Consider the following 72,089-nt stretch of genomic DNA (forward strand, 5'->3'; position numbering starts at 1 on the left):
AGTGGGGATCTGAACTTTGATCTCCCCATCCTAGTCTAAGCTGGGGATGAGGAACCAATGGTCCTCCAGATGCTGTTGGACTCCAACTCCCATCATCCCTGACCATTGGCCATGTTGACTGAGGCTGACAGGAGTTGGAGTCCAACAACCTCAGCAGAACCCTAGGTTTGCTACCCCTAGTCTAGACAGTGCACACTGGTTGTACATGCCTGTATAAACTATGTGTTTGTACAAAGGCTTCTAGAGGTGCATATATCTATCACAAATATCTTACTAAATAGAAAGTATACTATTAATCAAATTACAAACAGGAATTAACACATTTTTGTACACTGCTGTAACTGTCTCCATGGATAGTTTATTTGTTAACAGTTCTGTGATGCAGCCAGATGCCAAGAATCATTTAATCAGATCTGAAGTCTACTTCCCCTTTATAGATGTACATATAATTTGTATATCTAAACCTATTTTTTCTCTCTGTGACACCCAAGCTGACATAAAATTATCAGGTGGTCTCCCTTTGAGGGGCTTATGAAACCCAGACTTACTCAGCTTTAGCAAGGATTCCTGTATCATCTACTTTCAGAGCATGACCCAGAGAAGATGGGCTAAATGCCACAGACGCCTGTATTATTATTCTAACTGAGTTCCCATGGATGAGGATCTTAGATCTGCCAACATTCTGTCACTCGATTAAGTAGGAATGCTGTTAAGGCAATGGGAGTTTATCAGAGATGCAGGCTGTAACTTCGGTAAATCACTAGAAAATGGTGCCTGGTCCAACAGGATGCTATTGGGGGTCTTTGATGTTGGGAAACAGTGATATTTGTCAAGGGAGAGGTGCTTGGAATAGAAATCAACTGGACACATCACTGAAGCTGGGTATGGAAGGGACTTATCTATATATTTATTTACTTTACTCTCTATAATTTTGAAGAAGGGAGGAATAGTTCAAAGAAAAGTTAGATGATTTTCTGTCAGACATGGAACTAATAAGGGAGGCAATGTGGTGTAAGTGAGTAGAGTTGACAGACTAGGGCTTGAAAGTTTTGTTTTCAAATCTATGCTTACTTGAAGTTTGTTGGGTAGCAGAAAAGGGCAGCTACTCTCATATGCAGCTTGCAGATGCTCCAAGGAGAACTGGATAGCAATGATAAGAAACAGGGTTCTGGACTAGATGGAATGTTGGTTTGATCCTTTGGGACTCATCTGGTACTCTTGAGTCATTCAGCTGGTCCACTTTATAGAACCCTAGAATTATAGAGTTGGAAGGCACCACATGGGTAATCTAGTCCAACCCCCTGCAGTGCAGGAATCTTTTGCCCAATGTGGGGCTCGAACCCACAACCCTGAGATTAAGAGTCTCATGCTCTACCAACTGAGCTATCCCAGTACATTGTGGAACTGTTGTAAGAAAATCAAAATGTACACCCCTCTGGTTGCTGGATGGATAAAGAAATAAATCAGTCAATAAATCAAGAACACTTCTCTGCTTTGTTTTGAGACTAGGTAGTTCGGCTCTCCTCCAAATCTTCTTTTTGCTGGATAAGAGCAAATCCACACTTACCTTCGCTCTGCATTTCTAGGCACAAGTCCAGGTCCTCCAGGTATGTGTCCAAGTGTCTTCTCTTCTCTTCTCCCTGGTACTTTCCCCACAAAAATCCACTCTTTACCACTGAATCAGAGCAACCGGCAAATCCATGGAAAACCCAAATTGCCGTTTGCTCCAATTTAGTGGGAAAGGACAGCTTTTCCGGGGGAATGTGGCAGAGAGTGGGGTGGGGAGGCAGTCAGACACAGACCAGGAAAGCATGGACCTGTGCCTAGATAGCATGGGACAGAAGGTAAATGTGGATGAGTCCTAAGTTTGTAGCAATGGTGGCAGTGAAGAAGACTTATTTCTTCCACTATTGCCTCTGTGATGCACCACCCAGAAGCTTTCTCTAGAGTGGGAAATGTCTGTTGGGTGCAGATATGAAGAAGCAACATCTCAAAACCCTTGAGGCACAGCTCTGATGGATCAGTTGTGATCCTGAAGAAGTTCCTTCAGAGTTTTTATTGCAGCCTCTCCCTTCTGCCTGGTGGATTTGATGAACCATCCCTTTTACTCCCTTTGACGGCCACCTCCTGTGGAGATGCTGCTAGATCTCCTGCTTGGCCTCTACAACATGTGCAGCCACAACTCACCATTGCAGAGGGACAAGCTCCTGCAGGGTCTTTGACCGTTTGGTAACGAACCTTCGTGGTCTGTATTTTCTAATCCTATTTTGCACTGGTGTACAGGTTCTATTTTTAATGTTGCTATTTTTAATTATTCTTAATAAATCTACCTCTTTAACACTGGTGTGATTTCTTGGTAAAAGTCTTGGATACTTGGGCGTCTTGTTCAAACTGCTACTGAGTAATATTTTATAGGCTTGGAACTTGCAGAGACAGAGAGCCTCAAATTCTTGTCTTGTTCCTCAAATTTCAAGTGGTGTCTGGTATGAACTGGGACTCTCCTGGCTCAGGCTGGCTGGCCTTACAGAAGTGAAGGCATCATTCTGCCTTGCAAACTTCTTTTTACCCCCTTCTCATTAGGCACAATCTGGTCCAACAAGAATGGTCTTTCGGAGGTTTGGGGGCAGCTTCTTGGCAAGATAACCCCTTTAAAAAAGTCAAATTTAGCTCCTTTGGTCACAGAAAAGTGTCATCTATCCCTAATTTGCCTTGGGGGGAGGGCAAATCAAGTGGTGGCTTCACCACTCTACACATTTTTGGATGATACTGATCCATCTTATTCTCCATTCAGGCATAGGGGTGGAAACAGTTGCCCTGGTGGATTTCTTATGCTGGGGTGCACTGTAAAGGATTTAAAGATCACAGCCTTGCAGCCAGTTTACTGTGTCTGTGTGAATTGTCTCCTTTGTGTTGACATTTTTGGTCTGGTACTGCAATTGTGGGAATCTTACCAGTACGGACAAGCATAGAGCCAAATTGCAAATGCTTCTCTGTGAGATGTAGAGAAAATGCATTTGTGAAAGCAGATAAGCTCACCCCCCCTCCCGCTGTGCAATAAACCTTTGGGAGAGCTCATATCATATTTTGCTGAGAAACTATTTCAGTACAGCAAATGATCTAATGTAGCTTGAAGTATTTATAAATGAGCATAAATTAGATTATATTGTACCATCAAAAATACTTTTGCTTTCCTCACACATTAGGCCCAGGATGTATTTATTTATATCTAGATATATATTAGCACTGTTAATGGCATAACCTCAGGCAGGTTGGTGCAAAATTTAATTAGTGCTAAACTGCCTGACACAGCTGAAGCATAAAATTGGCTATTTTCAGGACTTTCCCATTTTAAAGCCTATTTATTGTCTGTTTATAGCTTCTGTTTCTTCTGATTGGCAGAATCATAATCAGGTGATCCAATTCAAAAGAGTCCTGACCTGCCGTGTCTGGCCTTGAATTCTATTGAAAGCTTGTTTGAGCTCAGAATCAGAGTTGCGAAGACGCCATTCGAGAGTTGACGGCACAATTCACTCCTGTGACTTCTGCAACAAATGAAAATGCCACTCAGTATACTTTTATGGTAACCTTCCAAGAAAATATCTAGCAACAGCATTCCGGTCAACGGATGATCTGCAGGTATGAATTAGGGATTGGAAAGAATGCCATTTTGCTTTCTCTGGGTTTCTCATTTTTCCACATTTCCACATCAGTTTGCAACTAAAAAATGAACTCCCAATGAGTGGCCAGTCAAATGTCCATGGGAAGTCTTCAGGTAGGACCTGAACACTCTTGCCATTTGGGATTCCCAAGAACCGGTATTCAGAGGCAGTTACAGCTTTCTACAGTTTTATTAACTATTTTTATTTATTATTACAGGTATATTCCACATTTCTTCAAAGGAGCTCCAGGTGGTGTATATGGCTCTTTCCCTCCTCTGAGGGATAATCACTGGCCAAAGGTCACCCACTGACCTTCATGTCTGTGGAAGGAATTTGAACTTGGATCTCCCAGGTCCTAGACCAGCACTCATTGATAGCATTATCCATTAATTTGTCTAATCCTCTGTTAATGTCATCCAAGTTGGTGGCCAACTTCAGCATTTACCTAAGCTGAAAATTACAAGTTCATATTGCATTTTCACTTTAGGAGAATTATGGGGTGAACTCTAGACCAAGATCTCACCCATCCATCCAGCAACTGGTTACCAGCAGCAGCCAGCCTCTGAAGCTTGTCCCATTGCTTGTCTCCAGGAGATGGTACATCAGGCCAGAACTTTGTTGAAGAAGTCCAAAGTCTCTTGAAGCAAAATGAGCAGTAGGACCCAAATGCTTCAAGACTGGCTTACCACATTTTGAAGTGCAGTAATACACATTATCATGTAAAGAAGGCTTATGTGATATCATTAAGTCCAAAGGAGAAGGGGTATAAGAAAATCAGTTACACAAATACACCACTGGGCATAGTTTCCTTTTCACAAACAATATATGAGGTGCTAAGCCTGTTCCTGAAGATGGTTATATGCTTAGCTATTAAATAAATAAATAAATGTGGTGTCCCCCAGGTGTTGCTGGACAGCAGGTGTCAACAGTCCCAGCCAACATAGCCAAAAGTCAGAAATGATGGGGATTGTAGTTCAACAACCCCTGGAGGGCAATGCATTGGCTACCATTTCCATAAGGTAAGAATGGGAAATATAAGTCCACCCTGGAGGCACAGTAGACTTAAATTACAAATGTTAAGAGCCTTGAAGCAGATTACTTTGTCTCAAATATATTTTCTTGGTTTGTTGTTTCTTGCAATCTCCGATTTATCTTTTATTATCACACAGCTACCAATGGCTGTAAGGGTGAATCATTGCATCTATAAACCCTGCAGAAGTTCAGAACGCTGCCTTCTTTTCCATTCATCAGATAGGGAGAGAAGGAGATGCAGCTATAATTTTAAGCTACCAGAACATTGGGGCAAAATAAAGGTTCATTTCCTCCCCAAAAAGTTTTATTTTTGATGTTGGTACAGAAGCAACTAGGATTAGAGTCTCCAGCAATCATCTGACAGGAGTTTCGAAGCTGATGAATATCACCACTGAAATCCTGGTTTACTTTATTAATGATAGCAGTCATTTGTGCAATGCAGTGTGGGATAATATACTTTGGATGTGGTAATTTTATTTCGTCTTGTCCCTCTCTTTTTACTGCAGAGTATCATTGTCCTCACACACAGTGCCAATAAATAGTAAGTCTTCTTGATACTGGAAAGCCACTGGAAGTGGTGAAGGTTCATAAATAGAAATAAACCCGGTAAGCAAATTTACAGCCATCCTGGTCTGCAGTGCCTATGATCTACCACCAATTCTATAGCCCAACTGGGTGAACAGTTCAAACTTACTTCAGCCATGTTGATGGGCAAGTGTCCCCCATTGCATCAGAAAGATAGAGAAGCCCTGCATTGGACCTAGAACACCTCACCACTGCACTGCACTTTCCAGCAGCTGCTGCCAGGTTGTAGCCTAATGGTAGGGCTGGCCCTGTTGGCTGGTGCTGTAGTAAACAACTGCTGCTTTGTTGAATGTGCATTGAACCACGATGTCCAGGCTGTAAAGTTCACTGGCGGACAATTGGATCCTGTCAGATTTGATTTCTGTCTTGCTACTGTTCCTTTATACTAAGCCTATACACCCTACTTCTTCCCACTTCCCAAACCTTACATACATCACACCGTTCTCTTACTGTGCAGCACCCACTCTACTCTACCTAAGTTTCAAAACCTATTAGTGTAGGGGCTGCTGTTTCATTCACACATGTGTTAAGGGGAATATGAGTTGAATGGTTTGGTTAATGTGCTTCTTATGAACATTCACCAGGCCTTAGGGAGAATGTACAAATACAGTAATCCATTCACAAATTGGGAATTCTACACATATATTGGTAAACATATATAACCTCCAACAGGCCTTTGGAAATATGCAAATATTGACTGGATTTTATACATTCTCCAAAATTTGCACAGTTCCAGAGGCCTCCCAGGAAATGTGCACAACTCTCTATTCATGAATGGATTATGTCCACATTCTCCATGAGATTTGGTGAACATTCAAATTGGCTGGTTGTTATGCACATTGACTACATGGCATCCATTCTGCTTAATGCATGCATGCATTCATTCATTAAAGAAAGAGAATTTCAAAAACCCACTGGGCTGATAGGGACAACAGAGAGTGTTAGTTAGAGGGCTGGGAAGCCGCTTGTAGAACACATTGAGCTTCATCAAAAGACCTCCAGGCCAGATGAAATGCAACCTTTTACTTTTAACTAGAAAGGCAAAGAATCTCATTAACACATCCTTCACCTTTCAGAGTGAGGAGGCCCCATAACTTCCCCCAGCTAGTGGACAGATGACACAATCATTCCTGCTGCCCCCCCCCAAAGAAGAAGTCCCAAAGCTGGGCACTCTTGTGTCCCCCTTCTACAATGCCACTTCTTAGGAACCTTAGTGGTTGTGTGCTATCCTTCTGCAGAACAGGGACTGTTTTATCGTCACTATATCTGCCCTTTTCATGATTTTCAGTCCTGGCTGATAATTTTTGAGAATCTGAAGATGTAGCTCCCTTGATGTTATCCGTCTGCCTAAAATGTTATTTGAATTGCAGTTGTAGGTACATTCTAAATTGTTAGCAAAACAGCATACAGATGAAATGGACTGTTCCATTCTCTGGTCATTAGCTCCTTTTCAACTTTCTAGCAGATCAGTTTACCCATAATATCATATAGCACCTCTTCAAGATATAGGCACATGTCATTTCTATAAATATCCCCATTTGTGCATCCAATTTTTCCTGCACTTCAAATGCATTAAGCTTGGCTCTTTATTCAGAGCTTGCAAGTTGGAAATCTGTTCCATTTACAGTGAAAGTTCTAAAGCCTCCAACTATTAGAGCAATGTCCCCCAAATTTCTGGTTAAGAGTATTTTTCCCCTCCCTTCTGGATGGAGATGAAGTTCACTTATGAAACCAACAGTGTTTCCTTTTCATGTGTAATGCTAGGTTTTTTATCCCCCATCCCTTTGTTTCCCAGTGAATTACTGATCCAGACACAGCTCTTACTTGGAAGGATGGAAATATGCAACAGTGACTCACACAGAGACGGGTGATGAGACTCCTCTGAGGACAGAAAACTCTACAGCTTTCTACATCAGAAAGTGACTAATTGCACCCAGTGAAGAACATTGCCACCCCAGTGGAAGTTGACTGGCAGAAAATGCGGACAACAAGATGAATCACACAGAAGCATAATGACAATATCCACTTTGGGTATGAACACAGGAAGCTGTCTTGTGTTGAGTCAGATTATCACTCCATCTAGCTCAGTATGGTCAACAGTGGGTAGCAATGGATTGCAAGGGTTTCAGACAAGGATGTTTTATCCACGCTAGCTAGAAATGTTGGGGCCTGCCCATGAGTTTGGAGTTCGCATCATCATACAATCCTTTCTTAACTTAAATTCCTTCACCCCTAGCTAATTATGCTGATATAAGACCAGCCACTGTTTCTTGCCTGTTCTGCTGTAGCTCACTCCTGATGTGGTTTATGTTACTTCTCATAATCCCTTCATTTGGCATAAATTATTTTGGGGGCATTGCTTGCCCAATCACTTATGTTTCCTTGCCCCCCTCCCAAACTCAACTCTCCCTAGACCAACTTTATTTCCTTTCTGTCTTTGCACTCTCCTGCCACTGTCTCATGTTATCTTGCTCCCTTTCCTTGCTTAATCACCCAAGGACCCTTAGAAGTTGCTCCTCTGCCTTCATCAAGCTGCTGGTCAGGCATCTCCACTTTTTCTGCAGTTTGGCTCTGCCCCAGCAACCCAAGTCCTAAACAGGGATGAAAGGACCTGTTAATTTCAGTTCTCAATGTTTTTCGTTTTTGTCAGTCTTAAATCCAGCTCTTCACATCTCATAGCATTTTGAATTTTAAAAAATCTGCATGAGAATTTTAGTGTGAATGTCTTTTAATAAACACATTTTTTAATACGGTTTGAACTGACACACATTTTTGCAAGGAATTTTCCCTAAATGCATTTTATATGTTACTTTCACTGATACAGTGGTACCTCGGGTTACAGACGCTTCAGGTTACAGACTCTGCTAACCCACAAATAGTACCTTGGGTTAAGAACTTTGCTTCAGGATGAGAACAGAAATCATGCAGCAGCGGCACGGCAGCAGTGGAGGCCCCATTAGCTAAAGTTTTGCTTCAGGTTAAGAACAGTTTCAAGTTAAGAACAGACCTCCAGAACGAATTAAGTTCGTAACCAGAGGTACCACTGTATATTCATTTTAATGCACACATTCTCTCAATGCATGGATTTTTTTGTACATATAAGTTGGCTGGACAACTACATAGACTCATAAAATAATAGAGATGGAAGGGACCCTGAGGCTCATCTAGTCCAACTCCCTGCCATGCAGGAATCTCAGCTGAAGTATCCATTATAGATAGCCATCCAACATCTGCTTAGAAACCTCCAAGGAAGGAAAGATCACCACCTTCAAAGGGAGTCTGTTCCACTGCTGAACAGCTCTTATGGAGTTCTTCCTGATGTGCCTTGTGGATAAGTGCATAAGCCAGTCCTAATCAGATTATCATTCGTTGTGGCAAAAGTTTTGAAGAGAATATCTGAAGATGGCAGATCACTTCTGAAAGTACTCAATGCTCTTCAACAATTTTTTAAATGTTCAATTTCACAGAAGTTTCTTCTGCAGCTCTGTCATCTATATGATGAACTTACAAGGACTTTGAATTTAAAACAAAAACAAAAACCACATACACACACACTACCATCACAACAAAACAGATAATTTTGTATTTAATCACCAGTCTATTCATATTGCCCAAATTCTTATCCAATTATAATTTGGAACTAATCAGAACCCTCTATAATTAGATCGCTCCATTGTCAAATAAGAGGAAAACCCTTAGACAAAGCTCTGGTTTCCAAGGCAATTCAAGGTTTCAAGACCATTCAAGTGCACCCACTTAAAGAAGTTCAATTTACTTTTAATTTCCGTTTATGGGAAACTGAAATGGATATGGAGCACATCAGAAGGGAATGGAACTTCTTTAAAAGAATGAAAGGAAACTGGAGGGAAGGGGAGAACCCTAAGTATACTGACAATTGGATGAGCATTGGCTTAACAGACTTAAAAAGGGACAATGAAGTTGTAGCTCTCGTCAAGATCTGAAGTTCAGAAGAAAAAATGTAGGATTATCAGAGGCAGATTTAGGGGAGTTTGAATGGTATGGCCACGCTAGGTGTGGAGCCTCGGCACACTGCAGGGGATGCTGGCATGTGTGACAGAGACCTGGTTGGATGAAGCAGATGGGACTGTCCTTGCCGCTGCTTGTCCACCAGGTTTCTCTTACGCACAGCAACCCAGGCCTTGTGGGCAGGGAGGGGGTGGGTTGCAGTGATTTTTAGGAAGTCACTAGTTTGCATCACTGGGAACACCCAGTTCTCTGAGTGCATGTTCTGGAAGTTGGGCAATAGGGGCAGTACAGGATTCCTTTTGGTGAACTGACCTCCCCACTGCACCAAGGATTCCCTGCCCGAGCTGCTTCAGGTCATGGTGGATGTGCTCCTGGAGACACCTAGCTTGGTTAACATCCACGCTGACACGACCTTACAAGGGGCCGCTCGGGACTTCGTGGAAAGCATGGCCTCCATGGGGTTGTCCCTGAATAAGTTTGGCCCAACTCATACCCGCAGACATACCTTAGACCTGGTGTTCACCTCTATGGATGTTGGTGAACTGACACTAAGTAAAAGCAAAACAAAAGAAGTGCCATGGTCAGATCGCTTCCTTGTGCAACTGGACTTCTCCACGATCCTTCCCCTCTGCAGGGAGGTGGGACCGATTCGGATGGTCCACCCCCGCCACATAATGGATCCAATTGGCTTCCACAGTGGTAGGGGATGTTTTATCCCATGTTGATGGCCTTTCAGCTGATTCCCTGGTGGCCTGCTGGACTGAGGAGTTAACCAGGGCTATTGACTGTCTGGCTCTGAAGCACCCTCTCCGATTGCATGGAGCCCGGACAGCCCCGTGGTTTTCCCCAGAGCTGAGGGTGATGAAACAATCGTTGAGACGGCTAGAGCACCAGTGGTGGAAATCTCATTCTGAATCAGACTGGACACAAGCTAGAGCTCAATGTTGAACCTACCAAGTGGCAATGGCAATGGCGAAGAGGACCTTCTTCACCGCCTCTATTGCATCTGCAGAAAATAGTAGCAGGAGACTCTTTCAGGTGGTCCGCAATCTATCAGAACCACCTTCGTCACCAGGGCCTGGTATTTGCAAAGTTTTTTGCAGATAAAGTCGCTCAGATTCAGAAGGAGGTAGACTCCACCGTGGGAGCAGGGTAGGGTGGGAGAGTGCTAGAGCCCTGTCTAGTCATGTTACATGGGATCAATTCCAATCTGTTACCTCCGAGGATGTGGACAGGCTGCTTAGACAAGTGAAACTGACCACCTGTCTCTTGCCCATCCTGGCTAATAAAACCAAGCTGGGAAGGGCTAGGTGATGGGCTCTGCGGGGTAGTGAATGCTTCCCTCTGCGAGGGATCCTTCCCAGACCCTCTGAAAGAGGCAGTCATTAAACCGCTTCTTAAAAAAAACATATTTAGACGGACAATATGACCAACTACTGCCCAGTCTCAAATCTACCATTCTTGGGCAAGGTGATTGAGAGGGGGTGGTGGTTGCTGAACAACTCCAATCACGCCTGGAGGATGTGGACCATTTGGATCCCTTCCAGTCAGGATTCAGGCCTCATCATGGGACTGAAACTGCCTTGGTCGCACTGGTCGATGATCTCCGGCGGGCTAGGGACAAAGGTGAGAGCTGTTTCCTAGTTCTGCTGGATTTCTCAGTGGCCTTTAACACCATTGACCATAACATCCTTCTGGACCATCTAGAGGGCCTGGGAGCTGGGGGCACTGTTATACAGTGGTTCCGCTCCTTTCTCCTGGGCTGTGTACAGAAAGTGGTGGGGGAGATGAGTGTTCAGAACCCTGGGCTCTCACTTGTGGGGTGCCTTAGGGTTCTGTCCTCTCCCCCATGCTTTTCAACATCTACATGCAGCCACTGGGAGAGATAATCAGTTGGTTTGGGCTGGGTTCATCGGTATGCAGATGACACCCAGCTCTACCTCTCTTTTAAATCAGAACCAGTGAAGGCGGTGAAGGTCCTATGTGAGTGTCTGGAGGTGGTTGGAGGATGGATGGCGGCTAACAGATTGAGGTTGAATCCTGACAAGACAGAAGTACTGTTTTGGGGGGACAGGAGGCGGGCAGGTGTGGAGGACTCCCTGGTCCAGAATGGGGTCACTGTGCCCCTGAAGGACCAGGTGCGCAGCCTGGAAATCATTTTGGACTCACAGCTGTCCATGGAGGCACAAGTTAATTCTGTGTCCAGGGCGGCTGTCTACCAGCTCCACCTGGTATGCAGGCTGACACCCTACCTGCCAATGGGCTGTATCACCAGAGTGGTGCATGCTCTAATTATCTCCCGCTTGGACTACAGCAATGTGCTCTACATGGGGCTACCTTTGAACGTGACCCAGAAACTGCAATTAATTCAGAATGCGACAGCTAAACTGGTGACTGGGACCACATAACACTGGTCCTGAGAGATCTGCATTGGCTCCCAGTATGTTTCTGAGCACAATTCAAAGTGTTGGTGCTGACGTTTAAAGCCCTAAACGGCCTCGGCCCAGTTTACCTGAAGGAGGGTCTCCACCCCCATTATTCAGCCCGGATACTGAGATCCAGCGCCAAGGGCCTTCTGGTGGTTCCCTCATTGCGAGAAGTGAGGTTACAGGGAACCAGACAGAGGGCCTTCTTGGTAGTGGCGCCCACCCTGTGGAATGCCCTCCCATCAGATGTGAAGGAAATAAGCAGCTATCCTATTTTTAAAAGACATCTGAAGGCAGCCCTGTTTAGGGAAATTTTTAATATTTAATGCTGTATTGTTTTTAACACTTGATTGGGAGCTGCCCAGAGTGGCTGGGGAAAGTCAGCCAGATGGGCGGGGTATAAATAATAAATTGTTGTTGTTGTTGTTTAGAATGGAGTGCAACAGGCAGAGGGGCGATGAATTTTGATGTCACACAGGGAGCTGTGGAAATTCAAGATCCCAAGATCCGCCACTGGGGTTAGCTTTATATTCTGTAGTGCTCAGCTCCAGTATGTCCTGGCTTCCATAGTTCTTCCATTTCATCTGATTCAATGGGAAAGATTACCACCATAAATCTTGGTCCTTGTTTTAGAAAACAAAAACCAAGTGCCCTAATTTAGGACACATTTACTGTCATGAGACAAAGGTTCTTGTGAGCAGAATCACAGTTCCTGCAAATTGCCGATTTGGACTCTGCCAAAGAATATTGGGACTGTCTGCGTCAGATACACCTGTGTGACAGTGCTGGTTCAATAACTGGACTAACTAGAAGACTGTACCGGACTGTGCTACCTGAAGGTGGATGTTTAACCACATACCTCCAGACATTGCACATGTTATTCCTCCAGCTGCAAAGGAGAGGTAAAAGATTTCCAGACCTGGATCAAGTCTACATCCTGCTATCCAGTCTCCCACCAGGTTTGTGTGATTGTAAATGGTCCTCAAATCAAATTGATATGCATACAGTGGTATCTCGGGTTAAGAACTTAATTCGTTCCAGAGGTCCGTTCTTAATCTGAAACTGTTCTTAACCTGAAGCACCACTTTAGCTAATGGAGCCTCCTGCTGCCGCCGCACCACCGGAGCACGGTTTCTGTTCTCATCCTGAAGCAAAGTTCTTAACCTGAAGCACTATTTCTGGGTTAGCGGAGTCTGAAGAGTATGTAACCTGAGTTACCATTGTATTATTATTCATTTAGCAGGGCAAGCCGGTGCCTAGAGACACATAAGCCCCATTAAATTAAATGGTACTTACTCTCAGGTATATGTGAGTAAGATTACTGCCTTTGAGGGGAAACAAAAAAAACTCAGAGATGTAATACCGGGCCAGTTTATATATATAAAAAATAGGAACCTCCCTTATTACCCAGTCTAGGATATCAAGCAGCGTTGTCTTTCAGCGTTGCCTGGAGATGCTGGAGTTTTTGCTTGGGACCTCAGTTTCTCTGCTATTGAGCTATTTCCCTCCTCATTCACATTCTACAAAAGCTTTTATCAGGTTGAAAGATGGATAATGCACATGCTGTAGACCATTCAGTCTTCCTATTCAGCAGGAGATAATATAGCTATGGTTTCTCCTGCTCTCCTGCTCCACACATCCAGTCTCTTTCCCAGCTTTCTGTAAGTACTGGGTCCTCTGTGAAGCAAAATCATCTCTTCCCTGAGACTGTTTGTAACCTGAGTGGGCCAAGGAATCGGGGAGAAGTGAATCTTGTGGACATCTTACAGAACAGTGGAAGCAATGCAAGGCACTGTAGTGTGAAGAACCCATTTGCTAGCTATCTTGTTTTCCTCATGCATGAGATAATAGGGCAAGGCAGGATTCCATTAAGGAGGCAAGGATGTGTTGAATCTCTTTTATGCAGCTAGGGCAGAATTATCGAAGTGACAAACATCTCTATAGGCAAAGAAGGGAGCATAGGTAATCCTTTCTTTGTAAAGGAATGAGGAAAAGATATAAGTGAGCAGGAGGCCAAATGGCAGTTAGCAAGCACTTGAGGAGGAGAGAGAGGGGGCACATCATCTGAATCATCCATCTGGCAAAACAAACAAGAAGAGGTAAAGTGAATTGAACTGGTTTCTTCCTATATTATGGAAACCTTTGGGATGAGGGTAATCCAGTCTTACACCAGGGATTTGTAGAAGAAAATACCGAAGCAACCAATACATATTTTTACTTCATTTATGATTACTACTACTTATTGGTTTGATATTTATCAAACCTTTTAGCTGCTTTTGTTAATGAAAATTAAACTCAAAGCAACTTAACAATACTATACAAAAAATGTATAAAGCTAATACAAAATAAATAAGAGCTATAAACATTGATTTACATAAAAATCCAACCTAGTAAGAGAGGCCTCAGTATCTAAAATTCTTCTAGTTAAAGGTCAAAAGCCTGGCTGAAACTAAATGTTTTTTGCCGAACACCTAAATTTAAGCAGTGATCATGCCAAGCTTGACTCCCCGGGTGGCGGGGAGGGGGTGCATTGCAAAGGCTGGGAGCCACCACTGAAAATGTCCGTTATTCTGGAATATTAGAATTGCTGCAACAGAATCCCTTATCTGGACTTTGTGTACAATAGAAAACAATTTGCTTTCCACCACAAGAATGAGTTTCAAAGCTGTACTGCAAACGGTTTTTAAAATAGGTGTAAATAAACAATACAAGATGCAAAGTAGCACATTGCTCTTTGCGTGTCCAGGACCCCCAAGACACCCCTGAATAAAAACACGTTCACACATCATTTTTGTTTTGGTTTTTGGCATAATTTTGGCCACAACTTTACTGAATTACAGTAAGTGAGTGGTTGCTTAGGCATTGGTTAGCGACTATCTGTTCCCACTTGGAGGTAGGAACAGAACTGACAACCACACCCGTGCGGAAGTCAGTAAGGGTAAGCAATTTTGGGGAGAGAAAAAGCTGGATGCCAGGCTCACACCTCTGGCCCTAGCCCTTTGTCAGGGATATGGACAAAAGCATGGCGAGCCCTTGGATTTCTTTAACGGAAAACCCTTGCAGCAGCAGCATTAAAGGGGCAGGCACAGCCAACCTCATCCCCTCCACCAACCAAAAAATTAACCAATGCCTAACCGCAACTTACAAGTTGTGACAATTTGCTACGCAGTAGGCAAACCCCAAATGGCACCAGCCAATCAGCCAAATGGTAAAATTCCTACCAGGCCCCTGCCCCAAAAGCAGACGACCCCATGACAGGCATAGCAAGGTCAGCGCAAACAAACCCTAAATAAAGGGAGGGTGGGTGGGTAATCCGATGTGCGCAGAGAAAAGAAGCTCAGCACTGCACACAGGGACCTATATAGCACCCCCATCAATCAAATAAAATTGCAACAATCAATTTTCCCCAGCAACATTGGAGGTGCCCAATGAAATCTGTGGCCATCCAAATGAACCCTCCCAGCAACAGGGAATGTTATGGTTGTTCCCACCGCAACACGTGCTCTCCATGAAGGAAAACCCACTTTAATAGGCAAGTAATACAGTTCTATCTTCTTTTTAGTCCTTAATGCAGTTCAAAAAACTTTCCCTGGTCCCAGAGATAGAGATTCTAAGCAACATGCTCATTCATCATCTCAGAGCTTAGCTTCTCCTCTTCCGATATTCTGGGAGCTCCTTTTATTATAATAATAATAATAATAATAGTAATAATAGTAATAGTAATAGTAATAATAATAATAATAATAATAATAATAATAATAATAATTTATACCCCGCCCACTCAGGCAGCTTACAGCATATAAAAATTGTAAAAAACACACTAGACATTAAAAAATTACCAATATAGGGCTGCCTTCAGATATCTTCTAAAAGTCAGATAGTCGTTTATTTCCTTGTTTAGATGTTTAGATGATTCTCAGCTCACTCCAATGGCAGTGACATGATGTTCTCAGGTTTTATTTCCTGCTGACAGAGAGAGCACTCGGATTTCCGGCAATGAGATATCAATTAGTCTACACCCACAAATAGCTGGAATCATCATTGGCATGGGAGTAGTACAACTTCCTTCCTTTGGCATAGCAGCAACTGCACTGGCAGCCAGGCCCTCATTTTGCAGCCTCCGTGATGTGTCACTTGGGAGCATCATGAAAGGAAAATGGTAGTTGACACATACAAAACAAAATTGATGGAGAATAGTCAAATAAAGTTCTGCCAACTATTTTTTTCTCAGGAGATTTTCCTCAGATAAAAATGTTTCGTGAGAAATTTTGGGTCACCTCAAAAACAAAACAAAAAGCACTGTCATGAGTTACTCCCTTCCTTGAGGTGATAGACAGTTTTGTCTACCTGGGCTTCACCATAACATCTCCATCAACACTGAGCTGGACAAGGATATTGGCAAGCTACAGCAATGGCTCACCTCTCCAAAAGGGTATGGGAGAATGTGATGCTAACAACCAACCCCAAGATGAAGGTATACCAGGCTCATGTGTTCAGTGCATTACTTTGAGGTAGTGAGACGTGGAAAACTTACAACCACCAGGAGCAACACCTCCACACCTTCCACATGTGTTGTGCCAGGAGGATTTTGGGTATCACATGGCAGGACGGAGTTTCAAACAAAGATGTGTTCTTCCAAGCCCACATTCCCAGCATGCTAGCACTTCTTTCTCAGCGACTTCGGCTCTGGTTTGGTTATGTCCACAGAATAGAAGACAGAAGGCTCCCCAAAGACATACTCTACATGGTGCTGGCTTCAGGCACCAAGCCCATTGACAGTCTTACTCTGCCTTACAAAGATGTCTGCAAATGTGACATGAAGGTTGGCAACATTAACCCCACCATATGAGAATCCCTTGCAGATGACCATAGTGCCTGGAGACAGGCTGCGTATCCATAGCAGTGACGGGAGGAGTAAAGACTATTGGGAGGAGTGCAGAAAGAAGAAATACCATGGTGCGTCTGCATCAGCACAACCAGGCACCTTCATCTGCCCCAGCTGCCACAAAACATGTCTCTCCCTATTGGTCTCTACAGCCACGGCAAGTGCTGTAGCTCTTCAATAATTTGACCCCAAAAGGTACATTCTTCCATTCTCTCCCAAGACACACCTATGCCAACCAACTTCTTACCATCCCTTTCCATCTGTTTTACATAGGAAATTGTGTTATACCAACCCAGACCAACAGTCCATCTAGTTCAATATTGTCTACATTAACTTTCAGCAGCTCTTAAGGGTTTCACACTGGAGTCTCTCTCAGCCCTACCTGGAGCTTCTGGCAAATGAGCCTAGGACCTTCTGCAGGCAAGGTGGATGTTCCAGCCACTTTTCTTTTCTTCCTTCTTTCTTCATGCCAGGTGTCTTTGGTAGTATCCCAAAATGATGGATTCTTCCACCATGCAGTCAGGCATGAAATGAGTACTACATATTGTGTTGAAAATTTATCCCACAGGTTATTCCCCCCCCAACCATTTCTATCTATTAATGAGAAAAGAAATGGTACTCAAAAATTATCAAATAGCAGAGAAAACTTTCTGTGAATTTTTTTTACGGGTTGGTTGCAGAATCTTTGTTGCACTTGCTTCAGTTTTGGGATGACGAAGGGGCATTTCCCCCCTTCCATTCTACAAAATCACCTCACCAGACTTCAATGAAAGCCCATATGAAGACATGATAAGGAAACTCCTCCTGTGAGGCTTTTTCATATCAGGAAATGCAGGTAGCCAGGGAGACGGCTGAATGCTGGAGAGATGTTTATTGGAAAGAAAACCAGACACTCCACCCTCAGCCGCCTTGGTAAGTGCAGTGGCGTAGCGTGGGGGTGCAGGGGGGCCAGCCGCACCGGGCGCAACATCTGGGGGGGTGCGCTGGCACTCGCAGCTCTCTGCCCCTACTAAAATCCACGGGTTAGGGGGTGCAAATTACTTGCCTTGCCCCGGGTGCTGACAACCCACGCTACGCCACTGGGTTAAGTGCATATCTGACATGCTCCATAATTCTACAGAAATTCTAAAGTGTCTTGAGAATGAGGCAGGAAAATGAAAGCTTCTTTTACAAAGAAAGAAAGATCTTGCAAAACCAGAGGGCAGATTTCAGGGCAGCACTGATACATATGCAGCATATAGCCACCCTTAATTAAAATGTGGAAGAATCACACAGACTGGCTTGTTGGTTAGTGGTGACCCACATTTTGGGGGCCCTGAAGCTTGAACTGTTATGGGCCCCCCTCTGCAACCAGCAAGGCCTTGGTAACCCCTGTGACAGATCACCACATTAAAAAACCCAAAAACTACCACATCTCCGATTTTGATTAAAATTGCTGTCCTGAATTATCTCACCTGTCAAAGTCATTGGGGTGATTCAGAATGCCCTATGCCTTATAGTTTTTGAGTACCATGTTGGGCAAAAGATTCCTGCATTGCAGACGGTTGGAGTAGATGACCCTCGTGGTCCCTTCCAACTCTATGAATCTATGATTCTACGGTGGGGATGAAAATGAGGTACAGTGGTGCCTCGCAAGACGAAATTAATCCGTTCTGCGAGTCTCTTCGTCTTGCGGTTTTTTCGTCTTGCAAAGCACGGCTATTAGCGGCTTAGCGGCTTAGCGGCTATTAACGGCTTAGCGGCTTAGTGGCTATTAACGGCTTAGCAGCTTTAAGAAAAAGGAAACAAATTCGCAAGAACTCGCTTGCGAAGCAAGCCCATAGGGAAATTCGTCTTGCGGAACGACTCAAAAAACGGAAAACTCTTTCGTCTAGCGAGTTTTTCGTCTTGCGAGGCATTTGTCTTGCGGGGCACCACTGTCATTGTTCTATACATTCATGATGCATCATCAAACGATGAAATAAAACCTAGAAAGAAAACAGTCAGTATAGCCTTTCATCTTATACACCTTTGAGAATACATACTACACAAAGCACAATTTGCAAAATACTCTTTATTACTGCATAGCAGGGTTTGGACTAAATGGTCTACAAGGTTCTTTCCAAATCTACAGTTTTATGATTCTCTTTTCTGGTTTTTCTAGCAACATATTCATGTCCAGTTTTATGACTGGAGAGCTTCCTTGCAATGTCATTTTCTAGAGACAATATGCAGAAAGAATTTAAGCACTCTTCAGCTCTGCCTTTCCACCACCTGTGCTACTGACTCTCAAAACTTCAGAATTGTCAAAATATATACCACCCAAAATTAATCAATTGGAGTCATGCAACTCAGAATGGGTCTACTGGACCCATTTATTATTATTATATTTTTAAAAGCAATGTGGACCAATGTAGCTCTTAGGCCCCCTCTGGGATCTGGGGCCCTGAAGTTTCAGCTTCATCAGTTTCAGAATAGAGACAGCCCTGCATTCTCTTGAGATATGTACATCTGGTTCACCCATTGATGGCACATTGAGGTGATGGTGCACTTCAACGGAATGATTTGCAGTTTCTACATTAATTGTACCAGGAGAAGGAAATATATAAAGCAACTGCTAGTTGAGGGCTAAAGTTGAAAAAAACCCACCCAAAACAGGTGTAGGTGGGTGAATGCCTCAGCAAGAGCTTACTAGAACAAGAAAGGGAAAAGAAAGAAAGTAAGTGCCAACTGTGTTTCATAATAAGCAGCAGTGAACTGTCAGTGTATGAATCAAAATACACAGCCTACGAAAGATCCGCCACATCCATCCTTCCTGCAAACATCTCAAAGCTTGCTTTTGTTATTCACACACACACACACAAAAGAGAGAGAGAGAGAAAGAGAGAGCGTGCTTTGTTACTTGATTACTTCAACAGCCTGCCACTTGGCAGTCACTGTGAACAAATCTTCATTCTGTTTTTAGATGTATTGACTAATTGCTCAGGGGCAGGTACACCTACTCAGTGACCCGGATTAACTTCTGTTCTTTCTAGTTCTCCCTGTCCCTCGTTTGTGTGTGTGTGTGTGTGTGTGTGTGTGTGTGGATCCTCCCCCCCCATCCTTGTTTGTTTAAGTGTGTGTCAGTGATGGCAGTGACTTAGCATCCTTCGCTGGTGCCCGGGGCATGCACACATATGCACGTGCACCAGGCAGGGCGGAGCGCAGAGGATAAACAAAACCCACCAAGCCAGCCCAACTTTCGCTGCCACCACCAGGCGGGCATGGGGCATGGAGGGTTCATGGAGCTGCACTGTGCTGTACCACCTGCTCACCCATTCGCCAGTGCAGTGGGGAGCCCAACTGGCCGGCACGATCCTTGGTGGGTGGATCTCCCGATGCTAACCAGGTGGCTGCTAAGCAAAGGGGGGAAGGGGGGTGGCAGCAAGGCCAGGCAAGGATCCAGGGCAAGGATCCCTGTGGGGGTGTGGCTGGCTCGAGTCCTCTCAAAACCATGTGCCTGGGGCTATGGTCCCTGCTGGCTCACCCCACACTATTCCCCTGAGTGATGGCAGCTTGACAGAAGGAGGAGAAGTAAGAAGAGGAAACAACCCTGTGTGTGGGATATAAACATGGTTATGGGAGCAGGATGAAGCTTATTGCCCTGTCCCCCAACTCCCCATCCAGGCACTGATCTGAGCCTGTGAGCAGAATCTGAGTGTAAGCGTCAGATGAATGCATGAACAGGGTTCCTCCACTGTCCAAGCATTCATAGATTCAGATTCACAGTGCAAAGAGGATTATGATTAAAGATACAGGACTTGGATGTATAGATAGAAAGATAGGCAATAATGAAATAATCAAGCAGCACTTCAGATAGGTGTTTTCTGGATCCTGGTAGGTAAATGCATGCACATTTGCGCGCACACACACACACACACTACTGTGATTAAGAAAACAAGAGTATTCTTTTTATTATTCATGTAGCAAAACATCTCAGCTTCTGCCTTCAACAGCTGCTCTGATAAAAATAAAACGATGCAGTTTCCAAGGTGGCAGCTCAGAAGTACTTCTTCTGCAGAGGCTAAGCAATGCTTACTATCCTGTAGGTTGAGGCCATTATGTGTTCAGGAATCCAGAAGTTCACCCTCTTTGCTAACATTGTTAGATTTGTTGGTGTCTCTATAGAAATTAAGTGTCACAGCAGTGCTTCTCAGAACTAAAATGTTTTGTCAACTTGTTTCTCCACCTTTCCACACCCCCTCAAAACTGTTGTTGTTTGTAAATCAAATGTGTGGTTTGCTGAATATGACAGCCGGTATTTTTGCACCTGCAGGTAATGTTTTGTGGGACATAGTATATTCTACCCATCCTGATACTTGAAGCTTAAAATATCCCTCCATCCCTATCCAATAAGACACCTATTTTTATATGCATGTTCACATGTGCCTCGGCTGCATCAGGGACTCTGAGAAATGAATGCACAAAAAATAATGTCTAAAACTTTCCCTATCAGCAAACTGGATTAGGGCAGTCCAGTTGTTTCTCTCTCCCCCCCTCCACATGATTAAGCAAAATGAAATGAGGTTAAGATTATTAGTGGGGAGTCTGGATGGAAAGAAAAATAGATCAATAGTCAGACACAAAGACAGATTGATCAGAAATTGAGGCCTGGATGAGGGGGGGAAAGTAGGTCAAGCTTCGCTCACATCCTTAATTACATTTGTTCAGGCTTTTCGCCCTGTCCCTGCAGAGACCTGGATATCTGATAGCCTACTTCCCCACAGGGTCAGATATGACTGATCTTGTTAAATTTTAAAGCAGCAAAAGAACTAACAGCCAATGGAATTCCCTGTCACTTCTTTCAATTTGCTTTTATTTATTCATTTTAAAAGGCATTTTTAATAAAGCAACAAAGCTGGAATAGGAGATATTTATTTTACTTTTTAAAAAAGATTTTGCTCAGTTAATTATAAGTGCTTTAAAAATTAAGAATAAAACAGATACCTAATACGCGGGTGGCGCTGTGGGTAAAACCTCAGTGCCTAGGACTTGCCGATCGTATGGTCGGCAGTTCGAATCCCCGCGGCGGGGTGAGCTCCCGTCGTTCGGTCCCAGCTCCTGCCCACCTAGCAGTTCGAAAGCACTCCTAAGTGCAAGTAGATAAATAGGTACCGCTTTATAGCGAGAAGGTAAACAGCGTTTCCGTGTGCTGCGCTGGTGCTGGCTCGCCAGAGCAGCTTCGTCACGCTGGCCACGTGACCCGGAAGTGTCTCCGGACAGCGCCGGCTTCTGGCCTCTAGAGCGAGATGAGCACGCAACCCTAGAGTCGGACACGACTGGCCCGTACGGGCAGGGGTACCTTTACCTTAATATTGTGTACTGGCAAAACAGTCATCATTATTAGAAGTCTGATAAATGTGGGGAGGAAGGGCTAATGTAAGAACTTTAGAAGAGCTTTGTGGGATCAGACCAAAGGCCCATGTAGTCCTGTATCCTGATCAGGAAGAACTTGTTTTTCCATTATTGTTTTAAGTTAATTGTTAAACTATAGACTTCATAAGATGTTCAGTCTTTAAAGATTCCAACATGGTAAAAAACAGAAACCCATCAAGTTCAGAGATGCCCTACCCACTTGGAGCCACACTGTGGATATAACAATTGCAAGAATAGGGATTAGATTAATCAATTTTAGAAACATAATTTTAAGCCTATTGTTTACTCCTGAACAACCAGTGACATCCAGGCTTCCTGTCAACCCCTGCAAGCAGCACAGCTTCGCCTGGTTGCCATGAAGAGAACTGTGGTGCTGTGCATCAAGAGGGCTGTGCTGGCTGAAACGCATGTGTCAGGGCTGCCTCAAGTCTCAGCTCACAAAAGACCAACGCCTTTCTTTTCTTATATACAGAAGTGTTTATTGCAGTTCATTGTTTGCTTCAGATCCGAGGCGCGCAGCCCTACGTCTGCTAGGCTTAGACCGCTGAAGTCCCTTCTGAATCTGTCCCTGCCCTGCACCAGTTTAAGAGGCTTGCGCTGCTCCACCTCTTTCTCTCTTTCCTTTTCCGCAGGGTCTTTCTGCCCGCTGGGGTTTCGCCCCTCCTGGATTCCTCCGACGCGGAATCAGACTGCTCTTGCCCCCTCCTGCGGGCTTTGGGACCTGGCCCCTCCTCCGGGCTCCCTGTACTTCCGCGCGCCTCTACATTTGAACTTGGCGCGCGCCCCCAACCTCTAACTTTCCTTTTGACAGCTACGCTACTCCCTTCACTACTCCCCTCCCCTTCCGGGAGGGTGGCTTGCTCCGACCTCCCTCCTTTCTCTACTGCCGGAGCCGCCTCCCCTGATACACTGGAACCTCCACCCCCTTCGCTGCACTCTGGCGGGGAGGCTGGTCCTGACGTCCAGCTGCCACTTTGGGATCCCCCGCTGGCCCCCTGCTCCTGACAAGTCCCCCCTGGGGCTCCCCTGGCCTTGACCACCGGCGCCCCCTTCTGGGAATCCTCTGATTCGCTGGAAAGACTCATGGAATCTCTAGAGTCATTGTCATCCTCTTCCTCGCTGTCCTGGGATTCATCCCCATCGCTCTCCATCTCCTGCCTACCCTGTGCCTCTGTCCCTGAACCCCTGACAGCATGTTTTATCTGTTATTTTATTATACTTACCGCCAGATGGGGCGCCATTGAAGGATGGAAACAATGCCTCCCGTGGATCTGGTGATCATGCTGGAGGGGTTTTCCTAGGTTTCGGTGAACCCTTTTTGGTTTCACCCAGCCCTGGGAAGTGGAGCACAGCTTTCCTATGTTGTATGATGTAGGTAGAAATATAGATACATAAAATAATGGAAAATTGTCGCTGCATCCTTTTGTTTGTTCACTTAAAGAAGGTAGATTTGGGGGGGGGGAGCACTGAGTATTCTTTTTTTCTGAAAAGGGGGCAGTAGGCCAAATAAGTTCGGAAACCTCTGATCTAGAGGACTGCAGGTTACCTATGCTAGTCCTTAAGCAAGTCCAACGAATATGCACATATTGCCTCATGGAAAGTCGATTTCACACCAGGAGCTTATTCCATTTTACCCAGTTATGCCCAGTAGTATTCCTCAGTCATTTTTGGGTGAAAGGGCAAATCTCTAACCATCCTTCCAGAACACGACAGACACTGAAATCTATGGTTGGACATACACACAAGTTGCTTGCATTCTTTGTGTAGAGAATTTGTATATCATTTCTTCCTTTCAGCTTGATATGTTTGGTTATCCCTTTTGATACCTTATGTAAGCAAGGGTGAGCTTTTAAGCACAGACTCTGAGAACCTCTTGAGCACACAACGAGAGTACATATCGGTGCCTCTGCATAATACCCCCTATTAATGCAACAGTAAGTTATGCATCCACAGCAAGGGGAGAATGTCCTTCTTTTGAAGAGTCAAACATGGCGACAGAGGAGAAAAACCAAAGGAAAACAAAGGACTTTTAGTGAAGGTGGAACTCATGGAAAAATGTAATGGAAGAAATATTCGGAATGACCCAGATACCACGACGAAGTAACAGGGTCATTTCTCATAATCTGAACTAAGATAGATGGTGGAAGTGGGGGTGGGGGAAATGAACAAGCAAACCAGGTATTTATAAGTGGGGGTGAGGGTAATGATGGAAGACTGGCCTACCTAGCCTCATTATATACTTTATATAATTGCATTATAACCCTTAGATGCACTGTGGCAATACTCAAAGCCTTTGTATGAACATTTTACTAGTGCTATCCCAACACTTTTTGCTTCTCTCAAAATTGCTTAGATTTAGGAGCATAGGAGGCTCCATTGGTTCCTCCAACTCAGTATTTTCAGGACTGACTGACAATGGCTCCCCAGGGTCAACCTGGGACCTTCTGCATGCAAGTTAGATGATCTACCACTGAGATACAAACAGAATCCCTTGCCCCCAAACAGAATATATATATATCTCTGAATTCACCTTGAAAATCCCATTTAGGCACTCTTTGGTAGTGAATGTAGACCTGGTGTGAGGCTAAGTGAGGGGAAACTGAGGACAGAGCAAGGTGGAAATATATTGCTAGTCAGGAAGTATAATAGGATGGAAAGGGGAAATGACAGTCAACAAATCTGGAAACGGCTGACTGCCATCTAAACCTTCTTCTAATTCAAAATTGCAAGGTTAATAATGATGATGAAGAAGTTGATGATGATGATAGGCCCCATTTTCACCTCCCATTTACCTTGTATTGTCCGAGTATTTAGAGAGCTTTAATAAACCATAAAGAGGATTCTTTTCCCCTTGCAACCTCTAAATGAAATGAGAAATATCACTGACAACGAAGGATAGCTTGGAAAAGTCATAAGTCGTAAAATGTTTACACACTTTTTTATTAGCGGCTGAATGTTTCACAGGCCCTCAAGACATAATGAAAGTTTTAAACGGTAGAGAAAAAAATTATCCTCGCTAGTAGTTTTATGGTAAAGTGCTGTTAACCAACTTTACGGTGACAAAAGAAAATTCATGGGGCAGAAGACAGCGTCTTTTGGGGTCATCTTTTTATAGTAATGGGGAAAATATGGTGAGTGGCGAAATGAGCTTATGAAATCATTTTCTAACTGAGAATGCAGGGCTTTTTACAGCTGGAACTTGCCAGAACTTAGTTCCAGCACCATTGCCATTCTAAGAGAACAAGGGAGGTGTTCATGGTGAGTTCTAGCACCTCTTTTTCTAGAAAAAAAATGTTCTGTGAGAATGGCCAGGCTTCAGAGGACACACATCCAGTGCTTTTTTCCTAGAAAAAGAGGTGCCAGAATTCACCATGAATGCTTTCCTTGTTCTCTTAGAATAGCAATGGCGCCTACCTGAGAATTGAGTTTCAGTGAGTTCCAGCTGAAGAAAAAGTCCTGCATATAACTAATTCCACTCACCTCTGTTTTCATGCAATTTTATTCATTATTTCTACCGAACTTTTCTGTCCATCGATACGAATGGGGCTTAGAACAACCTTCCCCAAACTCAGATGGGTCCCCATATGTTTCTGAGCTCATCATTCCTAATCATTGGCCATGCTGGCTGGGGAACCGAAAGTTGGCTTAGAGTCATGGTTTCCAAGTGGGGTGTACTGCCTCATGGAGCAGTGGGATTACCTAGGGGTGCTAAGAGACACACTGGTGGACCAACCTAGAGCCTAGAGCATGGGTGGGCAAACTAAGGCCCAGGGCCGGATCAGGCCCAATCGTCTTCTAAATCTGGCCCGCGGAAGGTCCGTGAATCCGTTTTTACATGAGTAGAATGTGTGCTTTTATTAAAAATGCATCTCTAGGTTATTTGTGAGGCCTGCCTGGTGTTTTTACATGAGTAGAATGTGTCCTTTTATTTAAAATGCATCTCTGGGTTATTTGTGGGACATAGGAATTCGTTCTCTTCCCCCCCTCCAAAAAAATAGTCTGGCCCTCCTCAAGGTCTGAGGGACAGTGGACCAGTCCCCTGCTGAAAAAGTTTGCTGACCCCTGGCCTAGAGTAAAACCCCTTATTCATTTCATATTTAAAGTTTGAATGCTATTTGCACTCTCAAAGCTTTTTCTTTTGGACACATGTGGTTGTATTTGCGATTCTGAGTTGTCACAAATCACAAACTAACCAATTATTGGTAATAGGTATTGATTTTCTTATAAATTAGTTACTGTACATCTGTGGCAGGTGAAGGTTTGTGCATGTTTGGTAAGTTATGCTATAAGTTTCCTTCACCCTTATGTTTTCCTTAGTAAGAATGCATAAAAAATACTTTTCATGCAATATTATTTGCTGTATATTCTTTTTCTTAACTACAAGAGTAGATTTCTGCATTTTCTGTTTTTTGAATGAATTGTTGCTATTTTGAATTTTATTGTTTTATTATCTTCCTAGGTGGGTTGTGCAAACCGCAATATATATATTTTTAATAGGGTAAGGCAGAGAAGGGTAGGAAAGGGGTCAGTATGTAGGGTAACCAGCCTCATATAATCAGCATGCTTGAGTCTAATTAATGCATGAAGGGGTTAATAGCATAGAGTAAGTTGTCCTTCCAGGCCTAGCCTATGTCACTTCCCTGCATGTTGGGAAGAAATGGGCAACCAAACATTTTATTCTACATGTAAATTTGGTGTGTGAGGAACTCTGAGTAGCTCCATGCTGCATGGCTTTAACCATCCTCTTTTTTCAGACAAGAATGGAGTTTTCCTGTTTCAATAGTTTAGGAACTGTTATCATTTTGTAACCAATAACTGTTTTACTGCCTATGCAACTTTTTCTGACTACTGCATGGAAAGGCACATGAATCTGACCTTTGAAGAGTTTTGTAAATAGACCACTGTATAACTTACTGAATGTGTGGTCTTATCTGTGGGCTGTGAAGTGGGATACTTTGGGGTTCACTGGAAAGGACACATATTAAAGGTTTTATAGCCTATATTTACACGCTTTTCTTTGCTGCATGTTTTGCCATCATAGATCTCTGCTGGAGTTCCCTCACCAAAGAGTACTTGCCCTAAACTTGGGTCTTGGCTTCCAGGATTTCCAGGATGATGATATATGGAACCAAGGATTTGGGAACCACTGATTTAGAGGATTAAACATAATGAATGCAATATGTGTGTCCCTATGGGTGGTGGATAAGTTTATTTAGTCCTCATGTTTAGGTGAAATAAAACATTTAAAGTATCTGGGGAAGGGGAATGTTTCCAATTAATCGTCTCAATAAATTGCTCCTACTGCTGAAGAGGCCAGAAAGCATCTTTGCTGTGAGTCCTACAAAAGCTGTCCAGAGCCTTGGTGGCCTTTTCCCATCTGGCCATTAGGACAGGGCCCTGACTGACTACAAAAGCTGCTGCTGCAGGAAGATGAGATCAGAGACCATCTGACCTATGAGTCCTGCAAGACCTGCTGCTGCTCAGGGCACCGAGAGACTATTGGAGTGGGGTATTGTTTGGAAGCTTTGCAGGGGGGGAATACTTAACTTTGAAGATGGATATTTTGCTTTTATTGGTTTGTTTTTGTATCTATCCTGTTACATCATTTTTATGCATGCTGTGAAGATTGTTTCATTTTACTGTATACTTAATTTAGCTGTTTTCATTTATTTTTTATGACTGCTTAAATTTTGCTGTATTTTTCTTCTTATGTAAACCAGCAACTAGCTTTTACTGGCTACAGCTAGTATGTCACCTACAGCCATTCTTGGGAAGCGACAGGCTGGGCATAGTGGTCAATATATTGGCAACCTCAAGACTTGCAAGGCACACTATGTGGGTCAATCCTGGTCAGTGGAGTTATGTCTTGAGACTAGATGGTTGATGGGGACAGATTACCCAAGCACATAAATCCACTGCTCGGAAGTCTGTGCTGGCTTCTTATGTTCTGCAAGGCCAGGTTTAAGATTACTGTGTTCATTTACAAGGCCCTTAAAAACTTGTATCCAGGATACCTAAAGGACCACCTAATCCCTTATAACTTGGCCTGATCATTGAGGTCTTTGCAGGAGTCTATGTTAGCATACCCTTAGAGTGCCCCGATTTTCCAGGGGCTGTCCCAGAATTACAGAAGCTATTCCAGCTTCTAGGGCTTTTTGTCAGCAGCAACTTGCTGGAGCTCAATTCCGGAACCTCTCAGGTGGGCGCCATTGCCATTCTAAGAGAACAAGGGAGGGGTCCATGGTTCCGGCACCTCTTTTTCTAGAAAAATAGCACTTCTGGCTTCTGATTCGATCACAGAATGTCGCTATTTCTCCTGCCAGTGCTGCCAACTCCTGAACTCGGGGAGGATGATGAGCTGGCACATGTCAGTGTAGTGTAGTGGTTAGGAGCAGGGGACCCGTAATCTGGTGAACTGGGTTCGCATCCCTGCTCCTCCACATGCAGCTGCTGGGAGACCTTGGGCTAGTCACACTTCTCTGAAGTCACTCAGCCCCACTCTCCTCACAGAGTGTTTGTTGTGGGGGAGGAAGGAAAAGGAGATTGTTAGCTGCTTTGGGTACCCTAAGGTAGTGATAAAGTGGGATATTAAATCCAAACTCTTCTTCTTCTCTTCTGTCCTGAGCCACAATGGCAGCAGTGGCTGAAAGGGAGCATCCCATTGTCTCTTCATGGCTACTGCTTGCCCTTTTTTAAAACTTATTTTCCTTTTTGTATATCTACCAAAGAATAAAATAAAATTGGGATTAAGGGGTTTTCTCAGGATGGGGAGGGTGTGTGTGGGGGGGATGTCTCCCATTGCTGTAGTAGTGGCAGCATTCACGCTTATGATAAGAAATACATGGTGGGGGGGGGGACAAAAACCGAGGAGCTGAGGAGGGTCAGTTGTGGGGGAGTTAGGAAAGTTGGAGGGTTTGTGTTAGTGGTCCCAGCAGTAGCCTTGCATTTAGTATTGTAGGCCCCTTTTTTTACACCTAGTTGATGTTAGATAGGCCCCCTCTGTACTGAACAACCAGTACCTACTGAATATTATTTTATTCCAGCAGGCATTCCAATTGCAGTTTGATTTTATAGTCTTAACTTATTTTTACTTTTTAAAAACTTTTTTTTGTATTGTATGTTTGTAGACTGCTTGGAGAATATTGCAGTTAGGCACTATGTCACTCATTGAAATAAAATAATATTAAATAATAAACCATGGAAAGGTGGCACACAAATAAACAATGGGAATGAGTTCCTTCCATTCAGAGCCATTTCACTGTCTCAAATGACTTCTGCTGCAACTGCCCTCTCACAAACACCAAATGCCATCCAAGGAAGACATGCCTCCACCAAGGACTGAACAAGTCCTAGCCGCTTGTCCCCACTCCCTTTTCTGAGGTCCTCTCTGGGTTCTGCTCCCTAGAAGGCAGCGGCCAAAAGGTGACACCAGGGAAAAACAGGCCCAGAAAATGCTGCCCCAATAATATATCACCATGTTATTTCTGTTCATGACAGTACACATTGCGATAATATTTTATAAGCCACTTTGACAGCCCTATAAGGCTAATAACACGCTCTATGTGGGGCTACCTTTGAAAGTGACCCAGACACTACAACTAATCCAGAATGTGGCAGCCAGACTGGTGACTTGGAGTGGCCGTCGGGACCATTTAACACAAGTCTTGAAAGACCTGCATTGGCTCCCAGTACGTTTCCGAGCACAATTCAAAGTGTTGGTGCTGACCTTTAAAGCCCTAAATGGCCTCGGCCCAGTATACCTGAAGGAGGGTCTCCACCCCTATCATTCAGCCTGTGAGAAGCCAAGTTACAGGGAACCAGGCAGAGGGCCTTCTTGGTAGTGGTGCCCGCCCTGTGAAACACCCTCCCATCAGACATCAAAGAGATAAACAACTATCTGATGTTTAGAAGACATCTGAAGGCAGCCCTGTTTAGGGAAGTTTTTAATGACTTATGTTTTAATGTATTTTTAATCTTTGTTGGAAGCTGCCCAGAGTGGCTGGGGAAACCCAGCTAGGTACAAATAAATTATTATTATTATTATTATTATTATTATTATTAGGGGTATAGTTCTACTAAATGAATAAACATCAGATTTGCAATTTCCAATTGTTTTTCTGAAGTTCATTTCACATCTGCCGATTCCCGCTGAGTCGTTCATTTTCTTTTCTCCTTTTTTCTCCTTTTGTTTCTCATTGTCTCTTTAGTCAGCAACCACTGCATTGCAGAGATATTCTCTCATCATGAACATCACTTGCATTGTGACAGTAGAGAAACATTCAGAATACAGGGAAAAATAGAACTGATATATCCATTGTGCCAGTTGCATTATGTCAATTGCAAAAGCTAACTGTGAGACAAGAGAAGCTCACAATGATTTAAAATAGAATGGTGAGGGGAGAACTGCGTCAGATAAGACAACACCATCAAACATCTCCAAATATAGACAGGGGCGGCAAATTTGTAAGCTCACCTGTCCTGATTAAGAACTTTTTAATATAACATCAGATTAATTATTCACTCCCTTCTTTCTAAAGGAAGCTCATGCAATACAAGCTTAAGTTAGGCAAAAGCTTCTCAACCCTGAAAGGTCTGTTTTTTGAGCTTGGGAAAAGATTCGTTTTAGACCACAATGGGATAGTCTACAAGAGTGTTTTTCACATACAGTGGTACCTTGGGTTACATACACTTCAGGTTACATACGCTTCAGGTTACAGACGCCGCTAACCCAGAAACAGTACCTCGGGTTAAGAACTTTGCTTCAGGATGAGAACAGAAATCGTGCTCCGGCGGCACAGCAGCAGCAGGAGGCCCCATTAGCTAAAGTGGTGCTTCATATTAAGAACAGTTTCAGGATAAGAACGGAGCTCTGGAATGAATTAAGTACTTAACCTGAGGTACCACTGTATTTTTACTTTTAAGGAACACTTTTCCACATGAATATAATAATAATGCTTAGCATTGGTATGTCACTTTCGCAGAGCCACAAAATCATAGCTTTTGCCATAGAAGGGACATTTTTCACAGCATTGGCTTAAAGATCGCCTAGACCAACCCTTTGCAGGTGCAGGAAAACCACTGCTACAACAGCTCTGGTAGGCAACCATCCAACCTCTGTTTTAAAATATCTGAGGAAAGCGAGTCAGCCACCTTCTCTTTACTGTTCCACTGTTAAACTGCTCACACTGAGGAAGTTCTCTTAATGTTTAGGGGGAATCTATTGTCTTGAAATTTCATAGAATTGTAGAGTTGGAAGGGACCCTGAGCATCATCTAATCCAATCCCCTACAATGCAGGAATCTCAGGTAGATCATACTAGGACAGGTGGCCATCCAACCTCCAAGGACCAAGCTTTTTGTTTAATACCAGCTTCCACATGGGATCTTAGAGGCATCTCGGCAGTTCTTCTGTAGAAGGTCAGTGGATACAGAAACTAGCAAGGACTTGCTAGCATTTTGAAACATGTTCAAAACATTTCCTTCTCTTTCTGTGAATGAACCAGATCTTATTTTTCAAGTGCATGACAGGTGTGTCCTCCTTGCTTTCAATGCACAGATTCTTATTGGCATGATTTGCAGTCGGAACATCAGCTTGACTGAAACATGAGTAAATTTCAAACACGAGCTAAAACAGATTATGGACTTCGAGGATATTTTCAACACTGAGCAATTTTCTTCTGTGTGGCTTAAAGGATATCGACTCATAAAATGAAGAGTCTTCTAAGAAGCATGACCAAAAGGTCTCATTATACTTACAACAGCCAAATTATATTCCTTATACAGTAAGAAACATTTTTAATGTCCCTAATTTATGGTGTCATTTAAATTTATTTTAGAGACTTATATTCCAAGATAACACTTTAATATAGCAAACTTTCCCTGGTAGCACAGAAAATGGGGGCAGGGGAGAGCCAACTGTTGCAAGGGAATTGTGCCTAATTTATCGTTCAGATAGCAATATCTGCATGATTGATAAGAATTTTAAAAATGAGGTCTGCATCAAACCATTCTCACTCTGTAAAGATAGGGAAGTTGAATAGAAAAGCACTGATAAATAAATCCATGAGCACAATTCACTGAAAAGGTCTAGACTCCGCCTGTACAACTGGGGACTTTGGAAAAGGCATTCTGGGCTTGTGGAGAGAACAGAGATCAGGGGTGGGGAATCTGTAGCTATTTAGATGTTATTGCACTGCAACTCCCATTAAAAAATGTCTATGATGTGAGTTTCCTGGAGACATCTGTCTGGGCACAGTTGGAGCAGGATTCTGGACCAGTTCTGATCCAGTGAGACCCTTTTTGTGATTTGGTGTGCTTGCTATATCCATTAGTTACAGGTAGGTAGCCGTGTAGTCAAAACAAAATTAAAAATAAATAAATAAATTCCTTCCAGTAGCACCTTAGAGACCAACTAAGTTTGTTATTGGTATGAACTTTCATGTGAATGCACACTTGGTGCATGCACACTTGGTATCTTAAAAAGTGTGCATGCACATGAAAGCTCATACCAATAACAAACTTAGTTGGTCTCTGAGGTGCTACTGGAAGGAATTTTATTTTTATTTTGCTATATTAACTGTTACTGATTTCCACAACTGTTTCTTAATTGTAAGCAGGTATCTGAATTTCTCTAGGAAACAATAGGAAAATGGAGCTGAGGGATGCAAGCATGTCAAAATTTTGAAATTGAATTTGAATCAATTATTTGATTCTAGTATATTTTAGAGATATTGCCTAGATAGCAAATATACTTATTCAGTTTATTGCTTATAGGCAAAGGCTGCTGCAATGTCTACAATGTCATTCATTAAAATATATACTAGTTTGATACAAAAACTTAAAACATTTACATTGGGATTCATGAGAAAACCTTCAGGAGAAAACCCTGAGGGAAAATCTATATCCACTGCCTTGTGGGACATCTTCAAGAGAAGAAAAATGCTACACAATTCCGGAGTGGAGTCCCTAAGGTGGTTGGATGGTGTCTTGTATGCCTCTTTCTGGCAACTCCTGCAGCCAAGCTGGTGCCAAATGTTTGCTCTGGTTTCCTCCATCAGCGAAGCCCATCTGAGCAGCCTGGGACCTCCATATACATGCCCAGGCTTGAGCCCCAGAGAGGTCATTTCAGTGCTGCAAACAAGTAAAAATCATGTCAGAGGCAGCAGTTACAAATTACTGGTCTCTTCAGCCACAGCAGGTGATTTGCCACCAAAAGCACACTCCATTGTCTCTCGAGACAGAAGGCTGCCATCATGTATGCCTAGATTAATGTTTCTGGGCCCATAACATACAAGTCTTGATATTCAGTCAATATTTACCTCAAATACAATGTGAACTTTAGGGACATAACTCAGTGGAGGAGCATATGCTTTAAGTACCGATGGTTCCAGGTTCAATTCTTGACATCTCCAGATTGGGCTGAGGAAGTCCCCTGCCAGAAATCCTGGAGTGACCCTTCACATCACCATAGATAGAACACATGGAAACGTGCAGCGCTGGGGGCTGAACCTAGAAATTGCTCTGTATGGACTTCCAGGACAGCGCCATTGGCAATGGCGGAGTTCCTCTGACAGAGAGGAACCCGGTCCGTGAAAATCGGGCCTTGCCGCCGCGGCGAAGGTGGAGACCCTTTAAAAATCCCAGGCGGAGGAAGCCTGGGAACGTGGGATTCGGCTGACACCAGGAGCGCCTCCCCTACTCGCAGGGAAACCCTTTTTCGGGGGTCCGAAGCGACGTGGGGTGAGTGGCGTGGTGTTTTGAATCAACTGCTACTTTTATGGAGTGAAGCCGCACAGCCGTTGCCGGAGAGCGCTGACCTTTTCCTGTGGACAATTGGACTCTAAACAAGTACCCGTGAGTAGAACGGAAAATTGGATTAAGTATTAAGAAATATTTTAATTTGGCACCGAAACAGGAAGGTTCTAAACAGGAAGTCCGCCTCCCGTTTTTTGTAAATAGATGGAAGCAAAAACTTTGTAAGCTAAAGTCTGGAAAGTCATACATAAAGTTCTAAATTTCCTTCATTCATCACCACCAAAACCCCTCTTGGAAGCAGGAGAAAAGAGGGGGATTTTTGACTGTTTAAGCCTGCAGGAGAGAGAGTAAAGAAAGAAAAATTTTCCATGGTCTCAAACCTGGGAACGGGGTGTCAGAGACAGGAATTTATGGGGAAAGTTCATCGACTGTGAACGGAACGTCTTTTGACAGATAGTAAAAAAAAAGAGAGAGAGAGAAATATATTGATTCCAATGTTGCTTCTTGCAATCAAAAGAAACAAAGTATTTGAAAAGTGAAAGTAATTTTTCCTTGTTGGTCCTGCTTTTAAAAGATGGATACAAATAGAAATTGTCTCCTCTAGAGGGAGCTTGTTAATTTGTTGCCGGAGCTGATCTGGGGACCTCACAGCTGTATGATTAGGATCGTGAGACCAGACTTTAACCTTGAGGGAAAAAATGTGTTTACAAGAAGTCTTGGTGCTTGCTCTTTGCAAGACAAGTGCTTTGCTGGAACAGATGCATGAGAAGATGGATTTGATGACTGTCGCAGTAAAAAACTTTGGACAAACGGCGAATACCCATATAGAAACCATTCAGGAACCAGCCCAGGAATATGTTTTGATAGGGCAAGCGCAAGGGCAGAAGAAAATGGAGGAGGTTGTTGTTGAACCTCAAATAACACAAATAGAGAGACCTGAGGCCTTGCAGGAGAATAAGCCGCTGTTCTTGAAGTTCGAATCTGGAGTGGACCGGGGGGGTCTGGAGTTGTGAGGGCTCTTAATTTTGGAAAGACTTTGAAACATGCTTTTAAATACTTTCTGGATTACAGTGCGGACTGTGGGGAATGGGACTGTGGGGAATGGGCTGATCTGCTGAGGAAAGATGGAGATACTTTTGGATTGGAGTCCTCCCGAGACCTACCCCCCCAATGAGAAAGGAAAGGAAATACCGTATTTTTCGCACTATAGGACGCACTTTTTCCCCTCCAAAAATGAAGGGGAAATGTGTGTGCGTCCTATGGTGCGAATGCAGGCTTTCGCTGAAGCCTGGAGAGCGAGAGGGGTCGGTGTGCACCGACCCCTCTCGCTCTCCAGGCTTCAGGAGAGCCCCACCGCCAGCCCCACAAGCTCGGGGGACAGCGGGAGAGGCGCAGCGCACCCTTCCCGCTGTCCCCCGACTTGGTTTGAAGGCTGGCGGGGGGGGAGCCTGCTCCTCCCCGTCGCCAGCCCCGCAAACTCGGGAGACAGCGGCAGGGGCGCAGTGCGCCCTTCCCGCTGTCCCCCGACTTGGCTAGAAGGCTGGCGGGGGGGGAGAAGCCTGCTCCTCCCCGTCGCCAGCCCCGCAAACTCGGGAGACAGCGGGAGAGGCGCAGCGCGCCCTTCCCGCTGTCCCCCGACTTGGCTAGAAGGCTGGCGGGGGGGAGAAGCCTGCTCCTCCCCGTCGCCAGCCCCGCAAACTCGGGAGACAGCGGCAGGGGCGCAGCGCGCCCTTCCCGCTGTCCCCCGACTTGGCTAGAAGGCTGGCGGGGGGAGAAGCCTGCTCCTCCCCGTCGCCAGCCCCGCAAACTCGGGAGACAGCGGCAGGGGCGCAGCGCGCCCTTCCCGCTGTCCCCCGACTTGGCTAGAAGGCTGGCGGGGGGAGAAGCCTGCTCCTCCCCGTCGCCAGCCCCGCAAACTCGGGAGACAGCGGCAGGGGCGCAGCGCGCCCTTCCCGCTGTCCCCCGACTTGGCTAGAAGGCTGGCGGGGGGGAGAAGCCTGCTCCTCCCCGTCGCCAGCCCCGCAAACTCGGGAGACAGCGGGAGAGGCGCAGCGCGCCCTTCCCGCTGTCCCCCGACTTGGCTAGAAGGCTGGCGGGGGGAGAAGCCTGCTCCTCCCCGTCGCCAGCCCCGCAAACTCGGGAGACAGCGGCAGGGGCGCAGCGCGCCCTTCCTGCTGTCCCCCGACTTGGCTAGAAGGCTGGCGGGGGGAGAAGCCTGCTCCTCCCCGTCGCCAGCCCCGCAAACTCAGGAGACAGCGGCAGGGGCGCAGCGCGCCCTTCCCGCTGTCCCCCGACTTGGCTAGAAGGCTGGCGGGGGGGAGAAGCCTGCTCCTCCCCGTCGCCAGTCCTGCAATCTCGGGAGACAGCGGGAGAGGCGCAGCGCGCCCTTCCCGCTGTCCCCCGACTTGGCTAGCAGGCTGGCGGGGGGAGAAGCCTGCTCCTCCCCGTCGCCAGCCCCGCAAACTTGGGAGACAGCGGCAGGGGCGCAGCGCGCCCTTCCCGCTGTCCCCCGACTTGGCTAGAAGGCTGGCGGGGGGAGAAGCCTGCTCCTCCCCGTCGCCAGCCCCGCAAACTCGGGAGACAGCGGCAGGGGCGCAGCGCGCCCTTCCCGCTGTCCCCCGACTTGGCTAGAAGGCTGGCGGGGGGAGAAGCCTGCTCCTCCCCGTCGCCAGCCCCGCAAACTCGGGAGACAGCGGCAGGGGCGCAGCGCGCCCTTCCCGCTGTCCCCCGACTTGGCTAGAAGGCTGGCGGGGGGAGAAGCCTGCTCCTCCCCGTCGCCAGCCCCGCAAACTCGGGAGACAGCGGCAGGGGCGCAGCGCACCATCCCGCTGTCTCCCGACATGGTTTGGAGGCTGGCGGAGGGCTTCCTCCTCCCCCAGCCCCGCAAGCTCCCAGAGCGATGCCAAAGCTGCGCGCAGCTTCGGCATGGCTCTGGGTCCCGTTCTGGGGGAGGGGGAAGCTCGGGCTTCCCCCGCCCCAGCCCCGCGCCTGGCGGGGGGGGGAATAAATTTTTTTGCCTTTATTCCCCCCCCCCCAAATCTAGGTGCGTCCTATGGACCGGTGCGTCCAATAGTGCGAAAAATACGGAAAAAAAAGATCAACAAAAGATAAAGTAAAGGGACTTCCGGAGGCGGCGCCAGCGGTCGATGGCGGATTTCCTCGGATAGAGGGAATCAGCGCCACGAAAAACAGGGTCGAATCCCGCTTCGGCGCAGCGGGGGACCCCCAAAAATCACAGGCGGGGGAAGCCTGTGAACCTGGGACCCAGCGGGCACATTTGGCGCCCCCCCAACCCGGCAAAAAGCCCAGAAACGGGCTTGAAATCGGAGCGGGGGAGAGCGCTGTGCTGTGGGCTGTCTGCTCGTTCGTGGTGTGAAGCCGCAAGCTGTTGACCGGAGAGCGCTGCCTTTCTTCCTTAAAATCCGGACTTGGAAATCAACGATCCGTGAGTAGGATAAAACCCAAATTGGAACTGTACAAATTGAAAATTGAAATCAGGCTGAAAACGGAAGGAGGCTTAAAAAGGAAGTCAGCCTCTTTTATTGTAGATAAATTAAAGCATTGAACTTGAAAGCGGAAGCATTTGGAAAGTACGTTTTAGTGGATTTTAATCCAATCATCTAACCTGGACTTTTCCCTCTATAAGTTGAGGGGAAAAGGGGGAGATTTTTGGAGGTGATTTCTTCATAAAGAGTGGAAAGGAAGAGACTAAACCATCACTCAATTCCCTGGGAAAGGATTTTCCAGGTCCTAGGAAAGAAAGAGAGGTACTGTCTTGTAATACATTTTGACAGCTAGTCCTGCACTGGAAATAAAAGTTTGGACAGATTTTGTGAATATATATCTCCTGGTCCTAAGTTGAAAATTGTGATAGACTGTTTTCCTTCTGAACAAACTAGGGGGGCTTAAAAAGGAAATTAAAGTATCCAAGAACTTTTATGACTGTTACAGTGTCCCCCTAGTGGAACTTGGAACTGTTGCAACTTGTTATAACTGTAATTGTAGCAGGCTTGAGGAGTTCTCACATTGCTTGGGAGGAAATTTCCACTGTTTAATTCTAACTACGTGTCTGACCTTGAGAATTATCTAAGGAATGGCAGATAAAGAGAAGGCGGATGCTTCGACTACAAGATCGGGGAGGCCTCTTCACTTAGAAGAAGGATTACAAAGGAGAGCTTCGGCCTCAGGCCCCTCTGGAACTTCAACAACAGCCTCATCGGCACAATTAAAGGTAAAAAGCTCGACAAGTGAAGAAGCCTTTGCTCAAGTTTTGGCCAAAGTTAATGAATCTTTGAGTAAAATAAGTCAACAAGTAGCAGAGGCTTCTGACAAGATTGACCAAAATACAATTAGTATCAATCAGAATACAGCAAGTATAAATAATTTGGGCCAAAAAGTAAATACTAACACAGAGACTATTCAGAAATTATTAGAGGAATCGGCCTCAATTCGCCAGATTGCTGAAGAGGCTAAAGAAATTGCTACAACTTCTGCTACGGATGTTAAGGAGGTTCAAGAGGAATTACCAACACTGCATAAACAATTGGAAGACCACAAACTAACTCTGTCTATGATAGATTTGAAGGAGAAGCAAGTGAATCTTCGGGTCAGATCAGTACCTGAGGTAGAAAAGGACAACTTAGCTGAATTTCTCACGCAGGAATTTTTGGACTTTTGGGACCCAGAACTGGTAAAAGGCAGTTTCACAATAGTAAATGCTTTCAGACTTGGGAGAAGAGGAGAGAAGAAGGTGAGAGACTGCCTGATTACTTTTCGAACAAAAGAAGAGAGGGATAAGATTTTGGGCCTACACTTCAAGAAGACACTGGAAATCCAGCGGACAAGGGTAGAAATATTCAAAGATATTCCGAAATATCTTCTGGATCTCAGATCAAAATACAAAGACCTGGTTATCCTGCTGAGAAGGAACAACATCAACTTCAGGTGGGAACTCCCTCAAGGCCTGTCTTTTAGTTACAAGGGAAAGAAGAGGAAAATAAGATCGGAAGACGACAAAGATAAATTTTACAGGGACCACGGAGAAGACTTACAAAAAGAACTATTTCCGGAACCAAAAGACCGTTCGAAAGAAGGGATACCACCGACGGAAGAGGAACAGGCACTAGGTGCAGTAGGAGGAGAACTAAAACAATAACATCATGGCCCTGCAACTTTTAACATGGAACTGCCGGGGTTTGAATTCCCCTCAGAAGAGGAAGTCAGTATTTCATATATTAAAAAAGGAACAATTAGACCTAATTTGCTTACAAGAAACACATATAACAAGATTACACAGGAAATTGTTGATAAATAAAAGACTTGGTCAGGAATTTATTTCGTCAGATAAAGTTAAAAAGAGAGGGGTTGTGATTTACGCAAAAGACAATTTATCACCAAAATTTGTTTTTAAGGATGACCAAGGAAGATTTGTGGCAATTGAAATTCAAACACAAGGAGAAAAATTTTTGATTGTAGGAGTTTACGCACCAAATGATGGGAAATCTGATTTTTTTAAGAAGTTGCATGAGACCTTGATGGACCATATGGATTACAACATAATTTTGATGGGAGACATGAATGGAGTGGTATCTACTTATATGGACAAAGCACAAAGACAGGTAGTCACCAAAGGTGGTAGACTACCGAAAACCTTTTTTGACATGACAGACAACTTGGACTTAGTGGATATTTGGAGAATTAGAAACCCCTTGGTAAAAGAGGGAACTTTCTTTTCTGAAGCCAAAATGACTTGGACAAGAATTGACCAAATCTGGATAACTAGAGGAATGGCACCAAAGACAAGAAAGGTGGAAATCTGCCCGGAAATTTGCTCCGACCATAACGCTGTAAAGATGGAAATGAGACTAATACCAACTGGCTCCTTCAGATGGAAGATGAATGACACCCTATTTAGAGATGAAGAATTTCTTAAGAAGGCCCAAAAAACTTTAAGAGACTACTTCGAAATAAATCTTAGCTCCAATGTGGAGAAAAGAGTAATCTGGGATGCAAGTAAAGCCGTTATGAGAGGGTTCTTAATACAACAGAATGCGATAAAGAAAAGAACTCAAAATGAGAAGAAGGATAAAATTATGAACAAAATGAATGAATGTGAAAAAAGATTGCGAGTAAATCCCAAATCTCAAGAGATTTTGAGAGAGTTAAAGTTATATCAAGTACAATATATGAAAATAATGAATCAGGAAATAGAATGGAAAATTAAACAAATGAGACAAAAGACTTTTGAATCGGCCAATAAATGTGGTAAATTGTTGGCATGGCAAATGAAAAAGAGGCAAAAGTTAAATACGATTACGAATTTAGAAGTGGAAGGAAGGAATATACAGAACCCCGCAGAGATTAGAAGTTGCTTCCAGAAGTATTTCAAAAGACTATACACTCAAGGGCCAGAGAAAGAAACAGACTTAGACCAATTTTTGAAAATAAATGGATTACAAAAAATATCTCAAGAAAAGAGACTAATTTTGAATGACAGAATAACGGAACAGGAAATAGAAGGTGCCATTCAAAACATGCAACTGGGTAAATCTCCAGGACCAGACGGCTTAACCTCTAGATACTACAGATCTTTAAAAGAATGGCTAATTCAACCATTGAAAGAGGTCTGTAACGAAATAATGGAGGGGAGGAGGGCACCAGAGTCGTGGAAAGAAGCATATATTACACTTGTACCAAAAACAGAGGCTGAAAAGACACAACTAAAGAACTACCGCCCTATATCATTACTCAATGTGGATTACAAAATTTTTGCAGATATTTTGGCGAAGAGATTTAAAAAAGTGCTGTTGGAAGAGATTCATAAAGACCAAGCGGGCTTTCTCCCAGGAAGACACTTGTCCGATAATTTGAGGAATATAATTGATATTTTGGAAAAATTAGAAGTGAATATAAACACTAAAGCAGTGTTGATATTCGTAGATGCGGAGAAAGCCTTTGACAATATTTCTTGGAATTTTATGAAGAAGAATCTTCAGGGTATGGGGGTAGGCCAAGGATTTGAGAATGGTATAAGTGCAATTTATTCAGAACAAAAGGCTAAACTAATTGTAAATAACGTTGTGACGGAAGAACTTAAAATTGAAAAAGGGACACGACAAGGTTGCCCAATTTCCCCTCTTCTTTTTATTTCGGTCCTGGAGGTGTTGCTGAATATGATTAGAAGGGACCAGATGGTTAAAGGTATACAGGTCGGAATTAAACATTATAAATTGAGAGCATTTGCAGATGACTTAGTACTGACGTTACAGGAGCCAGAATCTAGTACTAAAAGAGTTTTAGAACTGATTCAAGAATTTGGTCAAGTGGCAGGATTTAAATTGAACAAATTAAAAACTAAGGTTCTAGAGAAAAAATTAACATTGTTTGAAAGAGAGAGGTTTCAGAATGAGACAGGTTTAACAGTGGTTAAGAAAGTTAAATACCTGGGGATTAACATGACAGCAAAAAATGGGAACTTATTTAAGGATAACTATGAAAAATGTTGGTCAGAAGTGAAAAAAGATTTAGAAATTTGGTCAAATTTGAAGCTTTCACTGCTAGGCCGTATTGCTGCGATAAAAATGAATGTATTGCCTAGAATGTTGTTTTTGTTTCAAACTTTGCAGATTGTGGACAAAATGGACTGTTTCAAGAGGTGGCAGAAAGATATCTCTAAATTTGTCTGGCAGGGCAAGAAACCCAGAATAAAATTTAAAATACTAACAGATGCAAAGGAAAGAGGTGGATTTGCCCTGCCAGACCTCAAACTTTATTATGAATCAGCAGCTTTCTGCTGGTTGAAAGAATGGCTACTTCTTGAAAACACTGACATTTTGGACTTGGAAGGTTTCAATAATGTATTTGGATGGCATGCATATTTATGGTATGATAAGGTCAAAGCACACAAAGCATTTAAAAACCATATTGTCAGGAAAGCGCTATTTAATGTTTGGATAAGATATAAGGATTTGTTAGAAAATAAAACCCCAAGGTGGCTGTCACCAATGGAAGCGAAAGCTTTGAAAAGGGTCAATATGGAGGTCAAATGGCCGAAATATTGGGAAATTTTGGAACAAGACGGAGATAGACTGAAATTGCAGAGTTTTGAAAAACTAAAAAACAAAGTGCGAGACTGGCTTCATTATTATCAAATAATGGAGGCATTTAAATTGGACAGGAAAATTGGCTTCCAGGTGGAAAAATCAAAATTAGAAACAGAATTGTTAGAACCCAATACTAAGAATTTGTCAAGAATGTATAACTTGCTGCTGAAATGGAATACTCAAGATGAAACGGTAAAATCGGCTATGATTAAATGGGCACAGGACGTAGGACATAACATTATGTTTGCTGACTGGGAACAGTTATGGACCACAGGTATGAAATTTACGGCATGTAATGCCTTAAGAGAGAATATTATGAAAATGATATACAGGTGGTACATAACCCCAGTCAAGCTTGCGAAAATCTATCACTTGCCCGATAACAAATGCTGGAAATGTAAAGAAGTTGAAGGTACAGTCAGAACGGTTTCAGAAAGAGACAGAACTAAATGTGGTTAAAAAAGTTAAGTACCTAGGGGTAAACATAACAGCAAAAAATCTAAGTCTATTTAAGGATAACTATGAAAAATGCTGGGCAGAAATTAAGAGAGATTTAGACAGTTGGACAAAATTGAAACTTTCTTTGTTAGGCCAAATTGCTGCTATCAAGATGAATGTATTGCCAAAGATGTTGTTTTTGTTTCAAACACTTCAGGTTCTGGATAAGACGGAGTGTTTTCAGAAGTGGCAGAGAGATATTTCTAAGTTTGTCTGGCAGGGCAAAAAGCCCAGAATTAAGTTTAAAATATTAACTGATGCGAAAGAAAGAGGGGGCTTTGCCCTGCCAGATCTAAAGTTGTACTATGAGGCCGCAGCTTTCTGCTGGCTAAAAGACTGGCTACTTCTTGAAGACACTGACGTGTTAGATTTGGAGGGGTTTAACAATACCTTTGGATGGCATGCATACTTATGGTACGACAAGGTTAAAATCAATAAGGCCTTTAAGAACCATACTGTCAGAAAATCACTGTTTAATGTCTGGACAAAATATAAAGACTTGCTGGAAAATAAAACTCCAAGGTGGCTTTCACCTTTGGAAGCTAAGGCCCGAAAAAGACCCAATATGGAGGCCAAATGGCCAAAATATTGGGAAATATTAGAAAAAGATGGAGACAACTGGAAATTGCAGAGTTTGGAGAAAATGAAGGATAAAGTGCGAGACTGGTTACATTACGCTCAGATTAAAGAAGTTTTTAAAAATGACAAGAAACTAGGGTTCCAGGTGGAGAAATCGAAACTAGAAACAGAACTGTTAGAACCAACGACTAAGGTACTTTCAAGGATGTATAACTTGCTGTTAAAATGGAATACACAAGATGAAATGGTTAAATCGGCTATGATAAGGTGGGCGCAGGACATTGGGTATAATATCATGTTTGAGGACTGGGAAAGGCTGTGGAGTACTGGGTTGAACTTTACTGCATGCAATGCTTTGAAAGAAAATGTAATGAAAATGATATATAGATGGTATATGACCCCAGTCAAACTTGCAAAAATATACCACCTGTCTGATAATAAGTGTTGGAAATGTAAAGAGAGTGAAGGAACATTCTTCCACCTCTGGTGGACCTGCCCTAAAGTGAAGGCGTTCTGGGAAATGATTTATAATCTGAACTGAACTGAAAAAGGTATTTAAGTATACCTTCACAAAGAAGCCAGAGGCCTTCCTTTTGGGTATTGTCGGCCAAGGGGTGGTAAAGAAGGATCGGACTTTTTTTATGTACGCAACAACAGCAGCAAGGATACTTCTCGCAAAGTACTGGAAAGCTCAAGATCTACCCACACTGGAAGAATGGCAGATGCAACTGATAGACTATATGGAACTGGCTGAGATGACCGGCAGAATCTGTGACCTGGGAGAGGAGAGGATGGAGGAGGACTGGAAGAAATTCAAGATTTATCTACAAAAATACTGTAATTTGAGTGAATGTTAAGCAGGATGCTAGATCATAAACAATTGAGCACCACTAAATTAGATGATTTAAGATGATAAGTGAGATTGAGAAAAATATAAACTTTTTTGAGAATTACAAGATTAAAATAAACAGATGGGACATAAGAATACGAACAAGATGATAAATTGCTGGCAAAAAGCTATAACGATGAAAGTGGGAGTGGGAGATGTGAGGAAGTCCAAAGAAGATGTGAAACTATGTTAAGACATATGTTATATTGTTTATTATATCTATTTGTATTTTAAACCCTAATAAATATTTATAAAAAAAAAAAAAGAAGAAGTTGAACGTACATTTTTTCACCTTTGGTGGACGTGTCCAAAGATTAAGGTCTTCTGGGAAATGATATATAATGAATTAAAAAAGGTATTTAAGTATACCTTCCCTAAGAAACCAGAGGCCTTTCTCCTGGGTATAGTCGGCCAAATGGTGTTAAAAAAGGATAGAACTTTCTTTATGTACGCAACAACAGCAGCAAGAATACTCATCGCAAAGTATTGGAAGACACAAGAACTTCCCACGCTGGAGGAATGGCAGATGAAACTTATGGACTATATGGAACTGGCTGAAATGACTGGTAGAATCCATGACCAGGGAGAAGAGTCGATGGAGGAAGACTGGAAGAAATTCAAAGACTATCTTCAGAAACACTGCAAAATTAAGGAATGTTAGAATGATGTTGGACTGAAAACAAGTGGTTTCCAGCTGCACAGGTTAAAGTTATGGAAATTTGATATTAAAAGGGAAAACCTTAAAGTTATATGATATTAAGATTAAGGACTAGGTTAAAAAAATTGAAGTTATATATTTTAGCATCTTATTAAATTAAAGATTGGGAGTTAAAAAAAAAAGTGGAAAAGAAATTGCTGAACAAACAATGTGGACTGGAATACAAAGGAGGGAGGTTTGAGGAAGTCTAGAAAATAAGTCACGTAAAATTGGAAATGGAAAAGAGAGTTCGTTTTTAATTGTTGTGTTTTGTGTTTTTATTGTTAAGTTTTGTATTATTTTTATGTGAGTTTTTCTGTCTTTTTTTGTGTTATGTTGTTTTAAACTTTAATAAAAATTATTAAAAAAAAAAAAAGATAAAGTAAAGGGCAGGTATAAACAAGAAGAAGATCTGCAGAAGGGACATGGAAAAGATTTAAGAGCCTCGGACATAAGAGCACCAGGTTGATGGATTAGATAGACGAGAAAGGACTGACAAAACCCGAGATCAGGAAGAAGAGACAATGGATGAAAATTGGAAGAAAGTTTCAAAATTTATTTAGAAAAGTATTGTAAAATTAATGAGTATTAGAAAAATGTTGGAATGAAATTATTTGGCTCTAGCAGAAATGTCAAAAAGAATAATGAAAGAATATGTTATGGTTAAAAGAATTTGGTATATATAAGTTTTTTAAGTTTTAAGTTTTAGGGCTTTTTAGGTAAGATAAGGTTAAAATAGATTAAGGTAATTAAAATGACAGAATATTGTGAAAGATGGAAAGGATTTGCTGAGATAATTAACAACTAGAATACAAAAAAGGGAGGTGTGAGGAGGTCGTTGAAATAAGTTAATGAAAGTTAAGGATTTGGGAATATTAGACTTGTTTTTTAATTGTTTGTTTATTCTTGTTTTTCGATTTAGATGTATTGTGTGTTTTGTTTTTGTTTTTTGACTTTGGTTTTTATTGATCTGTATTGTTTAATTGTTATGTTTATCTACTTCTTTCTCTCTTTTTCTCCTTCTCTTGTCTTTTCTTTCTTCTTTCTTTGTAACTTTAAATTTCTCAATAAACATCATTTAAAAAAAAAGAAAGAAATTGCTCTGTATGCAGAAATTCATAGGTTCCATCCTCAGTGTCTTCAGGCAGGGCTGAGAGATACCCCTGATTAAGCCCACAGAGGGCTGTTGCCAGTCACAATAAACAATTCTGAGCTGGATAGACCAATGTTCCAGATGTTCTTATATCCTATCAGCCTCTGCCAGCAAAGCCGAAAGTCAGATATGATGGGAAGTATAGTCCCGCAACAGCTTCCCCATCTCTGGTGTAGATAATTCTGAGCTAGATGGACCTTTACTCTGACCTAGTATTGGACATCTTATTGTTACAGGCCACCACAATCCATGCCAAGCTGTGCCTGGGATTCCAGAAGTCTTGGCTGTCACCCAGGAAGCTCCTTTGGAGAATTGAAGACATGGCGGAGACTGTTATAGCTTTAAGAAATATAATTTATTCACATAAATACACCTGAATTTACCTGAAGGGAGTCCAGATCTTATACCAGATCAAAGAGGGCTTGTAACCCACAGCAGTGCAGGACTGGAGTCCAAGGCATCTCTCCCAGCCAGCCTTCAGCCAACCCGCCCAAGATCAATCTCTGTCTTTGTTCTTCTTCCCAGCACACTTTACTAAATACAATCTTTTCCTGTCACCTCCCCTGGCAACCATCTAAATCCGCATTCTCTGTTTATACCTCAGGGCAAGGGGAAAGGGCAGTTCTCTTGCATTGCCAATGGCCCTCAATGGTCCTGTATTGTTTCTTTATGGCCCTAGCTTGTCCGGGCTGGCTTGCATAAGCCAGCCTAGGGTTTCCTTGTCTGGTGTGGTTCTGCAGCTTGTATTTTCAATTCACCCCCATAATAAAAATCCTACCATTTATTAATTTCTAGGGTTTAAGGTAGTTGTCATCCCCCCCAAATGATAACATTATTAAGCCTATTTGCTGGAGTAGCAGCAGAGAAATTATCTGTGTGATTTTTGTAGGCATTAGTCTGCTGGGGAGTGAATGCAGACTTCAGACTGAAAAATGTTTCTCACCCTTGGCTTACTGCCTTGGGTGCAATGTAATACAGTGGTACCTTGGTTTACGAACTTAATCCATTCCGGAAGTCTGTTCTTAAACCAAAGCATGCTTTCCCATAGCAGTGGGGACTTAATTTACAAATGGAACACACTCAACAGGAAGTGGAACATGTTCTGCTTCCAAGGCAAAGTTCATAAACCAAAACACCTACTTCTGGGTTTGCAGCGTTCTTAATCCAAGTTGTTCATAAACTAAGCTGTTCTTAAACCAAGGTACCACTGTATAGATCTGAGGCTCCTCAAGCAAAGAAGAAAACACCTCCTCCCTTTTTTCACTCACTTAAATAAAGACATCATTTGACATTGTATCTATGTTTATTTTATTGTACTGTACCTGATGCCAGTAAGGAAAAGGGCAATAAAAACTTTATATGCCAAATGCAAACTGTAAAGCCATAGCAAACCAGCTTCTGTGATAATAAAGGAAGTAAAATATAAGCTTCTACTTTTGCATTTATAGTGCCTATTAATAAGTAGAGGAAATGCAAAGTTGACTAGAAAACTCCGAAAATCTAGTAAGGAAGAATGGAAGGCTAAATTTGCAGCAATATTATTATCACTCCTGACAATTGGTAATGTACAATAGAAATCTTCTTGAAAGCATAAAGTTCTAGTAAGAAAAAAAAACCCCTGCTTAATATAAGTGGGATATATTTGTGAGCTTTGCTGGGAATCTGGAGGAAGATGTGTGGATCCATCTGGTTCATTCTGTTTGTTTCCAGCATCTGGTCCAAGGGCTCTTGTTAGGCCTGAGAATTGGCCACAGAGCAGATGAGCTTAAGTCGTTATCTAAAACACGCACAAACATAAACACAGACCCAAAGCATCCCAATCTGTTGATAAAACAAGAAAACTCACAATTGTTTTAAATAAAAGTGATAAACAAGAGAGCTAGATTCTTTTTAATACCAACTGAAGTCTTATTAGATGTTCCTTCTTCATAGAAGTTCCCATGGAAAGCATTCATATCTGCAAATCCCAAAGTCGTAAAACTGCAAAACAGTTTACTAAGTACATAATTGCCTCCTAAGAAAATGGTAAATCTCCTATTGGTCTCCAGATGTGGGTTTATGTTCTTTTTTTAAAAAATGCACAAAGTACATGTTATGCAGTTGCTTTACTAGCTTTTTATATAACTCCTAATAAATAAACCAACTCCTCTTTAAAACCTTTTCATTAGTCTGTTAAGGAATGCATTTAATTTCTCCATTTCCCCCCTCTTTGGGATGGGTGTGTGTGTGTGTGTGTGTGTGTGTGTGTGTGTATTCTTGACTTTGGCTGAATCCTTTGTTTTTATTATGTCTTTTTTCCTGGGGTAGAAGGTGATAAAAGGCACCAGGGTATAACCTACACAGATGCTGTGCTGAATCCTGCAACCTACTTTCACACATTTTCTCTCTGTGTTGTCTTTATGATATATGGTTTATTTACACATATATACAACATGAGCCAATGATGGAGGGGCTCCCAGCAATAAACTCCAAGAGGGTCACATCTCTCCCACTGCTGCAGCCTCCAGCTCAAATAGGCAGCCCACATCATGCTCTGATCCTGCTCTCCAACTTGCTGCATTAAACTGACTGACACTTTTTTCCTCTCGATCACACCACAACCAACTGAAATCCTAAACCAACTACTTCCCTTTTGTCTCTGTTCACTATCTAAGATGGGTCCCCCTCCATCTGCTGGCTGGCACAGAGTCTTTCCTTTGCTGATAGCCCACCACCCTGTCTTTGTTTCCTGCTAATGGCACCACATCTCCCAGGTGATTTCCTGAGCATGGAAAAGCTGGTTTGGCCTTTATTTTTGACACTGCTAAATTCAGTGTCTGGCAGCCCATCTTAATATTCCAAGCATTGATTAAACTGCAACACTCACTAGAACCAGGAATTTAGGGGAAGCAATGCATCCACAAACTCATAACAACATTGTCCGTTGTAGTAGTTTATTGTCACATTCAGATGGTGTGTGTGTGTTTCTTTGTGGCTAATTAGCTGCTCTCCCTGTGCAAAGGTCAGAGGGGGCAGGGTTTCTGTTGAGGCAGGTGATTAGCTGTGGGAGGAGCTTATCAGAGCTTGCAGGGCAGCGGCGCGCGCCTAGCGGTGCGTGCAGTTTGATCCATCTTTTAGATTTAGGGGAGCTAGTCTCAAACGTTTGTTGGGGGAGACCTAGGTTTTTTTGGGGGGGAGTTATTTGTTCTGTCTTCACGCTTTTTATGATGGAGGACCGCTGTAGCCACCCCCAATGACAGGTTCTCAAGATGGAGGGGGAGGGAACAGCTGCAGTCGCCTGAGGTTCATGCGCAATGTTTGCCATCTTGCCAAAGGTTGCAGGCAGCTTTACGTGCAGCAACTGCATGTTGATTGCCCTCTTAGAAGACAAAGTCCAGCAACTGGAGGAACGTGTAGCTACGCTCCAAAGAATTAGAGAGCTGGAGCTCTTCTTGGAAGCAACAGAGCACACCGTCTCCACCAAGGAGGAGGCAGGGGACTCCCCTGAGAAGGAGGCTAGTTCACCAACACAGGAGCCAGATATATGGAGAAACATGACTCAAAGAAGTAGGAGGCCCAGGTTTCACTCTGATTGTTTAGAAATACACAATCGCTTTGAGGTCCTCTCCCCTAGCATGGAAGACGAAGAGCAGACTCCATTTGAGGATCTGTCCCTCATTACAGTCGATCAGGTATATGAAGACGAGCAGCAAAGTCAGTCCTCAGGGAATGTGCAGGCGACCTTGGAATGGGCAGCTCACAGAAGAACCCCGACCAAACCTAAGAGGAGGCGTGTAGTGGTGATAGGGGATTCCCTTCTGAGGGGAACAGAAGCAGTGATCTGTGGGCCTGACAAGATGTCTCGGGAAGTGTGCTGTCTCCCCGGGGCTAAGATCCAAGATGTAACTGAACGACTGCAAGGAATCATAAAACCCACTGACAAATACCCCTTCCTCTTGGTTCATGTGGGAACCAATGACACTGCAAGCAATAGCCTCCAGAAGATCAAAAGAGACTACGAGGCTCTGGGCAGGAAATTGAAGCAATTAAATGCACAAATTGTCATCTCATCCGTCCTCCCAGTTGAACGACGTGGCCCAGGGAGAGAGGGAAAAATAGTGGAAGTGAACAGCTGGCTTCGCAAATGGTGTAAACAGGAACAGTTTGGATTCTTAGATCACGGACTGCAGTTTCTTGAAGATGGACTTCTGGCAAGCGATGGGCTGCACCTCACAACGGTTGGGAGGAATGTTTTTGCCAAAAATCTCAGAAACCTCATCAGGAGGGCTTTAAACTGACTAATGTGGGGGAGGGAGACAGTGCTCCTGAAGGTAGGAGTCTATCAATTGATGAAGATGATCATCCAAATGTCATAGACCAAATGGAGCAAACAGCACGCAGACCTAGTGGTGGGAGGAAAAAATCCTTAAATAAGAGACACGGGGGAATGATTAATGGACTTCAATGTCTGTACACTAATGCGCAAAGCATGGGAAATAAACAAGATGAGCTTGAGCTCTTGGTACAGCAAACTAAATATGACATAATAGGCATCACTGAAACCTGGTGGGATAAGTCCCACGACTGGAATGTAATAATGGAGGGATACAATCTATTTCAGAGAAACAGACCAGACAAGAAAGGAGGAGGAGTGGCGTTATATGTCAGGGATGTGTATACCTGTGAAGAGATCCAAGATTTAGAACCTCAAAGCCAAAGTGAGAGCCTTTGGGTCAAAATTAAGGGAGAGAAGAATAACAGTGACCTCATTGTGGGAGTTTACTATAGATCCCCAAGCCAAACGGAGGACATAGATGATGCCTTCCTGGAACAGATGGCCAAGCATGCAAAAGGAAGGGAGATAGTAGTAATGGGGGACTTCAATTACCCGGATATTTGTTGGATGTCAAACTCAGCCAAGAGCATAAGGTCAAACAGATTCCTCACTGGCCTTGCAGACAACTTCATTGTCCAGAAAGTGGGAGAAGCAACAAGAGGAACAGCCATTTTAGATCTGGTCCTAACCAATGTTGATGACCTGGTTAGTGGGGTAGAAGTGGAAGGATCATTAGGCACGAGTGATCATGCTCTTCTGAAGTTTACTATACAGCAGAAAGGAGCAGCCAAGCATACTAGGACTCAATTTCTTGACTTTAAGAAAGCCGACTTCATAAAACTTAGGGAAGTGCTGGGTGAGATCCCATGGACAGTAATACTAAAAGGAAAGGGAGTTCATGATGGCTGGGAGTTTGTTAAGAGGGAGATAGTAAAAGCACAACTTCAGGTAATACCAATGAGACGGAAACATGGAAGGTGCCTAAAGAAGCCAGGGCGGCTATCTAAAGAACTTTTAACTGAGTTAAGGTTAAAAAAGGATGTGTACAAAAAATGGAAAAGGGGGGAAACCACCAAAGAGGAATTCAAACAAATAACCAGCACGTATAGACACAAAGTCAGAAAAGCTAAAGCACAGAATGAACTCAGGCTTGCTAGAGAGGTTAAAAGCAACAAAAAAGGCTTTTATGGGTATGTTCGTAGCAAAAGGAAGAACAAAGAAACAGTGGGGTCACTCAGAGGAGAAGATGGTGAAATGCAAACAGGGGACACAGAAAGGGCTGAACTCCTCAATGCCTCCTTTGCCTCAGTCTTCTCCGATAAAGAAAACAATGCCCGACCTGAAGAATTTGGAGCAAATGATTCAGCAGAGGAAACACAGCCCAGAATAATTAAGGAGATAGTACAAGAATACTTGGCTAGTTTAGATGTATTCAAGTCTCCAGGGCCAGATGAACCGCATCCAAGAGTATTAAAAGAACTGGCAGATGTGATCTCAGAACCACTGGCAGTCATCTTTGAGAATTCCTGGAGAACAGGCGAAGTCCCGGCAGACTGGAGGAGGGCAAATGTTGTCCCTATTTTCAAAAAGGGGGAAAGAGAGGACCCAAATAATTACCGCCCAGTTAGTCTGACATCTATACCAGGGAAGATTCTGGAGCAGATCATTAAGCAAACAGTCTGTGAGCACCTAGAAAGGAATGCTGTGATCACCAATAGTCAGCATGGATTTCTGAAAAATAAGTCATGTCAGACTAACCTGATCTCGTTTTTTGACAGAATTACAAACCTGGTAGATGAAGGGAATGCAGTGGATGTAGCCTACCTTGATTTCAGCAAGGCATTTGACAAGGTGCCCCATGATATTCTTGTAAAGAAGCTGGTAAAATGCGGTCTTGACTATGCTACCACTCAGTGGATTTGTAACTGGCTGACTGACCGAACCCAAAGGGTGCTCATCAATGGTTCCTCTTCATCGTGGAGAAGAGTGACTAGTGGGGTGCCACAGGGTTCTGTCTTGGGCCCGGTCTTATTCAACATCTTTATCAACGACTTGGATGATGGACTCAAAGGCATCCTGATCAAATTTGCAGATGACACCAAACTGGGAGGGGTGGCTAACACCCCAGAGGACAGGATCACACTTCAAAACGACCTTGACAGATTAGAGAACTGGGCAAAAACAAACAAGATGAATTTTAACAGGGAGAAATGTAAAGTATTGCACTTGGGCAAAAAAAATGAGAGGCACAAATACAAGATGGGTGACACCTGGCTTGAGAGCAGTACATGTGAAAAGGATCTAGGAGTCTTGGTTGACCACAAACTTGACATGAGCCAACAGTGTGACGCGGCAGCTAAAAAAGCCAATGCAATTCTGGGCTGCATCAATAGGAATATAGCATCTAGATCAAGGGAAGTAATAGTGCGACTGTATTCTGCTCTGGTCAGACCTCACCTGGAGTACTGTGTCCAGTTCTGGACACCACAGTTCAAGAAGGACACTGACAAACTGGAACGTTTCCAGAGAAGGGCAACCAAAATGGTCAAAGGCCTGGAAACGATGCCTTATGAGGAACGGCTAAGGGAGCTGGGCATGTTTAGCCTGGAGAAGAGGAGGTTAAGGGGTGATATGATAGCCATGTTCAAATATATAAAAGGATGTCACATGGAGGAGGGAGAAAGGTTGTTTTCTGCTGCTCCAGAGAAGCGGACACGAAGCAATGGATCCAAACTACAAGAAAGAAGATTCCACCTAAAGATTAGGAAGAACTTCCTGACAGTAAGAGCTGTTCGACAGTGGAATTTGCTGCCAAGGAGTGTGGTGGAGTCTCCTTCTTTGGAGGTCTTTAAGCAGAGGCTTGACAACCATATGTCAGGAGTGCTCTGATGGTGTTTCCTGCTTGGCAGGGGGTTGGACTCGATGGCCCTTGTGGTCTCTTTCAACTCTATGATTCTATGATTCAATGATTCTAAAAACACAGGGTTGCTTCATGATCCATCAGAACCATGCCCACCTCTTAGATTATAAAACCTTCCAAGATTATACAATAATCTTTTAATGCTTAACAGATGCATTGCAAAGATTAATGCAGCTCTCCTATTTGGAGTGCTCCAATTGATTCTTTTGGAATGACTGAAGTTGTGTTTTCCTTGAAGTTCCAATGTACGTAACAGACCTTAAACCATTCTCTTGAAAGTGATGCACCTTGTATTTTCAGCATTCCTAAAGCCTTAGCTTTGCAGCATACAGAACAATTCTTCAGTGTACTTTCTGCAGCATGACCGTGGGATCCAATCATCAGGCAATGATTCACCTCCTTTCACTCTAATTGGCTCCAATCATCACAAAACATGAGAAGACTTCTTCTTGACTGCTAAGAAGTTCCCTGTTTATGGAGCTGGATGCTCTGGGATGCTGGAGACTGGGACCCTGTTGCAGAAATAATAACTCCCTGTGACTCCAGACCACTACACCTCTCATTCCTTGCTTCAGGCAGTAAATGCTTTGGGCTGGCTTGGTCCATAAAGCTGTCCTAGCACCTATGTATCCTGATTACACAAGTGGTAGCAATTTAAATGCAGGCAACCTCCTATTTCCAAGGGCATCTGGTTGGGAATATGTAAAGCCAGTGGCATGAAGTGGTGGTGGTGGGACAGTTTTCTAACTGCTTTCCTTCTCTGACCCAATTCTTGCTTCTTTCATGTACTCCACTGATGTTAATTAAGCTTGTCATAGGCTCATAAGCATGCCACATCTCAACAGTTGAGTTTCCCCACCGTTAATTTATTGTAGAATATTCATGCATTCATAATTCAAGAGTCACATATTTCAACTCAGATTTCAGACTGAGCTTACACCCTGAAAACTGAAAGAGGCTTTCTCTACCATTAAAAAAGCCCTGAAGTCTCTATTTAAAACAGAAATACATGCACACCCCTTAGATTAGCATAGTGGACTATCAGAGAGCACAGGCTGGTAATGTGTTGCCATGGTGTATGGCTGGCCAGGATCAATGCAGATCTAAGTTGGCTTACACATGGAGTGAGACAGTTGCAATTTCTGTGGTTCTTCCCACACTACTCTGGATGATGTCGTCTGCATATATTGGTGGATCAGGTCTTATTGCAAATGTCAGTAAACAAGCTGTGAGTAGTTTCCATTGTTAGTCCTACTCAGAGTACAGCCATTCAATATAATAGTCATGGCTAAATTAGGCCCACTAATTCTATTAGGCCTATGTTGAGTATAACTTGGTTGGATACAACCATGTGTGCCTCTCTCATCATCACTGTACTGTAAACTATCACTGTAGACAAATTTAGGTGGGGGCATGTATGGGAGGAAAATGTGTGGGAAAGTGAATGGTAAGGATGTGCCTTGAATCCCTGCCATTGACATATGTTCCCTGTCCCTCTCACACTTTTACTTTAAAAAGTGAATTATTCTGGTTGGTGACATGATCAAGTCAATCAGGGATCAAGATTCGTGTGTGTGTGTGTGTGTGTGTGTGTATTTAAACTGCTACATCATAAAAGAAATTGAAGCAGTTCATAGCAATAAGACCATAGAACCATACAATAAAACCATAAAAAGTTAAAACCAGACATAAATTAACCATTGTGGAAGGATTTAAGTTTTCAGGAGCCATTTCATAGTTGGCACAGAAGGCACCAGCTGAACCCAGATAGCTCAGTCAGTAAAACATGAGAATCTTAATCTCAGGGTCTTGGTTTCAAGCTCAACATTGGGCAAAGGATTCCTGCATTGCAGGGGATTGGACTAGAGCAGGCACCCCCAAACTTGGCCCTCCGACTGTTTTGGGACTACAATTCCCACAGTTCCTGACCACTGGACCTCTTAGCTAGGGATGTTGGGAGTTGCAGTACCAAAACATCTGGAGGGCCGAGTTTGGGGATGCCTGGACTAGAGGATCCTTGTGATCCCTTCCACTTCTTCAGTTCTACAATTCTATGATTTTATTGGCAAAGTATTCCACAGGATTGGGCCAATGACACAAAAAAGCTTGGTTTCTCATTGTCTTTAAAAAAAAAAAAAAATTATTAACCGACCAATCAAATCAAATCAAATCACATCACATAAATTCCAAATTACAAAGCCGAATTTTAAATTTTGTTGAGGGGACCCATATTTCAAGTTCCGAGGGGGGATTCCGATCATCTTCTTGCTACTGCGTTAATATCCACAATTCTGTCCAAATAATGTTCATAATTCTATCCAGTCTTATCTTGCTGTTTCCACATCTCACTTGTTCGTATATTTTTCTTTTTTCCTTTATGATCTCTTCTGATAATCTCCTTAAGTAGGTAAGCACCAATTATAATCCTGTGTGAATTTTCCGTTCGTCCAATCCTCATATCAAGATGGTTTCCATATATCATCGCTTTCATAAATAACATCACTCTTTCCATCATTAATCTCAGAAATCTGTCGCTCTTAAGCCCCCTTGAGGAGGCTCACCCACCATATAAAAACAACTCTGTTCCTCCTCCCAGGCTTAAGTCTTCCGACAGAACTTGCCAAAATGGCAACGGTATTTTTTACTGCGTCATTCCAAAGCTCTTATACTTTCGACGATCTTCTTAAAATATGCTTTGGTTAGAAAATTATCTCCACACAGTATTAAATCCACAGCTTAAGTCATTTAAACAGCATTTCTGACTTGTGACGTGTGTGTGGGGGATTCTTGGTTAATCACATAGAGAAAAGAAAAGAAAGTTTTTCCCCCTCCCCCATCCAGTCCTTGCCGAACATACCGAGCCTTGGTGTGTCTTCTCATGATTTATTCTTGTCCCTCCGACCCGTCTTATTTATCAGAGATCTCTTCAGTTAGCAGTCTTTACTCCCCCTTCTTCCTTGAAATATGTGCATTCGCTTCCTCCTAATTGTTTCTTTTGAAGTTACTGCAGCTAGGGGCGCGGACCAGAGACAGCATCCAGGAGCGCCAAGATCCACAGGAGGGCTTTCTGCCTAGTGCCCCCACCCCCACAAATTCGGGGGTGGTATAGAGCACAGCAGGCAAGGGCAGTCCCCCCCCACAGGCTTGGGGGGGCAGGGAGGCTGTTTACTCCCATCACAGCCTCTTAATTACCTCCTGTGGGTCGGAGAGATGTTATTGTCAGCCATCTTCCGATGCGCCCCTAGTGGCCCCCCTTGAAAAGCTTGGTTTCTCATTGTCAAACAAGCCTCAGTAACTTGGGGAACAATCAATGACGCTCCTGCAGATGATTTCAGTGATTGAGCTGGGATATAAGGGTTTGGGCTATCCCTGAGATATCCTGGACCTAAGTTGCTTAGGACTTTGTAACCCCATCCAGAACTTGCCAATATATCAAACATGGGAGTCACCCACCCAAAGAGCCTCCATCTTCCTAGGATTAAGCACATATTTTTGGCCCTCATCCAGTCCACTTCCTTGCTACAGCTCACAAAAGATAATTTAATATCTGCAGATATCGTAACACTGTTAGGCAAATCAACAGTGCAACTGCATTAGGAATACTGTGCATGGTTCTTACCTCAGAAATGGTTTTGGCAAGTAAGAAAAGGTTCAGGAAATGGCAACAAAATTGATCATTGGAGTGACTCTCCCATGAGGAAAGACAGCAGCATTTGTGACTTCTTAGTTTAGCAAAAAGAAGAGTAAGAAGTGACATGATAGAAGCTCATGAAATTATGCATGGCACGGAGAAAGTGAATAGAGAACAATTTTTCTCCTTGATAACACTAGAGCTCCTGGACACCCCCAGGACAGATAAAAAGTATTTCTTCATGCAGCGCATAAACAATGTAACTTGTCCTACAGGAGGCAGTGATGGCAACCAACCTAGATGGCTTTCAAAGAGAATTTGACAAATTCATGGGGGATAGGGGCATAAATGGCCACTAGCTTAGATGGCTATGCTTTGTCTGCACAGTCAGAGGCAAAGGTGTACCTAGGCTCCCTTGTGCCCTTGGCAAGGAGATGTATCAGCAATCCCCACCCCCAATCTCCAGGGGGAAAAACCTGACGTAATTCAACCATCACAAATGATTCTTATAGGATATAACAGCACAATCCTATAAATGTCTACTCAAAAGTAAATCTCAGGTTCAATGGGCTGTACTCCCATAATGTTGGTACACCAGACTGGTATACCAAATCTGGAAGACAGAGGGAATAACTTCTGACAATATCTCACTTTCCTTTTTGTTACTTCTGACAAGGTGCTGGTAGAAAAGCACTAACTTGGAGGTGGCACCCCAGTGCACACTTTACTTGAAAGTAAGTGCCGCTTGAGGCCCTTGCTGTCTGGGGTAAACATGCAGCGGTATGTGCACTGGAAATTGGTCATGGTAAGAAAGCAACCAGGGAAATGCGACTTGCCTGTGCTAAATTAAGACCCTCGCCTGATGTTCATCAGTCGCCACATCTGATGAAAGGCTGCTCTTGGGGATGAGCAGGAGGAGCAGAGGGTGGGGAGCAGGAGGAAAGACAAAGAAGTGGGGTTGTTATAGGGAGCTCTGCTGCACAAACTATCCACCAGCACTGTCGCCAACTTGGGAGGGGGCTCTTCGGGGCTGCTATGACAACCCACACCAGCACCCAGATTCCTCTAGCAAATCGGCAAGGTACACTCTTGGCCAGAGGCAGCGATGTTCTGAATGCTGGTTGCTGGAAACCATAGGTGTTGAGAGTGCTGTTGCACTAAGGTACTGTTTGTTGGTTTCCCACAGGCATCTGGTTGGCCATCTGTGAGAACATAATGCTGGACTAGATGGGAAGTTGGCTTGATCCAGCAGGCTCTTCCAATGTCCTTACGGTATATTTCTTGGAAATATATCAGGGCTTTTTTCAGCCAGAACTCACCGGAACGCATTTCTGGCACCTCTCAGGTGAGCGCTATTGCCATTATAAAAGAACAAGGAAGGCATTCATGGTGAGTTCCGGCACCTCTTTTTCTAGAGAAATAGCAAGAGAGAGAGAGAGAGAGAGAGAGAGAGAGAGAGAGATACAGCAATATAAACTGTGAAGACTGCCTTTGTCCCCCAGCCTGATGAGAAGCTACCACCCCTCCCCTCCAAGCCACACTGACTTTGTTGTCTAAGACAGATATTCTGTTCCTTCAAATCACCAGCTATCAGCCTGACCTTGTCATTGTGCTCTGCAGGACTTTTCTCTCTGTGTTTTTATTTCCCTTGCCTTCTCTCTTCTCACCCCCTGATCTTCTATGTCTGGTGGAACCTGTGGCTTAATGAGAAAAGGAGGTGGGGGAGAGTTTTCAGCAGAAAAGGGGGGGGGGGGCTGTTGGCCATTAATGTAAAATGAAGTAAAAACCTCAGCCTGGGTTGCTGTTGTTGTTTTGGGTGGGGTGGGAATGCTGGTGGTTTTAACACCAGTAACTGACGATTGCTAAGGAGGGAAAATAAAATAGTGTTCTGAATGTCTTGGTGGTAAAAGAAAATCTAATAATGAATGTTTTGTGCTGTGGGGAAGCTGCGCAGAAGAGGCGGGGGACTGGTGGAGTTAAGTCTGCAATTAAGTTCTTGCACATTCAAAGCTCCGCACACTGAATGAAATGCAGCTTTCTCTTTTGCCCTTAGCCGTGACAGTTGTCTCCCTGAGGTTTTGGCTTTTGACACGCATAACGGTTACTTCACACATTAAGGTGCATTTGGAGCCAAACCAGGAGGTCATGGCAAAAGACTTATTACAGAAAGGGCAGCCAATGCTGTGTCCTCTGCCTGCTATCTTATTTGCATATTTTATATCCCAAAGGGTGGCAAACGCTTCTTTGATTTTTAAAAAAATATACAATCAAATATGCACTAAAAATATATCTCAAAGCTGTGGTTTTTTATATATAATAATAAAAACCAATGAAAGCATCTGAACCTAATTTAAGAACGTATGTAACTGTGTCATGTTTCTGTGTAGGTCCATCAAAATGAAAATTTTCAGGTGTCTAAAAGAGCACATTGGTGATGCCTGCCTAACATTGATAGGCAGGGAGTTCCAAAGTACAGGTGTTGCCACACCAAAGAAGTGATTCCATGCAAATGGGAATCATACCAGTTCCTTCATTTTAAGTCCCAGTGATTTCAGTGGGTCTTCCCTATGTATGGTTTTGTCTCATTCCAACACAGTAGAGTTCACTCACTGAATAAACACAATGAATTGCAATTGTTTTCCATCCGAACAGTCAACAGATAGGGAGACACCCAGCTGCCATTTACAGTATGATGGCTTCCATGAAGTGAGGTGAGGCCTCTGGTTTCTTCCTCAGTTTCCATTACAATGCCACACCCTCTAACATTCCTTAGATGAAAATACAGTGGTATATTGTGTTATGTACCGTCCCCCTTACGAATGCTGCAGGATACATGCTCCGCTAACCTGGAAGTCATACTCCGGAGGCATGGCAGCAGCGGGAGGCACCATTAGAGAAAGCACGCCTCATGTTACCAGTGGTTTTGGGTTACAAATGGACCTCTGGAATGGATTAAGTATGTAACACGAGGTACCACTGTAGGGATATTCTATTGCACATTAGTGTCCCCACCTGGGCCCCCTATATACACTCACTGCCAATGGAATACGGGAAAAGGGTGGTGCTGGCTGAGCTGCCACAACGACTGTTTAACATTGATTTTAACTATTTCTTGAAGGTTTCTCATATATATATATATATATATATATATATATATATAATTTATTTATTTATTTATTTCTTACTGATAATTTAGTTGTTTCATTCTTTTTGGGAAACTGCTTTGAAGTTTGTTTGTTTTTGTTTCTTTGTTTTACAACCAAGCGATATATAAATTTTATTTAAACAGGTAAATAAATTTCTGGTATCTCCAGGAAGGGTAGGGAAAAGACTTATGTCTGAAGTCAAAGAGACGTACTGCTAATCAATGTGCATGAAACTGACCTAGATGGACTAACTGAATGATAAGGCACTGTCCAATTTCTCGGCAGTTTCAATTTTGTGTGTGTAGTCTGGAGAAACGCTTGAACTTTTGTGCACAATCCAGCAAAAATATTGTCTCCCCAGAAGTCCCCCCCCCAAAAAAAAATTCCTCCAATCTTCCTACTGGAATAAACTTTTCCTCCTTTCCTTACACATCATTAAGGTCCTTACATTTGAAATAGCAGCTTCACGTCTTCTTCAAGTAAAGCATTATGTTTTTCATCCTCTTTCAGTCCTTCTGATGTGGCTTCCCCCCTCCCCCCCCCCGAAACTGTCATGCAATTCAGAGAGTCTCTTTGTTATTTTATTCAGCATTGTGAAAGTCAGTGTAGAGCACGGATAATACATGTTTTGTTCTTTTGACAACTATTCATTTCCAGGGAGCATGCAGATGTGTGGGCTTGTGTAGACAGGAGAGATGCAATCAAGCAATATTGAAAAATGAACATCAGTCTCCAGCTTTGATTGACATGGCAGCATCTTATATCCATCCTACATGGAACATAATGAGCACCTATTCAGAAAACCAATAAGCAAAGTTTGCCTTGGAGAGGGCACCATAGGACAGATGTCATTTGAATTCCATGCATTTTCTTAGAATAGCTCAAAATTTTAAATGATGCCCTTTTTTACATGTGGAATCATCTAGGCATTATGAGCTCATAATTGTAACAAATACTTTTGTTTGTCCTCAGACAGTTTTACCTGTCTGATATCTTACTTAAAACCAGTCAGTGTGCGTGTGGATATGCCTCCATTGGCTCTGAATTTTCCTACATTCCCTTTCTTCCTTCCTGTTAAATAAGTTTCTCCTTTTCTCTGTGCTGCAAGAGTAAGAGATGGCTGCCTTACACTGTTCCCAAAAAATGCTTGCTAGAGCAATGATACAACTTAGATAAAAATGTAGCACTTTTTTTTCTAATGGCACCCACTTCTAAAAATGTGTTGTGTATTCCATACCAACCTACCAGTAAAATGTAAGATCAGCAAATGAAGCCCTCTTGGTGTTCCCTGCATGGGATGAAGTATGTGGTTTGGCAGACTATGGGAGGGCCATTTCAGTGATGGCTCCTTGTTTGTGAAACTTCCTACCAAGGTGTGTCTGGCTTTATATCTATAGAATTTTATGTGGCTGATTAAAACATGCCTTTCTCAGCAGGTAATTGGAGAAGGAAAGACCAAACTGGAAAAATAGGTCCGGGTGTTCTTGCCGCTGTTGTTGTTGCTGTTATTAGTATATTGTTATAAGTTGTGTCAAATGCCCATTTACCTCCCTTCCTCAGTGAATGGCAGTTGCAGGCTGACCCAGTGCCTCCTCCGGCTCCCCCCACTGCGCCACACCATGCTGAGCCGTTGTGGCATCCCTCTTGGCCACTGCAGAGGCTCACAGGTTCCTGCCAAACCCAAATATTTGAACGAGCCAATTCGCAGCGATCAGGGGTCATGGCCTGGCAGGTGGACCTGAGGGTCGCAGGCTTCAGGCAAGTCCGTTTGCCAGCTATTTATCCCAGCCAACCCTGTGCATTGGAGTTCAGTTGGCCAGGAGTATCACCCAGTCCGAACCCTCCCTTCAATAGTTGCTTATGGCTTCAACCATTTCCTTTTCAGCCTAGAGGGCTTTGCTGTGGTCATTTGACGGTTGCTGTATTTGGGGCTGGGAATCAATTTCCCCTGAGCTGCAGCTTTTGCCTTCCCCATAGCACTAGTCATAACTTTGGTGGATTAGGCCTTAGTCTTTCATCCAATTTGGGTGGGGGTGAAGTGGTGGCTCAGCAATAACAGGGTACACTGTTAGAGGGATCTGGAGGAAAGACTCTGTCCAAAGAGTCAATTGCATAGGGCTAGCAGGCCATAGAGCTTCCCTCAGTGTTTGGGAGGCCATCTGTGTAAACCTGTGTTTTGCAGTAGACGTACAGTGGTACCTCTGGTTGTGAACGGGATCTGTTCCGGAGGCCCGTTCCCAACATGAAAAGAGCACAACCTGAAGCGCTGTATCTGCTCAGGTGCGCGGCGCAATTTGGCGCTTCTATGCATGCGTGAGCGGTGAAACCCACAAGTAACCCTTTCCAGTACTTCTGGGTTGAAAGAATGTAACATGAAGCAAATGTAACATGAGGTATGACTGTACCTCCCAAATAGACCCTGTCATACCTCAGACCCCCAGCAGGGGGCTGAGAGGGATACACTCCCAATGCCTATGCCAAAGGCTTACCTACATCTGAAATCAAAAAAGTTGTGGCCAATTTAAATCCCAGACAGTTGTCATGTCCATTTATTTTACCCCTTCCAGATTCAGATTCACCTGGGCTGGGCATGCAAAGACCTACAGTAACACGAGCCAGCAGTATAATTTGGTATAAGGCTGTGTTTACCCTGTGTTCCTGAGAAGAAGCAACTCTAACACAGTGTCAATGTGGCAGGAGTGAGAGTAGTCCATTACACCTTCATGAAATTGCTGGCAAAATGAATAAAAACAATGTCACCACTAGCACTGCTATTGCCTCTAATGTTAACAGGAATTAATGATCACTGTAGGGGGAAAAAAATCAGTGGTGTCTGATTAATTCATAATTATTGGCTCTTGCTAAAAATTAATTGTTTTGACAGCAGCGTAAATTGGATTGAGTTTAAACAATTAGCAAACAGCTACTACCCTGTTAACTGAGTGTGTGTGGGAAAACCATTACTTTAATACACTTGAGTAGTACTCATAAGGCAGAAAGAATGCATATTTTGAACCTTGGATGAAAGTTTATCTACCATACTTTTCTGTGTATAAGACTAGGGTTTTTTTACTGAAAAATAATGTTTAAAAAATGGAGTCGTCTTATACATGGGTAGTGCCCAGGGGGGACGTGGGATTGGTTGATGCAGTGAGCCGGAGATGGTCTGCAGTGTGTTATTGGTGTCTGTGGCAAGGGGTGGGCAATAGAGGTGGTGTTGATTGGGTGTTGCTGCGGCAATTGGGTGGGCAATAGGCTGCTTCTGCCGGCAAGGGGACAGACGTTAGGAAGCTGTTGTGACGCATGCGAGTGTTAGCGTCGGCCATGCGGGTGAGTGATTTCCGGCAACCCCCCCCCCCAATAAAGCTCAACAACTGTGCAATCCTCTGCAACAACTCTGGGCAATCTCCCCCCATTTTAGTCCTCCAAAATAGGGGGCGTCTTATACATGGGAGCATGCTATACATGGAAAAGTACGGTACAGTAGTACCTCGTTCCGGAGCCCCGTTTGCATCCCGAACAGAACGTAAGACATGACAGCGCGTCTGCGTGTGTGCAGGTCGTGTTTTGCCACTTCTGCTCATGTGTGTGACGTCATTTTGACCGTCTGCGCATGCACGAGCGGTGGAACCCTGAAGTAACATGCTATTTATCCTGAGGTATGACTGTATTTTAAAGATGAAATAAAAAGTTTAGTCTGTTATAGGAGTGGGGAATCTTTATCCTCTCTATCTCACCCTTGGGACCAGTAGGGGAGTGAAAAATTCAGAAGTCCAAGATCCCTTCATGATAGTCACAGCCATAACTCCTCACACCCATGCTCACTTCTAAGACTATAAAACATTGTATGGTTATGCAATAATGTTAAAATTATACAATAATTATAAAAATTAAGGGATGCAGTGCAGCCATCAATGCAGATCTCCATGTGTTGCCTTTTAGCTGGATTTACTATCTTCTACGCTTGTACAAATAATTTGGAGTGCTCAGAATCTCTTCTTCCAGAGTAGATTAAGTTGTGCTTTCCATAGTACATAAGAGAACTTGAACCCCATTCTCTTGAAACTGAAGGTTTCAAGTGTTCCAAAATGCTTTGGGGCATGCAGAACAGCTCTTCAGTGCTCTTCCTGTGTGCCTTCTCCAGTGACCCTAGGAGCCAATCTTCAGGGACTGTTTCACATCCTTTGGCTCTGAATAGCTTTGAACGGCATAAAGCATGAAAACACTTCTTCTCAGTGGCTATAAAGCTCTCCTTTTATGCTGATTGGGCAGCTCTAAGATGCTGGAGACACGGACCCTGCTAGGACCTGATGGTAGAAATAAATATTCAACCCCCTGTGACTCCAAACCAGTGCACGTCTGTCCACACCCTTCTCCCTCTGCCTTACCTGATTTGCACCCTTCTAGAATGTGTCATTGATCTCTAATAGTGCTTTCTGCTTTATCGGATGGAGGATAGTGAGGTTGTGTGTGTGTTTGTGCACGTGTGCATGCGTTTGTGTGTGTTTAAGAATCAGAGTACTGTAAAAACATAAGTTTCATATTTATTTATCAGCCTGCTCTTGCCTCCAGGCCCACCTGCCATGGGAATGTGATCCCCAGAAGGTTGCTTAGAAAGGAATGAGGCCTCAAGCTGAAAAGGCTTCCTCACCTTCACTCTATTTCATGCCAATATCAAAGCTGATTCAGCACTGAGAACAGGAAATGGTCAAATCGGGGGGGGGGGGGATGTGGTGAATTTCTCCCTGGATTTTTCTCACATCAGCAATGTGAGCACCTTCTCCTGGTCTTCCCCATGCCCTACATTTCTCTTCCCCTTGCAAATATATTTATTCATTCTTGTCCCACTTTCTTCCCATGCCAGCACTATTATTTTTTAAAATTCATTTCATCTCATGACAATGCAGTCCAACTCTGTGTCTGCCTCCTTCACGATAAGCTTTTCGCTGAACGCTGAAGACATACCTCTTTATGCTGGCCTTTGAAACCTCGGGGAGGAGGTATGTGTTTTCAGGGCACACCCCATTCATGTGACTGCAAACTGTTTTATCTATTTTTAATTCTGAATTTTACATTGCTGTCACCTGCCCTGGGACCTGCTAGTGAATGGTTAGGTGAACAGTTTAATAATAGAGGAGAGTTCAACTCTGTCTTCATTTATTTCTTTTCAATCAAAAGTGAGATAATTGTCTGACAGGCTTCTCCCCCCCCTTTTTTTTTTGCCCTTGCACAGTTCATTCCTTAAGCTGGGGCGGGGGCGGGGGGGAGAACCACTGTCTACAATGATGCCTCTCAGTGTTTGTAAACAGGACCCAAATGCAGTCTGACGGACTGAGCAAAGTGTTATGTTGCATGATGAAAAGGAAGTGATGCATGATCCACTCCTCACCCCATGACACACATATGCACAGATTAGAAATATTGTGACACTGGGTTTAAAATTTGGCTCCTGATAAGAACATCAAGAGAGCCTTCTGGGTCCCATCTAGTCCAGCTTCCTGTTCTCACAGTGGCCGACCAGATGCCTATGGCAAAACCTGCAAGCAGGACCCGAACACAAGAGCTCTCTCCCCTCCCATGCCTCTCAGCATTTGGTATTCAGAAGCACTGCTGTCTACGAACAGGGAAGCAGGACCTAACCACCTTGTCCAGTAACCATTGATAGCCTTGTCCATTGATTTGTCCAGTCATCTTTTAAAGCTATCCAAGCTGGTTTCCAAAGTGGCTCACTCTCAGCAATACAAAGCAATCTGAGGTGCAGCAAACCCACCCATTGCAAGTTGTTGGTTTCCCCCTTGCCTTAAGCAAGCAGTCCAAATGCAGCTTCTCCACTGCTTCCACTATGGCTGTGCACAGTTCTAGATGGTGAAAAGCTTTGCGCAGTTTATTCTGCTGGATGTTAAAATGGCTCAGAGAGTGGCATCTGTGAATCCTCATCCATGCAGAATCTTAGCCAATTCAACCTGGGACCTTAATTGATTATAGCAAAGATTAAACTGCTGTATTTCACCCTGGAGATTTATTGGTTGCTAAACCCAAGTTGGGTTCCACTCCCAGAAAGGTCAATAAAGATTTTCTGGCGCTTACAAGCTTAAAGCAAGCCCAAAACATAATTGCACTTTAGAGTCAGATGAATATCAGCAGGGGGGGAAACTGTAAATATAGATGGCTTGGCAAAAAAAAAAAAAAAGGTTAGCGTTTCAAAAGTGAACAGTGAATTGAACACATTAGTCCAGGAAAATGTTTCTAAATCTATACCATCATCCTTGATTTAAGTGCAATCCTGGAACCTATAAAGATGGCTGAAAACTCATGCCAGATAAGAGATCATTCAACACCACCGCTGCAAAGTATTGCTTTAATAAGCATTGCATGCAAGCATTACAACATATCATAACTTGGAAAAGCATAAATAATCTAAATCACTTTTCTGGGGTGTGGGATACAAAGACTCTGTAAGTCTGTTAAAGCCCTAGCTTTCTGGAAAGTGCATCTCTGTTGTTTGTTTGTTTCTTGTTTTGGTTTATTAGATTTCTCACCAACCCTTCACCATGTGGTCTCTGGGTGGGTTAAAACAATGTGAAAATACATCACAATCTACTGAAATAATTTTACAATCAGTAGTGGGTCCTCATATGTATATTGGAAAGGTGTCAAAGGCCAGTGTGCAGAGGCACATTTTCAGAGAATGCTGGAAATGACATAATGCAGGTGTCAGGCACACCTCTGTGGGAAGGAAATTCCACAAACATTGCTGACCTTGGTGGGCCAAAGATATGACTCAGTATAAGGCAGCTTCCTTTGCTCCTATACATTATCTTAAATTTTAAAAAGAACAGGAAGAAAGATGTTCATTTCATCATTGTAAGTAATTTCCACATCACAAAAAGCCATACATCAATGGTAAGGGCTCCCTTCTGAAGCCATAGCTTTGCTCTCAGTAATTTACCCTGAGCCAACAAAATAGAATAATGCTTCATTCCTTGACCTAGTTCGAAAGCCTTTTAAGCAACCAACCAGGACAGTGACTGGATCCATGGGGACTTCGGTCCTGGGTACTTGATTAATAATTTCCAGTACCTCTACCCAGAGACTGTGGAAATTATTTGCTTAATGGGGAGAAGCATGTTCATAAGACACCCAGATGCAATTATGGGAGCAGGCACTGTGCCAGCTTCCAGTTACCTATTAACTTTGACATGTTACCACCCACACCAGCCAAATCTGATGTGACAGATCCTTCAAACCTCACTACAGCATAATGAGCTTCATTTACAAGGCTGTGGCTGTACAAGGACTAGTTTGCCTGTAGCACCCATACTTCTTATTATTCACTTAGACAGCACCATCTAGGGGTGTGTCAGCGGTGAGATGTAGACAACCAACAGGATGGAGCCAGGAGTTGTGTTAGGGTGAGGGTTAAAATATAGAGGGGGGGGGAGTCATACCAACAACCAAAGCTGAGGGACAAAGCCAGGAGCCAGATCTAAAGAGTAAAGTTGAAATACCTTATGGCCAAGAAGATCACTATTGCCCAAGCTAAGTTGCAGACCTTAGAAAGCAGGATCATGGAATCTTCCAAATGTTTTGGGATTCCATCTCCCAACATGGTCAGCAGCCATGCATGAGTTGGAACCTAAAGGCACCCAAATAACTACACATTCCCCAGCCCCACTCTAAAAGGCTGAATTCATTAAGGACTGGTTCATGCAGACTGGGATACCAATGCAGTTGTTCCTGTGATCATAAGAATGTAAGAAGAGCCCTGCTGGGTTAGATCAAAGGCCTGTCTCACAGTGACCAATTAGATGTCCCTGGGAAGCTGACAAGCAGGGCATGAGTGCGATGGCACTTTCCCACAAAATTAAGAGAAGTGTGATATCTGAAGGATAATTATGTTCTGATCAGCACAATTAGTCCAGGAGGTGAAGAGCAGGTCTATTTGCACTGTCATTCACAAAAATCAAACTCCCAAAGCATCTGTGCTTTTAATCAAATTGTGTTCACGGGTGGGGCAGGAGAGACAGAGGCTTTGGCTGCAAGCCGTTTTACCCTCTTGCCATAAAATATCTCAGGGTTTTTTTTGGGGGGGGGGGGCAATTCTCCCTCATTTAACCACCCAACTATGGGGTGATAGTGTGTACATGTGAGCAAGTTAGGCACAGTCCAAGCTGAGACAGTCTGTTGATATTTCCTTCTCTATAACATAATTTCCAAACCTTAAGATTTGCAGAGCATGCTCGTATAACCAACATGCTTAAGTCTAATTAATGCACGGAGATATTAAGACCATAGAGCAAGCTATGCTGCCAAGCTGAACTCACATTGGGAGGGACTAAGCCTTTGTTCCTGCAGTCTACCTGATAAGCTGAGTGTGCAAAGAGGTCTGACCTGGTTGCTCCAAACTCAGACCACCTAGCTCTTACTAGCCAGTCTTGTGTTCCTATACAAAAAAATTAGGAAATTTCACCACTGTAACTAAGCCAAGTTTTATTGCCTGTGTTTTCTGACTGATGTATGGGGAAGCACATGAACCTAACCTTTGGACAGTTTGTAAGTAAATCATTTTTAACTTACCAAGCAGGTGGTCTTTTTTCTATGCTAGGGGAAGAGGGGGAGTTTGGAATGAACACACCAGGGCATATTTTAAAGATATTGCCATGCTTTTGTTTGCTGCATTTTTTGTGATTTCAAATCTCTGCTGGGGTTCTGTCATCAAATAATACATGCCCCAACCTGGATCTTGGCATCCAGGAATTCTCTGTTGGGATTGTTGTTCTATACTTTCCCATCCTAGAACCATTGAGATGAGGGTGGGACCTAAACAGCCTTAAGAAATAAACAACATTGCTTTATAGAGCTCACTTGTTCTGTACACATTTATTTGTTTCAATGAAACTTCAAGGGAGGCAGAGGGAACTTACTTTCCATTTCTCCCCCATCATTACTGATCCAATTTTGTATGTTTGATGCCTTTGCTGAGAAGATGCTTTTGCGTCTATGGTCAGTAATGTATAGCTTTCAAAAACCTCTTTTCTTTTTCTCTCTCTCCCCTCCATTTTCTGAAAATCAAATTATTAGGAAATCAATTTTACATCATTTTGAAATGTTTTTATATTAGCTGTGCTGAGTATGTGAGGGAGAGAGTAATGAACGGACTTCCTGCCTGGGCGCATCTTTCTTAGGCAACACTTAATAGTGTTTCAATCAATTTAAAACAAATAAATAACTAAGTTTGAAGTTTAGGAAACAGCTGCTGCTTTACAATTGGAATAAATAAGCTGCTGTGAATTTTAGGTCATGTGGCATTGCTACAGCATCACAGCATTACACTCAAGCATTGCCATAGCATCCAGTGCCAAATTCATTTATAAGCTAAACAAGCTATAGCTTAGAGCCCCACTCTCTTGGGCCCCCCCAAAAAATTAAAGAAAAAAACACACCTGGATGTACATTTCCAAAATATTAATAAGATTCTTCTTAATTGTATTTCAGTTCAACAATTACCGGTACTATGATAAAATACATATTTTGTTATGTACAAATGGCTCTAGATACCTATTAGGTCCATAAATTACCATATAGCATATATTCAACACAAAAAACAGCGACCATTTGTTGTTGACAAAGGACAGCTGGACATATAAAGGGCCCCATTACCTTCAATAGCATAGGACCTCATCAAACCCAAATCCGGCTCCAATAGCATGATTGCATGGTGCCTAAACAAAGGATGGGAAACATACTGGATTCAGTTTGCATTTAAAGTTGGGGGGGGGGATGTGTAAACTGAAACACAGCCGTTCTTCAAAACTGGTGGTTTTTTTTATTTTTATGATATTTGGCAGTTCTCCAGCCAGATAATGTGTACAAAAATGCATGTACAAGGTTAAGTGAATATAAAAAAAGAGACTAGTGAACTAGAGCATGGAAGGCAGATTGATAGTACATTGATAAAAATTGTAGGAGGAAAACAACAGTGAACTTACTGTGGGTGTCTGCCAAATTGAAGATTTGATGAGTCCTTCCTAGAGCAGATTAGCAAACATTCAAAAAGCAGAGATATAGTAGTTATGGGAGACTTCAACTACCCTGGAACTGCTGGAACTCTGCCAAGAATGTATGGTCCAACAAATTTCTCAATTACTTTGCTGACAATTTCATTTCCCAGAAGGTGGAAGAAGCAACAAGAGGATCATCTATCTTGGACCTGGTCATCACCAACAGGGAGAAACTGATCAACCAAGTGGAAGTACTGGGAAACTTGGAAGGAAGTGATAGTATCCTCCGTTGCTTTGTTACACAGAGGCAAAGGAAAGCTGAGTGTATTAGGACATGAACTCTGAACTTTAAGAAGGCTGATTTTGAACAGCTTGAGTAATTACTGGGTGAGATTCCATGGTCAGAAATACTCAAAGATAAGGGGTCCAAGATGGATGCAAGTTTCTTAAAGATGAATACTGAAGGAACAAATGCAGGCAATTCCAAAAAGAAATAAAAGTGGGAGGCATCTAAAGAAACTGGTGTGGCTGCGTAAGAAGTTTACAGATGAGCTGAGATTTAAGAAGGGCATTTATAAGAAATGGAAGAAAGGAGAAATCATAAAGGAAGAGTATATACAAGTAGCCAACTGTTGGGGCAGGCCAAAGCTCAGAATGAGCTCAGGCTTGTAAGAGAGATTAAAAATAACAATTAAAGGCTTCTACAGCTATATTTGAAAAAATAGGAAGAAGAATTGAGTACGTCCTCCTCTTAGAGAAGACAGAAAAATGTTACTGGGTGACAGAAGGCGGGAATGTTCAAAACCCTCTTCTCTGTCTTCATCCAAAATGAAAGTGATACCCAGCCTGGTGATAACATAATAAACGATGCTAGGAGGGAGCTGCAACCCAAGATAGGAAAACAGATAATAAGGGTGCTAAAGGAGCTTGTGCATGTAAGCTCAGTTCTTCTGTCTATAATCTTTAAGAAATCTAGGAGAACAGGTGAGGTCCTTGCAGACGAGAGGCAGACAAATGTTTGTCCCCATCTTCAAAAAAGGGAAGAAAGAGAAGACACAGGTAACTACCAACTGGTCAGCTTGATGTCAAAGGTCCTAGAACAGATACTTATGGTAAATGGCTGGTCTTTGAGTACTTAGAAAAGGATGCTGTGATTACTAGGACACAGAATGTCTTTATCAAAAACAAGCCATACTAAATGCATCTCATTACTTTTTTTGATAGACTTACAAGCTTGTTTGATCAGGGGAATGCTGTGAACGTAGTGTATCTTGATTTCAGCAAGACTTTCAACGAAGTCCCTCATGATATTCTTGTGAAGAAGAACTGCAGCAAGAACTTTCTGTTGGTAACAGCTCTTCAACAGTTGAACAGGCTCCCTCGGAAGGTGGTGGACACTCCTTCATTGCAGGTTTTAAAGCAGAGGTTGGATGGCCAACTGTCATTTATGCTTTAGCTGAGATTCCTGTATTGCAAAGGGTTGGACTAGATGACCCCTGGGCTCCCTTCCTATTTTACGATTCTATGACCTATACTCCAGTCTGCTTGAGATTGGTTTTCTACTTCTGATACCCTGTCTCTAAATATATGACCATAATTTAATGTGATGTAATGCAAGAGAATGTCAGGAGCAAGCAAAAAATGCACCATGCTCTCAATGCATGAACAGCACGAAGGAGCTAAAGTAAAACAGATGGTCCTAGAGGTGAGTATTTGACTGTTAAAAATGGCTTCTATTAGAAAGATGAAATTAAGAAAGCTCTACCCACGGGTTGCATTTTAACATTCCTACAAATATGATTTTGCCTGAAATGAAAGGGTATGGGGAATTGAATTCATTTTTGTGCATGGAATGCAATCCTGTTGTGCAAACATATATCAGTACACTTGTCTGTAGGGATGAGCTGTTTTTTTTTATTTCACTCCTTTCTTGCTTTGTGAATTTGTTCTGCCTTGCATCACACCCATTCAGCATGCTGGTTTAACTGGGAAAAATTCTCCACAACTGGAGCATACACAATTTGCCACAGCTTTTACTTTATTTGATTCTCACCTCCTCCATTACTGATTGAGAAAACAATGGGGGTCACTAGTCTGAGAGTGACTGTTCATATGACATCAGTATTCTTTTCAGGTGGAGTTTACACAAGCACACACACTCATTGATAAAACACCACACAAATAATCACAGTATTTTAGAACTGGAACAGAGTGAGCTGCGTTATCCTGAGTCAGATCAATGGTTCATCTACCTTAGTATTGTCTACACTGACTGGTAGTGACTATACAGTATTTGAGGGAAGAAACTCTCCCACCCCAACCCAGAGAAGCCAGATATCTCAAGTTGTTTAGACCTTTATATTTGCAACAAACATACATATTTAAAAGAAAGCAGTGAGAGGCAGGTTGGTGGGAAACAGCCTGCATCACATTTCCC

The 72,089-nt window shown here is 43.2% G+C and overlaps 1 long non-coding RNA gene across 2 annotated transcripts; it reads left to right on the forward strand.

Annotated features, from left to right (window-relative positions):
* The first annotated feature begins 3,219 nt into the window (after positions 1 to 3,219).
* LOC308468139 lies at positions 3,220 to 7,947 on the forward strand. Of its 2 annotated transcripts, none has more exons than XR_013981481.1 (4): positions 3,220 to 3,636; positions 3,877 to 4,678; positions 5,198 to 5,297; positions 7,072 to 7,947. It is a non-coding gene; the product is annotated as an uncharacterized lncRNA (long non-coding RNA). The 2 variants fall into 2 exon arrangements; XR_013981482.1 differs by having other exon boundaries at positions 4,562 to 4,678.
* Positions 7,948 to 72,089: the final 64,142 nt, after the last annotated feature.

This window comes from Podarcis pityusensis, assembly GCF_964106645.2.
Source record: "Podarcis pityusensis genome assembly, chromosome: Z".
Lineage (NCBI taxonomy): Eukaryota > Metazoa > Chordata > Lepidosauria > Squamata > Lacertidae > Podarcis > Podarcis pityusensis.